At 31.8% G+C, this 72,089-nt stretch overlaps 5 protein-coding genes across 13 annotated transcripts in view; 3 read left to right on the forward strand and 2 right to left on the reverse strand.

The window, feature by feature from the left end:
• The first annotated feature begins 892 nt into the window (after positions 1-892).
• Positions 893-13,198, forward strand: LOC126748722 (AT-rich interactive domain-containing protein 4B). The gene is made up of 13 exons (XM_050458115.1): positions 893-1,031; positions 6,014-6,151; positions 8,119-8,384; positions 8,435-8,488; positions 8,547-9,051; positions 9,108-9,323; positions 9,382-9,606; positions 9,665-10,216; positions 10,273-10,557; positions 10,612-10,965; positions 11,017-11,381; positions 11,440-11,703; positions 11,761-13,198. Exons 1-13 carry the CDS (start codon positions 959-961, stop codon positions 12,184-12,186), a joined length of 3,723 nt encoding a protein of 1,240 aa, XP_050314072.1. The 5' UTR covers positions 893-958; the 3' UTR covers positions 12,187-13,198.
• Positions 13,199-17,332: 4,134 nt separating this feature from the next.
• Positions 17,333-37,633, reverse strand: LOC126748560 (ras-related protein Rap1). 6 transcript variants are annotated; one of them, XR_007664767.1, is made up of 6 exons: positions 37,484-37,633; positions 31,738-31,945; positions 31,053-31,181; positions 22,348-22,500; positions 21,993-22,135; positions 17,333-19,071 (listed from the first exon to the last, which is right to left on the reverse strand). XR_007664767.1 is itself a non-coding variant. In XM_050457876.1 (6 exons), exons 2-5 carry the CDS (start codon positions 31,918-31,920, stop codon positions 22,046-22,048), a joined length of 555 nt encoding a protein of 184 aa, XP_050313833.1. In that variant the 5' UTR covers positions 31,921-31,945; positions 37,484-37,633; the 3' UTR covers positions 17,333-19,071; positions 22,022-22,045. The 6 variants fall into 6 exon arrangements, 5 of the variants coding, with proteins under 5 accessions (XP_050313833.1, XP_050313831.1, XP_050313834.1 ...); XM_050457876.1 differs by having other exon boundaries at positions 22,022-22,135; XM_050457874.1 differs by having other exon boundaries at positions 22,006-22,135.
• A 7,628-nt stretch (positions 37,634-45,261) lies between these two features.
• Positions 45,262-49,264, forward strand: LOC126748692 (uncharacterized). Of its 2 annotated transcripts, XM_050458069.1 has the most exons (6): positions 45,262-45,438; positions 47,542-47,740; positions 47,790-48,086; positions 48,277-48,360; positions 48,482-48,777; positions 48,974-49,264. In XM_050458069.1, the coding sequence occupies exons 1-6, from the start codon at positions 45,428-45,430 to the stop codon at positions 49,167-49,169; spliced, it is 1,083 nt and encodes a 360-aa protein (XP_050314026.1). In that variant the 5' UTR covers positions 45,262-45,427; the 3' UTR covers positions 49,170-49,264. The 2 variants fall into 2 exon arrangements, with proteins under 2 accessions (XP_050314026.1, XP_050314027.1); XM_050458070.1 differs by lacking the exon at positions 48,277-48,360.
• Positions 49,265-49,422: 158 nt separating this feature from the next.
• Positions 49,423-58,660, reverse strand: LOC126748399 (tyrosine-protein phosphatase 69D). 2 transcript variants are annotated; one of them, XM_050457623.1, is made up of 8 exons: positions 58,354-58,660; positions 56,835-57,024; positions 54,677-56,323; positions 54,205-54,461; positions 53,040-54,145; positions 52,348-52,980; positions 52,052-52,285; positions 49,423-51,995 (listed from the first exon to the last, which is right to left on the reverse strand). In XM_050457623.1, exons 1-8 carry the CDS (start codon positions 58,436-58,438, stop codon positions 51,927-51,929), a joined length of 4,221 nt encoding a protein of 1,406 aa, XP_050313580.1. In that variant the 5' UTR covers positions 58,439-58,660; the 3' UTR covers positions 49,423-51,926. The 2 variants fall into 2 exon arrangements, with proteins under 2 accessions (XP_050313580.1, XP_050313579.1); XM_050457622.1 differs by having other exon boundaries at positions 49,424-51,995; positions 56,835-57,027; positions 58,354-58,658.
• Positions 58,661-63,715: 5,055 nt separating this feature from the next.
• Positions 63,716-72,089, forward strand: part of LOC126748400 (nicotinate phosphoribosyltransferase-like) — an 11,516-nt gene continuing 3,142 nt past the window's right edge. For both annotated transcript variants that reach the window (XM_050457625.1, XM_050457626.1), the window contains exons 1-6: positions 63,716-64,003; positions 69,683-69,853; positions 69,914-70,040; positions 70,097-70,180; positions 70,231-70,355; positions 71,744-72,056. In XM_050457625.1, coding sequence (XP_050313582.1) covers positions 63,931-64,003; positions 69,683-69,853; positions 69,914-70,040; positions 70,097-70,180; positions 70,231-70,355; positions 71,744-72,056 — 893 coding nt within the window. In that variant the 5' untranslated portion in view covers positions 63,716-63,930. The remainder of the gene's footprint in view (positions 64,004-69,682; positions 69,854-69,913; positions 70,041-70,096; positions 70,181-70,230; positions 70,356-71,743; positions 72,057-72,089) is intronic.

The raw sequence follows: 72,089 nt of genomic DNA on the forward strand, positions 1-72,089 counted from the left end.
AGTGGTGCTAACTAAACTAAAACGCTACTCAATATGCTTTAGTAAGAAACAAAAAACCTTGTTTGATTTAACTTTCAAGCGGTCTCGGGTTTCACCAACCAATACGGGATCTGAGTGACCCTGGAGTCTACACTATCATTTTCTAAACACAATTGCTTCCAAGGTACTCAGTATGCTTGGGTTTATTAAAAGATGTAGATCTTATTTTACGAGTATTTCTGCTAGATTACTGTACTGTACTTTAGTAAGACTATTGCTTGAATACTGTTATTACTGTTCATCTGAAGCCCTCGCTATGCTGGTCACATACAAAGACTGAAACGGGTGCAAGGGGCGATTACTCAAATATTTAGCCTACAAGCCCAATATTTCTCCAGTCGATAAATATACTTATGATTTCCAACATTTGCAAAATATATTTTCAGTTCCAACATTAAAAGTCAGGAGATCAGGCAGTAATTAATTATATGGTTGACTGCCCTACATTAACTTCTTTGATTCGGCTTGCACCTCCCACAAGAAATACAACGTCTGTAAGTATGTTTCATCAATCCTTTAAAAGGACCAATGTTGGGTTTAATTCATTTATTCCAAGGGTGTCGTGAATGGCAAACTCCTATGCTAAAAGTCTTTCCTTTTTCAGAGTTTTTTTGTACCTGTCTTTGTTTAACTTCATTTAAATTGTCTAATGATCATTTATTTACATGTATATGTTTTCTTAGGTTTAAACTTTTTCCTCGCATTTTTTTCAGATTTTTAGCTTTATATTCTATTTTATTGTAAACATTTTTGTTCTACAAAATGTTTATAAATAAACAAATAAAATAAAAAAAAATTGTTACGCTACTGGTAAGACACGGGCGTCGCGATGCGTTCCGATGCCATAGTCCGGCGTAACCTGGACGTAGTAATCGTCAGTGCGGGACTTATATGTGACCGGTGTAGTGAGAAGAAAACCATGGAGGTCTACCCTAGGTCCTCATGGTTTTTGCTGCTTCTTGGATTCACCCTTGTAGCTTACACCTTGCAGGGTACGTCTCAAGAAATTTTGCCAATTTTACACCCGCGTGTGTGAGTCACATTAGAGCGACTCTATTACCGCTAATGGTCCCTTAGTACCCCAGTGCTTTTAGTGATCACCGTGGTGATATCAAAAGAACGTGTCTTTCTAGTGTTTTTGGAAAATTCTAAATTATGTAATAAATTTTCTCGCAAGCGTATTTTGGTGGTGATATTATATGACATTACGTTATTTTTGGATCGGCAGGTTTCTAATAATAAAATTTATCACAAATAAACTGAAATTCGCTATAAATAACAACAATATTGCCTAAGTAATATTTCGATTTTATGCAACGTATATATAATTATCCTTTTTTGGTAAAAAATTATGAAATTAGGAAAATACACCAAGGGCACCAAACAAGGTTAAATGATTCGGAAATAGTGTGTTCGTGTGTGAGAGATATCGAAAGTGGTGTCAAATTCAAATGATTCTCAGTTGGAGCAAATATTAGTTGCCAGTGCCCACCAGTTTTTCAGTAACAGGCAAAACGCCAGATACCCTAGACTTGTTACTGATTTAGATCCCGACTCGAGCAGGCTTTCAATACCTGCCCTTGTTTTAATCTTGTGCAAAATTTTTTTCAAGGTTTTGATTTTTTTTTTGCTTGATTAATCATACGAGTTACATAATTAAAAAAAAAATCTTTATATATTGCTTCCAGTAATGAGCGTTTGCGTTCTCATAAGTAATTAATTTCTTATCATCCCTGAAAGCAATATTTGCTTGCTTATTTTGGTCATAATTTGAAGCAGAAAAATAAAATACCGACATGACAAAATATAATTCCTTGGAATCTATAAATTTTCTATTGAGTCTATCTGCAAGAAATAGTTAGTTTTTTCCGAACAGTTGAGTCAGAATATAGCCATTGAATCCTAATTGAAATATAGTGATCGCAGGGGAAAAAGAATTTTTGAATTTCCCGTATATTGAAAAAGGCAGCTTCTTCCATTCAATCCAAAATCATTAGTCCCTTTTTATTTAATAAATGATCAATTTTCCTGAAATCCAGAAAAAATCAATATTTACTTTCTTTCTCATCTGAATAAAAAGTAATATCTTGATAATATGGTAGTGTTACAAATATAGAAGTTTTGCTGACATTATCGTGAGAATCCATGAAAATACTTAAAAAAGTCTAGTCTATATGTGACTTGAATAAATAAATAATTTCCCATGAATTAAAAAAAAATTGGAAAGTTTTTGTTGCAATAATTCTAACTGTCTGGATTTCCAAATCTACTATCACTATAAACGTTGATAATATTGTGATCATACTAATATAAAGGTTTTGATTAAAACCCTTCGGAAATTTTCTATTTCAATGACTTCAACTATTTGCGATCATTATTTCTTTTCTTCCAGGCAGTTGAAGCATCAAATATATTTCCAATCAGATATAAAATGACAGATTAATTTGGTGATATTATATAGTCGTAATCCATGAAAATGCCTGAAAATCTCTAGTTTATATATGACCTGAATAAATGAATAATTTACCTGGAACCAATAAAAAATTGCGAATTTTGTGTTCCAATACGAATCATTATTTGTTTTTTTTTCAGGCTTGAATAAATAGTTAATATGCCTGGAATAGATAATCAATTTGGCCATTTGTTGTTGCAATGACTGTTACAAACTGCAAGAAAATGTTTTAATTTTTAAAATAATACTTCAACTGCCTTGAATCAATGACTAATTTTCCTGGAATCCCTAAGAAATGTCACCATTTGCAAGAAACCATTTTTTTTCCTCCGACCAAAAAATAGACGTGTAACATTATGTGAAATATATCAAAGACCCCTTTAAAAAATCTGGAAAACTTCTATTCTTACTAATAAAACTTCAAAAGTATCTTACTATTTAGCAAAAGTATCTTAATAAAACCTTATTTTGCTTAAATTCCAGAATGTCAACCTAGTCCTTAAGAACTTTATTTATGATAGGCGTGCATTAAAATTAGATAATAAATAGGGTCTTTCGGTATTAACTTCAAACAATATTAAAATTTCGATGGCTTTTTAACTGATTAACTTACTGGCAGGTATCCATATATAAACAGCTGTTGGATTAATGTATTATAGAGCTAACAACGCATAGATTTCTATTTTTGGAATTACTTTAAGTGATTTTTTTGCACATTTTTTTGACATATTTAATAAAAGTAACGTTCATGACCTCCATTTCGAAAAAGTCGACTGACGTAAGCGCCGTCCTGACTGATTTATAGATTTCAGTTAATATAATTTATATCTGAGATGAGTAAAAGTTAAATTTAACAAACTTTGTGCAAGTTAAATGTTTCGACTTTTTTCGACCTCTGAATTGAAATTAAAATAACAAATCGTATTGGTCTCAGGTAATTTAATTATCGATACTTTGTGGACGTTCTTAAAAAGTAACAAACATAAATCACGCACCCTATAAATAAATTAATTTGCTATTAATAAATCAAGATCCGTGCCAGCAAATAAAATGAGAGTTAATACATATTCTGAATAGTATTTTTTTTAGTTTTGAATACTTCAAATATCTTCTAGATTAGTTTTTAAAAATAGTCTTGGGTTCATTAAATAATTTAGGAATTTTGCACCCTCTATACTTAACGGATTGATATACATAAATTTAAAAAAAAATCGGACGAAGGTGAATAAAATCTTTTCATATTTGTCATGGCTCAGTGTCATTTGTCATTACGCATGTAATATAAATCTGATTTTCACGTTTTGTAGATTAAGAATCTCATGATATTAAAATCTTAATGAATTTCTTGATCTGATTCTTAGGTTTAATTAATTGAACACTTTACTCAGAACTCCTACTGTCTGATTACTGCTATACCATTCCGTCCTTTTAAAAGATCGAGGATCTTATTGTCTAAGATTACAATTTCTTTTACTTCTTAAGAAATATATATGATGCTCATTCAGATTTTCTCACAAACACCAAGTACTTCATAAGAACCAGAGCGTTAAGTAAGACTTCAGTTATAAATATCAGCACTTTAGAACATCATCATGATACTGGATATTCATATTCTTATAAAACTATTTTCACTCCATCAGATCTGCCAAAATTCCGACAGGACGTGAAGAGACTCACCTGTGAGGAGGATCTTAAGTTACACAAAATGTTGTGTAAAACATCGTCCAAATATAAAACTTAGTATATCATATTTCTGTTTATAATGTATACTACGTTTATAGGTCCGTAAATTACTGGTAGAAACTGTTAAGTGACAACCATAAGATAACCTATTCTAAAAATAACGTAAAAACAAGCAGTTGTTATAGTTTAAGCTACCCACATTCGAAAATGCGATCCTATTCACGAAAGCTCACATAAACATTCCAGGTTTTTTAGCAATTGTTTGTTTGTCAGACTTCCAGCATGTCTATATGTTGCTTGTTAATGAATCTTCCATTTATGTAATTAGAACGAATGCGTACTAAGAAGTTTTAAGTCATTGCTAATGTTCCAGTGGAGCAATTAATAAAATACAATTTTCTGGTAAATGACCTTTGCTTTCATTGTAACAATACTACCCTGTTCAGGCATAAAATATTTTGGCGCGTGGAGGGGTCAGTATCAAAAAAACCAAATTTTGCTATATATTAATAAATGTCATTTATAAATGAAGTTTCTAAAATATGACACGATCAAATAACAGACATACCCATAAGTTTATTATTAACACCTATTTTTTCAGCGGTGAATCACATTCGTCGATTATGAACCGACCGTAGGAGCATCGCCAAAAATTATCGCATATTGTTTGTTCATTAAATGTCGCACAGATTTTAACCCAGTTTTAATGAGATGAGGTTATATGGACACACAAGCCTTAAGTATGATCACGAATACTAAGTTTTCGTTCCGTTTCGTTCGTTTTATCGAATTACTCGCTTCCCGAATAATCAATTCCTCAAACAATCAGTTTTCTCGAAACCTTTTTGCCGCATATTATTTGTCCCGATCAACTTTTAATTAAGAAAAATGCCTGTTTCTATTGGCTCTCGAGTAATTTAAAAGTTCAGGTGACATTCTTTTTATTAAAATAGTGCTTCAGGAAAAATTCTATTTAATTGCAATTCGGAAACTGATATTCGAGAAAATGACTGGGAATCCTCCATCTGTTAATTAATTTAAGGTTGCTACACGTCAAGATGTCACTCTTATGAGAAATTTGAAGACTCAATTTCTGATAGCAGAGGTGAGATTTCGGAGGTTAAAGACTTAGTTCCTTAATGCTTTTTTCTGCATTCTTATCAGCAGTTCTTCCAAAAGTTGTTATCATTCTTCTCTGTTAATCTTTCTGTTCATATTTTTTTTTATTTATATTCTTTCTTGCTGTTTCCGTCAATCTTCCTCGTGGTGATGTTATTTTTTTTGCTCGTTCATACATTAAAAACCCTCCAAGGTCTTATGCTAAAACCACAATCATTGTGATCATCCATAAACATGAATCTTCAAGGGAGAAGAGGAACTCTGACGAAGCAAAAATCTTCATTTAATAAAAAAACGCAATTCAATTTCAGATTTTTTTTCTCTAATCCATTTTTTCGTAATGGCGTTTAGCTGTTGATCATTTATAAAAAAAAAGGACAAGAATGGGGGTCCACTTTGTCACCAAGAGAGAGGGACAAATCAGACGCAAATCAGCGTTACGTAGTTTTTGCGATGATCCCATCTAAAATTTCACTAATAAAGGGCTCTCTTAATAAAACTGGTGTGTGACTCGTAATATAAGTTCTTCGCTTTTTTAATGTTCTAAATATATTATTCCTTCTTCTACACAACTCAGTGATTTTTGGACTTGACTAATTTTTAATCATCAATCGTTTTCTACTGCTCACTTCTTTTAGATGATGCTGAGAAAGACAAAATTTGCATTATAACCAAAAATCTGTACATTTCAGCTTTTTAATCACAATTACCTTTTTTCAGAAAGCAGTGATTGTCCAAAACCCGAAGATGTCTCGTGTACAAGTGGAACCAAGTGCAACGTCAACGAAGACTGCCAGAGCAAGGAAATCTGCTGTTCGAATGCCTGCTATACGAAACGATGCGTATCTGTTACGAAAGGTATGAAATCGTAAAAGTTTTATGGCACCATTAAGGTTAATTAACTCAAGAACACTTCATCAATATCTATAATGCTTTCACAGTTAATAATTCTAATCATTTCAAGTCGTTAAGATTTTATTTAATTATGATTTAAAAATACTCGGGATTCTCTAATTTTGATTGATAATTTAGTGGCAAATTTTAAAATTTTCAATGCAAATATCTCTGAAACTAAAAAAGTTAGAAAAGCGCAATGTGGTACAAATGTTATACAGGTTGGGGGAACTACAACCACCATATTTTGGTTATAGGGTGAGTCACCCCTTGGGCCCGATGCACCCCAACCCCAAAATTTGATATGGCACCATCCCTTTTGTGATAACTCAAATTAAAGGTCTTTTGGAGTAGTATTCACCTGCAGATTTTTCCTAAATTTTAAAAGTTAAATAAAATAAACTCGGTTTTTATGAAGTGTTATTTTATTTTATTAGATGCTTAAAATGTATTCCATTTTGGGCTGAGCAAAATTATAATCTATTTTCAAACTCATTTCGCACATTTTGAAACACTCTTCTTGGAATAGATGCACATTCTGTAATAATCCGTTGCCGAAGATCATCGAGTGAGCCGGTTGCGTTTTAAACACAACACTTTTAAGTGACCCTAGAGAAAAAAGTCGAGGGATGTTAGATCTAGTGATCTCGCCGGTCATTCCATTGGACCTCTTCTCCCAATCCACTGATCGAGAAACGCATCATGTAAAAATTTCCTCACAGGAAAAACATCAGTCGCGTGGCGCTCCATCTAGTTGAAAATGTAATAATTCTTCGTTTAGGTTCCTTCCTAGATTTTAAATAATAATATTCTATTGTATTTCTAACTATTTCTTTAACAAGTTTAGGTTGAATGGTGGTTTCCAACATTTCCAAGTAAGTTGAACCATTAAAAAATAGAAGCCCGACAATAGTATCACCCAATATTGCCGCCTACACATTGATTTTTTTGAATACTGTGTGTGTCCTTCACTGAAAACATGCGGATTTTCACCAGTGTCTACACTTGTGTTTATTTACAGAACCATTTAAAGAAAACGTGCATTCGTCGATAAAACAAATATATTTTACCAACTCAGGAGTAATACGTAATTTTTCTGTGATTCCCTTGGAAAATTCTATTTTGTGGAAATCATACAGAGGTTCTAACAGAGGCCTAAGATCTCCAATTATCCCTGAAAACCCTATGACATAATTTTTCCATATTTTTATCAAGTTTACTCTTAAGTTTACTTTACTGAATTTAGTGATCTGTCTCATCCAGACTATTAAGGCTTGACTAATTCCAGGCTGATTTTCGAGCGGCCATTTTATAATTATTTTGAGCAAAAATGATTTATTCATAGGTATACAGATACACAAAACAGAGCGATTATTATGATATTAGAATTACATAAAACCTTTTTGTCGTGCGAGCCAACATTTTTCGGTTTTTACAAACAAAAAGCTATTTTTATATATTGGAAAATAAAAGAAAGGCCGAGCGGAAAAGTGACGAGTTGAATCGGAATAAATTTTAAAAGACCACTGACGCGTCCATTAGCATTGAAGCAGCCGCGAAATATTCTATTTCTTAGCATTTAAATATACTTTGCCATATTTTTTTTTGTTTCCACGATGTTATTTTAGGAACGGAGACAGTGGCGGAACGCTTTTACTCCAAATTCCATTGCACATCATCTATACATATCCGATACAGTTTCCATAAAACAGGAAGTATTTTCATCATGTTTCCATCATAGTCTTCAAGCAGATAACCATTTTGTCAACACCTTGCATATTTTTCTATTTTTTGCTACATGCCAAGCTTAAATCACTAAATTACATAAACTTGATAAATTCGGATACCTCGATTGAAACTGCAATGCGATAGAAACTCAAAAAATCGAAAAAAAATACACCCATCTGAACTTCAGTTTGTTTATGTTGAAGGTGAAGCTGACGGACCAACCGAAACCGACTGCCGACCTTACATCGAGAAAGCTCTTAAGGAGCTTGAGATTGGTGAGGGCGGGCTAGTGCAGAAAGAACTCCCAAAGGACAAAGACGAATCCGTTGAGGATATTCCGACCGTAGAAATCACCGACGACTCCAGCCGCCAGGAGGAAGATGATGGTGGAGCTGCTGCAGCAAGTCACGAAACCGATGGCGAAGACGACGGGAGCGTGGAGCAGGTACAGCCAGAAGCTGTACAAGGGGTATGGAGTTTCCAAATTATAGTCAAATAATAAAATAATTTTCATTTTAGAGCACTCCAGAAGATGAGAAAGAGGAAGACTCAGGCGAAACACCCGACGAAAAGGTAACAGAACCTCAACATTAAGCAAGTTAAAAAAATAATTATATTTAATACTATATAGGAAGTAGAACAAAGCGATGAAAAAGACGATGAACAAGACGAAGAAGAAACGAACCCTCAATCCGTTGAGGAACCTGCAGAGCAAGTAGAGGAATCGGTAGAGCAAGTGGAGGTCCAACAAGAGGCGGCAAGCCAAGAAACTTCTGAAAATCTAGACGAGCCAGTCCAAGTGTTAAGGCAAGAAACTCCAGACATTGCTATCGAAGAAGCTCCAATTCAAATGGCTGCAAGTCCTGAAGAAGCAAGTATAGAACAACCTCAGACTGCGAGCGCTGAAGAACAAGAGCAAAGCGAGGAAGTGGAAAAAGATACAACTCAAGAAGCTGAAAGTGACGAAGCAAAAGAAACAGAAACTGCACAGTCAGAAGAACAATCAGCTGAAGCAGTTGCCGAAAGTAAAGAAGAGGAGCCTATAGAAGAAGAAAAATCAGCTGAAGAAGCAGCTACTGAAAAAGTCGCTTCAGCGGAAACAGAGGGAACTGAAGCCACTGAAGAAAGCGCCGAGGGTATAACAATCTCTTAATTAAGGTTTTATTTTATTTAAATGTTCCGTATTTCCTAGAGGACGGATGTCCTTCACCAGCAGAAGTTTCATGCACAGAAGGGGACCTGTGCTCAAAGCACCGGCACTGTGGTGACGACCAAATCTGCTGCCCCAACAAATGCTACAGGAAGCGTTGCACTCAAGGCTCAGTATCCCAACAAGAACGCGATGCAGAATCAGAATCTGTTGAATCAACTGAAGCCCAAAGTGAAGAACAGCAGTTTAGAAGACCAGGTATCAGAAATCAAACTATTCTATATTCTATATTAATGTTCCTTCAATATTTTTTTAGAAACAGGCTGCCCACCAGCAAACGAAGTGTCATGCGCTGGCGGTGAACTGTGTAGTAAACACCGTCAATGTGGAGAAGATCAGATTTGCTGTCCTAACAAATGCTATAGGCGTAGATGTATACCAGGCACAGCCACATCCGAAGAACTAGCGGCAGAATCTGAAGAGTCCGTTGAGGATTCTAAAGAAGTAGAGTCTGCAGAAAAAGTTGTCGAAGTTCGAACCGGTAGGAAATTCATTCTCTTTTATACGTGTGAAATAATTATATAATATTCTTGCTTTAGAATCTGGTTGCCCTGATCCCAGCGAGGTTTCATGTAAAGAGGGAGCCTTCTGTAGTAAACACAAGCATTGTAGCACCAACGAAATTTGCTGCCCGAACAAATGCTACAGAAAACGTTGTACTCCAGGCACCCCAACTGATGCGGAACTTGCAGCAGAATCAGAATTAGAAGACTCTGAAGAAGAGGAGGCTCCCAAATTAGTGGTTCCTAGAAAGGATGTAGGTTGTCCAGACCGAAGTGATATCCCATGTGGTGGAGAAAAATGTGGAAAGAACAGACATTGCAGTACTGGTGAAATTTGTTGCGCAAACAAATGCTATAGAAAAGTATGCGTTGAAGGTACTCCCGACTCTCAGGAACAAGAAGACGAATCGACTGAAGAAGATAAGCAGGAAAGTGCCGAAGCACTTGCTGAGTCAGAGGAAGAAGAAGGTTGTCCTTCACCTGAAAAGGTATCTTGCAAAGAAGGTCAAATGTGTGGAAACGACGACGACTGCAGCAGTGAAGAGATTTGTTGTCCAAATAAATGTTATAACAAACGTTGCATTCCAGGTACACTCATTAATAAAATGTACATTTTAAACATGATGAATCTAATTTTTTATTAGGTAAGAAAGACGCTGCAAGTGCTGAAGAAGCAGAACCAATAAAACCAGTTAAAGCAGCTGAAGCGAAGAAAGTTGAAAAGAAGGAAGAAGAGAAGCCAAAACTCGTAACTGTACCGGTATCTCCATCAGTGCCTGTAAAGAAGCGAGAGGAGAGGGAGATTAAGAGGCCTGAGGTAAAGAAATCTGAAGAGAAAAAGGAAAAGGTCAAAGCAACGTTCAGGCCTATAAGCGTCGTCGAGCCAGAGATCCCACCTGAAACTGAAGAGGATGAAAGCTTGGAAAAAGGTAATAGCATAAATATGTTTAAAGCATCTTTATCAAAATAGCTTAATAATATAGGTGCTGAAGCCCCAGTTGAAGAACTTTCCCAGGACACTGATATTCCTACCGACCTAAGGTCAAGGGATCACGTCGAACATTTATTAAAACTTGATCAAGAATCGAAAAATCTTGAAGCTGTTCAAAATCGGGTCTATGAAAGCACCTTAAAAGAACTGAAACGACTCTATGAAAACGCTATAAAACCGTTGGAGGTTTTGTACAAATACAGAGATCTAAGCAACCGACATTTCGGAGATGCTGAAATATTTTCGAAACCCCTTGTGTTGTTTATGGGACCATGGAGTGGAGGGAAATCTTCCATTATTAATTATCTAATTAATAATGAGTATAATGAAACCTCGTTGCGGACAGGTAATAATCTACCTAATGTGGATGTAATAAGTTCTTAATCCGTTTTTTTAGGTGCTGAACCTTCACCAGCATATTTCAATATCCTAATGCATGGAGAAGAACCAGAAATCATTGATGGGACTGAACTAGCAGCAGATTTTACCTTTTCTGGACTTCAAAAGTTCGGTCAGGGGCTAGAGGAACGACTTCGAGGAGTTAAGCTTCCTTCCAAGCTACTAGAAAAAGTAAATATCGTAGAAATTCCCGGAATCTTGGAGGTTAGAAAGCAAGTTTCCAGGGTGTTTCCATTCAATGATGCTTGTCAGTGGTTCATTGACAGGGCAGATATTATTTTCTTGGTTTATGATCCTTCCAAGTTAGATGTTGGTCCTGAGACAGAAGCTATATTAGATCAACTTAAAGGAAGAGAGCATCAGGTAAAATTAATAATTTATTGAAGTTCCTTAGGTGACCACAATATATATTTTATTTTAGACAAGAATTCTTTTAAACAAAGCGGATCAAGTAAAACCAGAAGAGTTGATGAGAGTCCAAGGAGCATTGATTTGGAATATTTCCCCTTTGATGTCATCACCACAGCCTCCAGTGATGTATACGACTTCCTTGTGGTCCAGGCCCTACGAACCCTGGGCGCCAGCAAGGTTACTACAATCTCAGGAAAGGGCGTTTTTGAGAGATCTTAAGACCGCCATTGATAGACGCGTTGAAAATAAAATTGCTAGCGCACGAAGATTTGCAGTAAGAACATCAAAACATTTTCTCTCTAAAAATTCTTTATGGTATTTTGTTTTTAAGGTACGTGTAAGGAACCACGCCAAGATGGTAGACTGTTACTTAACGACATACTACAACCATAAGTCTGTGTTTGGTAATCGTAAGCAGGTAGCGAACGAGATTATTGAACATCCTCAAGATTACCATATTTACGAAGGGTTATCAACGCTTACTAATATATCCAGATACGACTTGCCTGACCCAGAGGTCTACAGGGACTTTTTCAAGTTAAATCCTTTATATGAGTTCCAACAACTCAGCGCTACGTGTACTTATTTCCGAGGTTGTCCGATAAACAGGCTAGATATTGCAATAGCTTACGACCTTCCAGAACTTGTGGGTACCTACAAAAGGAATTTGGAAGAGGCAATAGAGATGGCAAAGAACCCTCCTAAAGAGACAGAGCCTGCACCAAAAAAAGCTAAAAAATCTGCACCTGGAAGTTGAAATGTCAAAACAGTAAATCAAAAGAATGAACTAAGAACATGCCCTCATGAGGGAGATTAAAATTCCTAGGAACCAAAATAAAGTCAGTGCTGCCATTAGAAGTTAATAAGTACCATAAAAGAACTGAAATAGTGTGCACATAATTTCATAATTGTATATAGGTCTATCAAAAGTAGTGAAACGTCATGTTACATACTTTCTGATTGAACTGTATATTTTAAGACTTATCTCAGCCATGCCATTTGCTTGCCTTGCCCTGCTGTTTGTTGATCGCATTTAAAGTATCATGCATTCGGAGTGTTTATATAAAAATATAAAATATAGTCCAAAGAGAGTGGATTCTACCGTGCGTTACACATATTTTTAAGCACGTGCGTTAATCGAAGAAAATCTCATTTCTCCAATTAATGCCGCTAAGCTTAAAACTGGGTGTACAATTTCTTACTAAACTGTTAATTAGCTAGGAAATATTTAAAAAATTGAATAAACTCCACTGCGTATGAGTGATAAAAAATGTAATAATGGAACCAAAAGTTCCCGCAGCGGAGCTAATTCATCATTAGCTCATAGCTATAAGAGGTCAGTTTTTATAGTTTTCATGTCACTGTCTAAAAGTTTTTTTTTAGGAGAGGTTGTGTAAGCAACCTAGAATACAGGACCATATTCTGTGATAGCTCTAACGAAAGACACTTTTAGAAGTGACAAGCATTATAAATCTAAACCTCAAATATAACATAGACCCCACTGCTAAATTATTTGACAAAAAACATGAGCGCTCACCAATAAATAAATATATTATTTAATAATATAACAGTCACCAACAAATAATTCAGCAATGGCCTCAACTGTACAGAGACTTTATGATTACCCTTGTAGATTATTTAAGTATAATTAGTTAGTTTTCTTTTTTGTTTAATTTATGTTACGAAAACGAATGGTGTATGAAGACAGTTCTATGATAAGAAAAACAAAATATGTATTTTAAAGGTAAATAAACGTATTTTAATTTTTATTGACTGGTTTTTATGCATTTATCATAATTTATTAGAACTTTAAATTATCTTTTTTTAATTAATTGTTTAATGTTTTTTCAATTAATTAAAAACCTATGAATAGCCAGTTTATTAGAAAAATTCAGAACAACTCAAGTTCTTCAATTCAAGAAGCTCAAGTTCGTTACAGGTAGTCCAACGTGAAACCAAGATAACTTATTAACATTTCCATGTTCTTTGGCCTTATCAGAGGCTTTTGGTGAGGCTCCAGAAATTTATCAAGATTCTTAAGTGAACTTATGGTCCTTCAACGAAAGTTCCAATCAACGAAATTCATTTACTTATCAGTCGTTTTTTGAGACTGAACTCGAGTTTCCTATACTGCCTCTTAGAATGTCTAGAAGTTCGGATATTCTGCAAAAAAATTCTTCATTAATTTCAGATAAGGATGAGAAAAGCTCAAGCTTTTTCCAAGATCTGAAACTAAGTTAACTCAGTTGCATTTCTGTTATTTGGCCTCTGATAACTCCTTATGTGAATTTTTATTCCTGTCAGTACAATCAACAGAATTAATTCAACAGTCATCAGAATTAGACTATAATAGTCTGATATATAGTATAAACTGATAGTACATGCAGGTTTTCACTTTTCTACTCGAAAAGTAAATGGGGATTTAAGAAATAAATTGTTTTTTTTTTTATAAAAAGCAGTGGCGTACCATTTTTTAACGCTTTAAACAAATAATTAAAAGTCAAAAACTTTCAATCTTACGAGGGGTCAGCGCAAGAAGAAAAATAAATTAGAGATCTTAAAAATGGTACATTTTGACTTCTTATTACTACTGAAGAGCAGGTTTTCAATATTATTCTTAAAATAAAATCTAAAGATTTTATTACTGATAACCTTAATATAGCCTCATAATTCCTTATTTAACTGATATAATAATTAACTCCTATTCTCCCAAATCGTGGAAAATTGCAAATTTAACGCCTCTGCCCAACATAAATAATTCCACCGACTATCGTCACTTGCGCGCAATATCTATTTTGCCTTTTCTTTAAAAAAATATTAGAATAAGTTGTGGAACATCAGATCAAATTATTTTTGAGGGAAACTGATATTCTTTCAAACAATGTGGGTTTGGATATAAAGTGGATGATATCGTCAATGCTCAAGATCATAACCTTATTTTATTAGATTACACTAAATCATTTGATATGATAAACTATTGCTCCCAATCTTACGTTATATTGGTTTTGATGAGTCTCTCACCGAACTTATTTTATCCTTTTTAAGTAATAGGACACACAGGGTGCCATAATTTCAGACTTACAAAAAATGACTGTTGCAGTTGCTCAGGGCTCAATAGACTGTTTAATTTAATACACCTATATTGTGGATTTTTGGCATAAGAACATTAAAAGGTCATGCGTAAAAAAAACTCAAAATAAATAAAATAGAAAGGCATTTTTTTAAATACTTTCAATTATATTTAGCCTCAATAATGTAGAATACAGTAACATACATTTATAATCATAAAAAACAAAGGTGGTTTATGTAATCTATACAGTTTCATTATAATAATTATATTGGGAAGAAACATCATTGACTCAATGGAATATTCTGAGAAACATGTTTTGATTTACAAAATATATTATATATCAACTATATATAATTTTAACATAAGGATTAAAAGCGGTCTTTTTATACTTTATTGCAAAGATCTTACGTCGTACCGCCCCAATTGAATTTGTGCAAAAGGCATGTGCAGAATTATAGCAATTTTACGTATTTAAAAATACATGAAAAATTATTTTTAAACATTCTAAACTGGAAGTATTGTTTAAAAACTTTTTTCATTTTAAGAAAATATAATATATATCTTATAACCCATTTAACACTATAAGACTTATAAGTTTATACGGAATATACCCTAAATTTCCATTGGAATTTTCAAATGAAAGCCAAACCATTATGATCTTACAGTATAATTTGGACCTTAAATGGCTTTGCAAAACTCCGATAAAATGTATGAATTCATTTTCTTAAAGTACATCTTTCATCGTCACATAGAAGTTTCACAAAACAATGTTGTAAAAAATGCCTAAACTTGCCCCCCAGGTATCTTAAGACCTGCTAGCGCGCCTAAAAAGAAATAAAATACATCGCGCATCGCCATCATTTGTATTGTCTTGTAGTAAAACCTCGGCGATAAGTCGCAAGAGCAGTCTGTTGAAATATTGCTTGCAATAATTATATGAATGGCATATCTGAATGCTATATCGGTATCAGGCTGATTATTTACATTTCGACTAATCAGTTTTATGTTGAAAAGACCTGCTTCATCATAAATATACAAAAACTTTTCTAATGCCCCAGTTTATTCATCCATTTTCGCATAACGCAGGATATTTGAAATTAAGAAGTTCTTTTGCAGCTTGCTTGGAAGGAGTTGCGAACATTTATTATCTAAGACACAGGGAACGAGGATTGGATTTTCACTCATTTTCCAATTATAAGCAGTTCCTATTACTTTAAATATTGCTGACATATATTGGTCCCAACAATGAATTGAAAGACCTATTAATAACAACCAACTTGTTAAAAGGTAAGAAGTTGTGATTTAATAAGAACAGGCACCAGAATTTTAAGGAGCTTGGCAGATTGAAAAACTAGTGAAAACTCATGCACGTTTGTCCCTGCTGTATAGCTTTTAATTAAAAAATAGAGTACAATACCACCAAAACCAGAAAAAACAACCGGGGGAATTTTTAATACGCTGATTTTATTATACTGGTGGTACTGAACCAAATATATTTTGGTGGGCTGTTAAAGGCACGAAAGCATAGTATTGGCGCTGATATATAACAGCGCAGGTCAAAAAATGGGCTATTTGGATTTATCTTAAGGATTTCTTTAGCATCTTGCCGCTATTTTGACTTGAGCTGTGTTGTACCAATGTTCGAATAAATTATGATGAAACCTAAATGGTAATACCTGTATGTTGTATGAGCACATCAACGGTTACAATACATAACTGTATGAAAAACATTTCTATTATTTAACACACATAAAGTAACATCAAGGGGGACACCTGTATTTTTTATATAACAATGTTTGTATCCTATATAATAATGTTTTCCCCGAAACTATTACGAAAATCCTAAACATTTACACATTGTAAGAGTGGCCTACTACATTCATGGGGATATAGTTTTATCACTTTTATATAAACTTGTCCTGAAAACAAATCAAAGTCGGAAGACCAGTAACAAAAATGTTAATCAAGAAAACAATTTCAAAGCCCTTTAAAAGTATTAAATCTACATAGTATACTAAAAAATAAATGTCTACAATTTCAATAACAGTGATGATAATAATATGATGATAGTCATCGCACTAAAATGAATAAATATGAAGCAGTGGTGTCGGATAAGGGTAGGAAATCCCCGGCACATCACTGCATTGAATTAGGATGCTTACTATTATAATATGTAATGTGAAAAACTACTAATCACTAATATAAAAAGTCATTTTTAATATAAAACGGCAGTCATAGATGCTTTTGAAATATGTCTATGAAGGAGCGGGAACAAAAGCTAGTAACAATTTGATTTGCTAGGAAAATACATTGAAAATAATCGCTACATTAGTTTATTTAAAAAAAAATTATAAGGTACGGTAAAGTTAATGCTGACTTGCACTCTGGAAAATAAATGTAAAAAAATCTAAGGCTAATTTTTCCAATCTCCTATTGGAACTAGGATGTTAGTAGCAAATATATTTTTTTACCGATTAAGATGATAAAAACTGAGCCCAGCGTTCGGAGTAAATGTGAAAAATGCAATTAACTTTTCCTTTAGAATTATTTATTGTATGACCACAATCTAAGAACTTCGAAATAGAAAATATGCACCACAAGTTAAAGCTATAACAAATACTAATTCATTAGTTTTTTATCATTGACAAGTTTTACATTTTTCACAAAAATACTTTTAAGAAAGCAGCTTCAAGAATCTGCATTCCTCAATGCAGTTTAAAAACGCTATAAATCATATCCTAAAATTGACACATTTTTTAAAATAATAATTGAAATCAAATTGTCACTGTTGGAAAGTTATAAAAAAAAAAAACAAAAAAAAAACGATGACGTGTAATAGTTTTATGGGACCAGTAATTTATTTAAAAGTAAAAAGTTACAAGCTTTGTGATTATCTTCGAAGTTTCCCTTAATTAAATCATTAACAAAACGTAAGCTTATTTTAAAGACAGAATCATTTATACAAGTTCATTCGGCAACTATTCATAATATAAAATTCAATATTTGTTATAAATACATAAAATAAACACATTTGTATATCAAGTTATAATAATAATAATAATAATAGTAATATAATAAGTAGCTGTGAAATGTAAAAGCTATGTGAACTCATAGATATAGACAAAAATACAATTTTCATTTTATACATAGGCATCTACTACGTACAGAGTGATTATTTTATGAAAAATTATCTATTGTTTAATCTAAATGCAAAAAAAACCTTCTTCGCCGCATATTGCACTTTAAAATGAAAAAAATTACTAACCACCCTGTACAAATAATATATAACCACTTATGAAGTTAAAAATATATTGAGATAATTTAATTGCCAGCCATCAATAAGTTCTTTGAAATCGCTCACACCCTGTACATCACTTTTCAAAAAAATAACTAAAATATTGTCAATTTGATATAAACGCCACTGCTTATATAGAAGAGTTTTGAACCTGAACAAAAAACAAAGCTTAATTGGAAGAAACTTTATTTGTTTTAAAGCACCAAGGGTCACTATCACATAGAATGGGCCAAAAGTGTTTAAATCCCGCCAATTTTTGTGTCAGAAATCTTTAAAGCAAGTAAAGACATGTTATAAGTAGTGGCGAATACTCTTAAAGATAAATTACGTTCTTGTGTATAAAAAAATTGAAAATGTGGTCAAAAATAACTGTGTATTCGATAAATAAGGCCCGAGTGTGGTAATGTTTTGTTAGTCTTAGTTACAGTTTAATGACATTTATTTTCTAGTATTTTTAAATTATGAAGTCCTTAAAGTCAACTTAATAATTTTAAAAGAAATTACTCGATTTTGTGAGTATATAATGAAATTTTCTTTCTGATAAATGGATTGAACGTAATATGGAGATTTTTTAGTCGACTTCAAAGCTTTGATTATAAAAAGCTATAAACTGAAGAGCTCTGTATTAGCTTTTGTGCAATTTTTAATTAAAAAATCCACATAAGCGGACCGTTATTCACCCTCGATGAACATAAAAATAAAATATCGAAATTAAACAGAACCACGATAACCAGGCGATCAGATGCGTCCACTAAAAACTACTTGTCTGAATGGTAATAAGAGCCGTAAAAATCACATATGAAAATGATTCGACAGGCAAGGAAACAATTTTCTCTTCATTTTCAAATACCAGGCCCTAAAGCGGTTTCTATTATCCACATACGGTTGAAAAATCGCAGGCACCTGGCTGTGAGACCTACGTCTATTTGACACCACAAAATTGGCAGTATTTTAAATACTCTATCACTAAAATTGCCGCTATAGTTAGTTAACAACCTCGATTTATAGAAAAAAAACATGTGGAGAGAAATAATAGGGCTATCAGTAATGTAATTTTTGACTATGTTGCATTGCGAGTCCGCACTTGCCTCAGGCTTCTACACTTTTTCCACCTTAGTCTTTAAAAGTTTTGAAATTTGTTTTAAAATGTACTTCTTTTTGTTTTTTTTTTGGTTCCAGAAGTTATTTTACAGGAGCGCACAAAGCGATTTCTTTTTCTTGATGTGTTTCTTCTCTGGAGATTTTTTATTTATTTGTCGAACTAGATCATAAAATATCTGAAAAAAGAAAAAACGCTATTAGGGATTACTGTATATGTGCATCAGGAAAATATTTGTTTATCTATGATGTACGGTTTAAGTTAAATAAAATTATAAGAATAATATGTATAGGAATCATGTCATTTAAAGAGCTTTAATCACCAATTTATTTTTCTTTGCGTGGATAACTTATTTACACACAGCGTAATTTGGACCCCTTGTATAAAATTAAATCTAAAACCTTTACCAAAATTTTGTTTATGTAGAAATAGTCTCGAATAAATTCTTGTTTTTCTCATGAACAAAAAACACTATAAAATGTGATCACTTTCTTTAACTACAGCATTTGTTGAAGATTGTCAGTTCCGTATAGAACTCGAAAAGTATAATTCGTTTCCAATTGTTCAAAAGTGCCTGACCATCAAATTTCAGGTTTTAATAATCGCTCTACATTAACGGAACTGGTCAAATCATACGATTTCAGCAAGGCTTACTCCTAGGATGTCTATTATCAGAATAGTGCAACTAGCCATAGTGAATAGAAGAGCTGGTAGTGGGCGTCATCGTGTTACAGGCGAAAGAGAGGATCGATATTTAGCCAATTTTGTTCAACGCAATTGGAATATCGCAGTCACAGTGGTAAGAAAGCATTTCAGAAAAACCCGCAGAAGATTCATTTCAGCCTACAACTTGACGAAGGCTGACTGGTGCCAATTTGCGATCAAGAAGACTTTTAAGAGTGCCCAGGCTTACTAGAAGAAGGCTTACTACAGGAACTGGTTTTGACTTCAATTGAGAAATATTTTGTTTTCTGGAATGAGAGGTATTTTAATAAATTTAAGGGATCTATGGTATATGTGAGTTGAAAGCTTTTTCTAGGATCTTGTATTGAGGAGGCGAATGGTTTAAAATGTCTAAAGATCCCAGCATTTGATGTAATTGTCACATATATGTTGCCTTCTACAAAGATTGAGGATTTTATTAATAATTTACATGAAATTTTATATAAAAATGTAAAAGATCAAAGTGGTGTTCAGAAGGATAATTTAAACTCGGATATTAATTCTGTTATATTGAATAATGTTTTAAGTGAGCTATAAGCTATAATGTCATAAGCCATTTTTGATTCTAAATTAAAATTGACTCATCGACAATTGCATTTATTAATAAATTGCAAAAGTATGTATATAATTGTAGAGACTTACAAACTTGGATTTGAAAAATCTGAAACTGAAATCATGAATCACCACTGGACTCCTAGTTTCTATACGCCAAAGAAATAATTTAGAAAACTGTTGTAAAATGCATCAAAATAATACCATAGCTCTAAATGAGTATAAAACTTTAGGAAGTCCTTGTCTAGATTATTTAAAAAATCTAAATACTTACACTATAAAATAAAAATCAAACAAAATTTAAGTGATCGCACAACTAAGGAATTTAATAAAAGAGGCAACAAATGATCAAAATAATAGTATAGACATAAAACTTCTTATTAATTCAAATAAAATACTATGGGTTATGTTATAATATCTGAATATGGGTATAATCGTAGGGTATCGATCCTATTCAGTTTAGTAATATAGTTTTGGAAAAGTGATTTCATTGAACAGTGGGAGCACACACAGGCATTTAATGTCCATTGTTTTCTAACTGTATTAATCATAATGTATACTTTTGATGTACTATGTTATAGAGTTTATTCAATAAATTGAAATTGGAAAAAAGTCCTTTTTTCAGGTGAGTCCCGATTTGGATTGACAAGTGACAGCCGTCGTATAAGGGTATGAAGAGAGATGTAGCTTATTTAGCCTTCCCTAAAAAATTGGTTCCTAACCAAGAAGGGACAGTTATATTTTGGGAGGCATTATGCATGGTCATCGCACTCCACTTATTCATATACCAGAAAGGCTGACGGAAAACACCGACCTAGAAAATGTCATAAAGCTAATTGTGCTACCTCGGAGAGAAGAATTTGGACCAAATTTCATTTTTATAGATGACAACGCTCGTCTACATCGCAGTAGAAGGATTCAAAATGTCCGTGGAATATGTTTTCAAAAACCATATTAAGGAGACCACACCCACCAATAATCCTTCAGGAGCTGATTGTGGCGGTACTGGAACAGTGGAAAAATAATTCCTCAAAAAGAGATCCATAATCTTATTCGCTCAATGCCAAGGCGAGTCAATCAATGTATAGGTTTTTTATTAAATTAGGAATTTTAATAAATTGATGTTTGGCACGTAATTTGGTTTTTATATTTTTTTTCATCACCCAACACTTTTGCACCTAAAAAACGTATATGAATAACCTGGTTTAAAAAAAAAATATTTATCATATACAAAAATACAAAAAAATAGTTTCTCTTTCAAAGAAATTTGGGGGGTCCAAGTTGTGTGTATTTTGAAGCATATTTTGATAGTGGGTCACTTTATTGAACTGAATCGACACTGAGTTAAATATAAATGATAATTCTATAACGTATTATTGTCAAAAAAAATTGAAACGTTCCATAAATAAATTGGTGCATGGTTACTATACTTAGAAAAGGAAGTCTTGTAGCATTTAGAAAAAAAAAGCAGACAGCATATAAAAATAGATTGAGTACAAAAACACTGTATAATAGACTATTTCATGAACTAAATAACCAATTTTTTATAAAACTAGCTCTATAATAAATTTATACCAAAAAAAAAAGAAACAAATAAAAGAAAGGATCCTGGGGTGATTTTATCCTTGCCAAGATCCCATATTAACGGCAGGATTTTCTGGATCACGGACGAGGGCATCGCGACGCCACGCTGCCTGCCACACATCGATTCGGCTCTCGCTTTTTAACATTTTAAATAAGATTTCATTGCCAAAAATGTCCCCCACCCCCAACAAAAACTACCTTAAACCTACATGCAAACAAAAATTATAAAAATAAACAAACCCAATTCCTGAACCTTTTTAAAAATTTACTTTTTGGTTCCAAGTGAAGTTATTTTACAGGAGTGCACAGATCGGTTTCCTTTTCTTGGGCTCTTTCCTCTTCGGCGATTTTTTATTAATTTGTCGAACTAGATCATAAAATATCTGAAAAGGAAATGACCAATTTAAACTCAATTTTCATCTCGCCTTTGAAATCAATTTTACCTTCTGGTTAATTTTATTTTCGGTTCAGATTGAGTTAGTTTAAAAAAAAAGTAAAAATCCAAACGAAAAAGCGTGAATGGTGCATTTATGCATATAGTATGTTAGTGAATAATGGTGAAGACAATTAATTTTATTTATAAAATACAACTTACATCATGAACATTTATTTTTGCTTTGGCAGAAGTTTCCATAAAGGCACAGTTGAACTGGCGCGACAGGGCATTCCCCTGCTCTTTGCCCACCACTCGTTCATCTTCTAGATCGCATTTGTTACCAACTAATACCATTGGAACATCATCAGTGTCCTAAAAGAAAAATAGATCAATACAATTACAAAAAAGTAACATTTTTACATGTTTCGTTCCGATTTATTTGTATTGACTTGTGTGCCAGTCTTCTAACCTAAGTAAATCAATAATCCTCAGGATGTTAAATGATTCTGAATAATACATTTTATTAAATCTTCAATATCACTTAATCACTGGATATTGATGGAAGTCTGATGTAGAAGCTTGAGTTGTACACTTTTTACAATATTATATTACAGCCTCAGAAGTATCAATTTAATTTGATATTGTCAAACGCTGATGAAAAAGTAATGAGATGCTAAAGGAAACTGGGAAACTAATAATCGGATTATTGAGACGGGTTTCTTGTTGCTTAAATTGAATATTTTGTTATTAAAATGCTTATTTATAACCCGCTTAAAATAATTTTCTTGGAAAAGGGTGATATTTTTCTGATTTGAAACCTACGCCTTGAATTAATTTTAGCGCTTGTTAAGATCTATGGAAATTTTATGTCGAAAGTGTTACTTAACCATGAAAAATCGAATCGGGACGTCCAAACTTTTTATTATTAATATCCCTTTATCGGGTAGTAATAGGAAAAGTTATTAAAGGCAACGAGGACATGTACGAGTAGTCAGTTAATCGAAAATTCCTTGGAAATATCGAGGAAATTAGAAAGCTTTTTTCCCGAAACGCCAACTACTATATCAAAATTGAATCGAAGTAAAAGAGAAGTTGGACATACAAATATTATATCGGTTTACAAAATAGCTGTAGATATACACGCTTCAGATAGCTTAAGGTTTATCTTTTAAGCTATTAGGTCCAGAGCGATCCAAGGATAGATAAATCGGTGGAAGATAGATAGGATAAAAAAGGAACAAAACAGAAAATCGATGCTATAAAAATCTTCTGGTAGCAAAATGTTTTAATCCCGAACATTTTGCTTCAATATTATCTTAACACATTGGCACGTTCAGGTGCTGGTTCCGGTTTATAAAATGAAAAGCATACACGCCTGAACAATTAACGCTTTGTGTGCTTATTAAAAATTTAAATGGCGTACTACTTAATCCTCTTAATATAGAGCTCATTTTAAAAAAAAAAACCCTCTAACGCAAAAGCTTTAGACAGATTCTCCTTTATAAATTAGAAATAACGGAATAGTACACTAATAGGCTTAACCTTGATTTAGAAATTAATTATTAAATCAAAAAATTTCAAAAATATATTTTTGGTATAACGGCCGCGATTTTATGAATATTTTTAATTAAAAATCACATGGATGATTTTAAAATATCACGGATTTTTAATTAAAATTCATGGGATATTCTCCGGAAGCGTTTATGCAGTTGGTATTTCGTTGTCCTGATAATTTTTTTATTAATGCCAGAAATAACCGCAAGAATGAATCAAACACTGTTAAACTTTTAGATACTGAACTGCGTTAAGTCGTAAAATACCCTCTATAATTTTATTGATCCTTTTCGAATATTCCTTTCCTTGTATTTCAAATATTTATGCAGTTCAAAATCATTAGGGAGATGTAATAATATATTTTATTAAATAGTAATTGGGAGAAATCGAAGCTGCAGTTTCTTTGTCCTTTTTGAGTTTTCTATAATGACGAATTTCTACTTTGTCAATTTTCCTATAGTATAAGAAATAATATATATTATCTTTACTGGCAAATTTCTCAAAATATGAAACTGAAAGCAGTAACTGAAACCTAGTTACACTCGGGAATTAATTGTACTGATCTGATATTCATATTACTAATTATAATATTGCGAGGTGTGATAGGTAAACGAGGCCGAGAGGTGTCATTTTTTCCGTAAAGTTAAATATTAAATTTCAAGTTTTGTGTACAGTAACGGTTAATTTTTTTGAATACATTTGGATAAAGAACACCTCAGGCAATAATCACGCCATAATAGGAAATATTTACAGGCCACCAAATAGTAATATAGATAATTTTTTTTTAGAAAATGTTTTAGCCAACCTATTATACACGGTATGTGAAAATATAATATGCACTGGAGACTTTAATATAAAGTTTCTAAACTCCACCGACTCCACTAAACGTTTAGAATCATTTATGGGTAGTTTTGATCTTGCTCAAATAATCAACGTTACGGTCTACCTGCTTGACCATCTTTTGGTATATTTAAAAGAACAACGACCAGTATTTTTCTCTTTTCGTTCTTTTAATAACAAAAGTATTACCAACTTTCAAAACGATCTTGAATCATTACCTTGGCTTAATATTTATACCATGAATGATATAGACGACAAAATAATATTTTTTACACTACACTAAAACAACTTTTTGACAGGTACACTCCCTTAAAGGTGTTTAAATGAAATAGAAACTATGAATATGCTTTCTGAATTACAGAAAATATTAGAAATCTTCAAAAATTAAGAGATAAAGCTTTATTTAAAACTTTAAAAAAATACGAAATTTTACAACAGCCGCACTGAAAAAAAAAGACTTTTTTGAGAACTAAATTTAAAGGAAATTTATCTTGCAAGGAACCATAGGTTAAGCTAAAAAAATTAATATTAAAAAAAAATAAGTAAATATGCATTCCGACCCATTATCCGAACATATTTTTAGTTTGAGAGTAGTGACAGAAGAAGAGTTAATGAGAATTATTTTATTCATAAAAAGCAAACCATACGGATGCGACGACCTTATAATATTACAATGATTCAATTTTGTTGTCCATTTATGATTCCTTTTTTACCTCATAAAATATAATAAATGAATGTATAACTATATCATATTTTCCAGATAATTATGTGGAAGAATGCTTTTACCACACCTCGGCCTAAAATATCTCAATATAAGGAATTTAAAGATATGCACTCAATAAGCAAGTATCTTCCAATACTTTCTAACGTGTTAGAAAAAATTGTAGATATACAAATTCGTTTTTTTTTAAATGAAAATAAGATTTTGCCATTAAAACAGTCAGGTTTTCGAAAAGGATATAGCTGTGCTAAAATGGCACTGATGATACCTTTCAAGCATAGGACGAAGATAAATTAAGTGCACGTATTTTACTAGACTACACAAAGGCTTTTGACCTCATAAATGTTGAAATTCCTTTGTCTATCTTGCATTATATAGGCTTTTCAAATTGTGCAGTTAAGTTTTTTAGTTGTTTTTTGAGTAATCGTCGACAGGATACAGTCTTAGAAAGTTTGAAATCTAATACTATACTTTTAGTGAACCACTCCTTTATACTTGCCGATTTAAAGACTTTTTAAAATTTTGTAATTATCCTTTAAGCTTTATTTTCAAATCAAAATATTAATACCGATCCACAAAATTTAATTACAGTTTTTAAAGAACATCACTTAAAAATAAACCCGACAAAATCGTCAGTTACCCTACTTGAAAGACATAAAAGCCACAGATCAAGGATAAGCGAGGAACTCAAAATAAAAATAGACGACACCCATATTGTGATAACTAATACTTCAAAATCCTTAGGCTATATTATTGATTCTGATCTTCGATTTCATGAGCATATTACTGATAAATTAAAGAAAGCCTATAGGGTTCTTAATTTTATCTATAATCAAAGAAAAGTTTTAGGTCAAGACTTAAAAAACATCTTTGTGATTCTTTAGTGTTATCCTATTTCAACGACTGTGATATCGTGTATGGACCAAGTTGACCCTCGTAGAATTCAAACAGTGCAAAATGCGTCTTATTTTTGGAATCCGTCGCCAAAACCATATAACTCAAGTTTAAGGGTATAGGATGATTAAACACGTTCAATCGTAGAAAATTACATTTTGCATCTATCTCTTAAAATACCTTCATATTTATACAGTAAAGTCCAGTTTCGAATAAATACTCACCGCTACGACGCTTTAGACAATTACATCTAGAAACTATTCCACGACATAGAAAAAAACTTTTCCATATAATCTCGCCAATAATGTAAACTCGTTACACATTTCAACATTTGTCTTATCTTGTGCTACCTTTAAAAAACAATTTATATATACACATTTTTTTGCTCAATCGTAATATACATGTATATTCATCCCGACATTAATCCTTGTCCTCCCATTTCCCGCTCCTTATACCTTAACCCATTAAAAATGTGTATGTATGCTTGTTTCATGCTGCTTGTATTTATAATTTACATTATCTAAAATTTTTATAGAAGTATTTTTTTCACTTTGAAGCGTTATCCTTATAATTGTTAATAGATATTTAATACAATTTCTGGCATCGCTTGAATGCTGCATTGAGATGGCATTATTATTATTAATAGTTCTGCTAAAACCTTCTTGTTCACAATTTCAAATTTATTGCATCAATCGTTTTCGCAATAGAAATGTGAAATAAGCATAAAAATCTCAAAATTTTTATTTGATATATTTCAACATACAAAAGACTTATTTTGGAGTAGGTTTTCAATAGTGGGATGATATTTTTCAATTCCTTTTAAAGTCTATACTTTGTGAAGTTTTAAAGTTGGAGTAGTTGTATGCGGACAAAAGATGTAATACATATTTCATATATTAAACCGTCGATTTCTAAAAATACCCCTCAAAGTTGTCATTGTTGATTTTGAACAAAGGCCGGGGTCCTTTTCTCGCAACTTCTTGACAAATTACGGTCTTTATTTATTTCAGCACTTATTCGCGTAAGCACGCTTTATTTGCCCCGCGATTTTTCTAAAATTACGGCCGGCTGCTGGTGCCGCTGCCTTCAGACCATTTTATTTCGTAAACAATGTTATACAGTATGCGACAGCAAAACGTGCGCTGAATCAATCGCCTTTCAAAAAATGTAATCTTGTCTTATTTATTTAACAGCGGGATTTAACGGTTTTTCGGTACTTTATCGACCGCGCCTCTGTGAGCTCAAATAAAAATTTACGAAATTACCAGGAGACCCGACTTCATCGCTTTCCATTTAATTAGTAATACTACTTATGTAAATTCAAAATAATTACGATTCTCATTGGGGTGTTTCAGGACAAAATTTATCATTCGGTTTTTTTATATGTCGCTTTTCCTAGTATTTACTTGGATGAGTCATATTTATAATAAATGATTTTATGTGAATATTATTTAATTACTATTAAGTACACTGAAAAGAAGAAAATGGGTACATTCAATAAGAAAAAAACGTTATTTTGTGTAAACTTAAACCAGACAAACATTCCTAGAATGTCAATATCAACTATTCAAATATTTATTTATAAAATGAAAGTAAAAATGTTTGAAGATCTTGATATTATGGTGAAACTTTGACGCATCAGTTTGACATGCCGTAAGTACTCTAATCTTGTTACTATTTAAATTTTGTGTATCAAATTAATTGCAACTTTAGTGCAACAAATCAGAGAAAATCAGATGTTATTTTTTTGTGACTTTAGCCTCTGTGATGTTTGGAGTCATTATAGTGCTAAAAAATATTTCCCAAGCATTTCTTCAACAGTATATAGAAACTCCTGAAAAAGATCTCCATACCAATGTGGATCTACATGCTAGACATCACAATCCTCAAATATTTAATATTCTTCTTCTGATTCTTACTAACTTAAATCAGCAATCAGCTTTAATTTCTGCCAATCCTAAATTTCTTATAAAACACCATCACTTTTGAACTTAATTTTAGGCTCAATAAAAATCAATCATGATCACCTTATTTTAAAGATGCTTGAGGGAAATCATTGAGTCAATTTTAAAGAAACTACGCCTTGGACCGAAAATAAAACTTTATAAATAAACAAAAAATCCATTAGCAATGCGCGACTATATTGTCTTGTTTTACAAGTAAAAGTATTTCTGCTATTACTGTAGTTGTTTTGCATAACATTAATACACAGTTTTTGTTTGAATTCAACAGGATATTAACACAGGAATTAACTCACATAATATGCAATTACAGCGACACAAATTGGTATTTGAATATGGCCTAGATTTCCTGATATTATTTGTACAATGTAACTTTTGTGGGAATTTTAAAGACTCAAGAACTTGATTTAAAAGCATAATGTAAAAGAGCAATATTTATATTTAAAAAAAATATAGTCAGGCACTGGTTACTCGCTACAATTTAACTAGAAAGATTAATATGATGGACTTAAGCGAGTAGAAATTTAACTCAGCGGCCAGACCTATTAAATATAAAATGGTTATTTAATAAATAAGTTGTTACAGTTATGTACCAAAGTAGCAATAAAATAAAACATATACATTGTATTTGAGATGTACAATGAAACCAGAATAGTCCTTGTAACATTTTGACCAAAAAAACAGGTATATTAATGATATGGCGCAAATATGGGTATTTAAGCAAAGTAAAAATTATAGATACAAAAGGAATGTATCGCAGTATGAAATTATCTCTTAGTTGTGCGGCATCAATGCTACCGATGGAAGCCAGTAGGTATCTGAACGATAATAATAATAATTAATAATGATCCGTTCTCATTTGGGCTAGCAGGCAAATATTATTATATATCCGGGCTAGGGATTGATTTACTCTTATCAAATAGTTTAGTTTGTTTTAGCGTCGATGCTTTAGTCTGGTTATTTATTTTAGAAGTAGGGACATTCACAGGAAATGTTTTTTAAACTATACAGATAAAATGATCTTTATTATGCTTTAAAAATTTTAATTTTGCTTAACGTTGCACCAATTCATAACAGGGCAATATTACCGATAAAAGATAGATCAAGCATTTCATGGGAAAATATTTGATTATTTTGTGCTAACCTTGACAACAGCTGTGCCATTACTACGAAGGTTGACTTATTTCATTTTCAGATATAATTAACTGGTTATCGATACTTTGATAATTGAATCTATTCCGCTTATATTTAATTTGCAAAAAAAATTAGTGTATGTGCATGAGCTTTTCGTGTCAATACGATATTAATTTGCCAATTTTATTCATCTTTGGCTTTGAAGAATGTTGAATAGTAAGGCAATTTAATTTTTGTTTACATTTTTTATTCTTCTTGCGGGTGCTTACTGCTTTAGTCACCTATTTACCGAGTGTCTGACTTTTTGCATTATAAACATCTGTATTAAAAAAAAAACATAAAAATAGCTGTGACCTTTCTCTTGAACAAAAAAAAACGCAAAAGTTGGTCAGTACGTCGCGGCACTAAATTAAAAACAAACCTAATAAATTGTATTGACACTGTTTGGGATGAAAGGTTAAATGATCAATTTTCCAATTTTACATCGACGCGATTTTTGCTTCACTTAAACTGGCACGTGTTAGGCGACGCTTTGAATTGATCCGCCATGCCAAAAACTATAAAGATATCTCAGGTTATTTTTTTTCAAATCAAAGAGGACCAAATGGTAATTGCTTTAACGGGACGCAATTCGATTTCTGTGCATTTCATATAAACGAATTTGCCTAAGCTTTTCTAAATCAAATTAAACACGTAAGGTAAAAAATTTTGGCTAGTCTGCTTATCAAATGGAAAACCCACTCCCCATATATAAAATAATAGGAATATACGAATGGAAAATAATCGATAGGTCGACATATTAAGTCACGTGAGAGTTTATCAAATCACAACGTTTACACGGAATGTTTTCATCCAGTTTTAATCTAATTGCATCCGGACGTAGTTCTACTAACTGAATTGTCTATAAAGAGCTCTATTCAATTTTCACTATACTTTTAAAATGGAAGTGGAAACACAATCAATTAACTAGAAATTGAATTTTTCGATGAAACTATAATGAGAACTTAGTTAAACATTCCTTTGCTGCAAATTCATCATGAAATTTTTAACTTTAACCTTTCCTTACAAATGCTAAGTAGATCATTTACTTTACATTAACTGCATCAACTTTCATTCATTTAGAGCTGTACATCTAATAAATTAAATCTCATATACATCTCATAAATTATATTTCCAGCTACTGAACTTAAATTAAGTTGAATTAAAAAAAAAACAAGAGTAGTTTCTACATATTTCAAATGTGAGTGAAACACTTTATCAAAGAAAAAACTCTGATTGCTGCCTGCTCACTTCTCACTGAAAGTACAATTTCGTCACCTTGAACTTTATATATTTTCTTAGCATTGTAAATTAAAGATAATGAGACGTTAATAACAAACCAGGCTTGATGAACTAATTCATCGACTTTAGGGCAAAAGTGTTTACGTTACAGCGATGTACCCATTTAACGCTAATCATCATTATTAGGCGAACAAACAGCGCTGATGACTAATTCACAGCATAATTCAAAACATTAACGCCTTAAAATCAAATATTAAGGAATAATGTTTTTGTCGCATAGTACATATAATATCTTTATATAGCATATCAAAAAATAAATCAATTAATAAAAGGAAATTATTGCAAATTGCTAGTATGGCAAACCTAAATTATTCAAACCAATAACACAAATATATGTATACATATATAGAAACTATAAATATGTATGATACATACATAATTTAAATTGTTCTTAAAATGTATATAGAAACCATTAGTTAATTATAAGTGAATATGGAGGAATTAAAAAAATGAATCACAAATTTAAGTTTTAACCTTACCTTGACTCTAAGGATTTGTTCTCGGAGGTCTTGAAGATCGTTAAACGTCGACTGGGCAGTAATTGAATAGACCAATACGAAACCCTGTCCGTTTTTCATGTACAAGTCCCTCATTGCAGTGAATTGTTCCTGTAACAAAGATGAATATATTTTAAAATTTCTACAATATATAAAAAAAATTACTGTAAATAAGTCACTGGTTTAATTTTTTTTCACCGGCAAAATATTATTTTATGAAAATATCCCATTTTAATTAAACTTTAGAATATCTTTTACACTTAGGTCACATAAAATTAACTAAGTAAGTTTTTAATTAGCAAACTTTTAAATCAGAATGATATTAAGCACTGAACATTGGAAGCTGGCAAAGTTTTAAACTGAAAGAAACGAAAGTTCAGGCAAACTTCAATTATGAGTTCCTTTAAATGAAAATTTACTCTCCATCATTTTTCCGGCAATTTAAGGCATTAAAACCATTTGAGCATTTAAAAAGGGAGACCTATTTCATTGAAATCAAGCAATTTTAATAGACAGTAAAAAATATCAGTATTTAAAGCAAAATATCTTAATACTTAAATTTGACATTTATAAACAAAAAACATGCATTAATTTAGTATTGAAATAAAGACAGTTCAGATAAGCCTTTAAAGAAACAAAGAAAATATAATTATTCATGTATCCTTACCGTTCCAGCTGTGTCTAGAATTTCCAACATGCACTGTTGCCCATCAACTTCCACTTGTTTTCTATAACTATCTTCTATCGTTGGGTCATATTTTTCTACGAATATACCTTGCACGAATTGCACTGTTAACGCCGATTTACCTACGCCACCCGAACCCAGCACTACAATTTTGTACTCCCGCATCTTGAATTATTTGGTATTGCAGTTTCTGAAAAAAATAAAGTACTTATTATATATTAATAACAACAATCAAACAAGACAAGGGTGTGAGAGGGGAGAAAATAAATACATGAGTTCACTATACATATATTTTTTTAAATTAATTTAATGTTCTTTCAGAGCATTGTATTAAATTGTATTAAATTAATGTAGGCACCCCCTGAATAATGACAAAAGCACTCAACAAGTACGTTGTTTCGACCATTATTTACAACTTACGCGAACATACAGTACAAAACTATTTTTTAAAACATTACCGGGTAATTGTGCGCTTCCCGCTCGGGACTTACCGGTAAGTAGGGCAGACGGAGAACTTCCGCGTATTGTAGCGAGTTTATAAATGCGCGATTTCTGCCAACGTTGGATATTCTGGATGGGCTTCAAGGGGCAGAAATATAGAGTGGATGCGTGTGTCAAACGTCTATTTGAATTTTATGGGGGAATATTGCAGTTTCTTTCGGGTGCAATTCGTTACGTCTCAAGTGCAGAAACATGAGAGCTTGGGAAATGCGACGTTTAAATTGCAGTTTAGACGTTGTGGTTGCGGTATTTCCTTTGAAGGGTTTAACTGGTGTTTATGATAACTTCAATTACGTTGTGTAATTATAAATTTGAAAATATCCATATTATATTTTAGAGGGTAAATTAATTCCAACTAATAATCCATAATCATAATTAGTCCTTTGTGCCTAAATTTCATTTACAACACTAAACACTGTCTCTATAAACACAATAGTTCAGTGGAACAAAGCAGGAAGACTCCAGACGTCTGCTCTCTAAAACATATTCTCTAATTTAGTCTCTATAATCATTTTAATTATGAGCAAATCCTGTTTTCGTTTCTGTTACATATATTTACTTTAGAGATGTATAAATGTAAAAGCAACATTTTAGGAATTAATAAGGTTTTGTAATGCAAACTTCTACTTTTTATGTAAGTTGTATAATGTCTATTCACAATGACAAGTAATGATTATTACAATATTTCAACTGCAGGGTATTATGGGGATGTGGACTATTGCAATCTATTGTCAATGTTAATTTATTGTCATCACTCAACTGAGAAACTCCAATATTAGAGTGAAAAAAAAGACAGATAAAAATGGTGGTAACTTAAACCAAATTACAATTTATATTGAAAAATTATTAAGTACAGTTGAATATATCACACTGATCCTGTATAGCGTTGTACTACTTCAAGCTCTTTGTAAAGGTGAAAACTGGTGATGTTGGTTCTAGGTCTTACAAGATAAAAAGTTTGAAGACTGAGAGCTGATAGGAGTGTGTAGGTGTATTTATGAAACTCATTCAAAAAATATAATAAAAGTAAAAATATATTGCCAATGGAATCATTTCAAATGAAAAAAATCATATCTCATAGCATGGTCTAACATATGTAGTTAGCAGATGTTCCTTGAGTCTTAAAACAATAATATGTACCCTGTTTTGTCAAACGGTACTTGTTTCTTGAAAAATATCAAGTAGCTTGCATTTATTGCATTTTGAGTAAACATGCCTAAAGAATGAGTCATTTGTTATAGCCAAAAATAATGCACATTCAGAAAACAATCCAATTTAATAATCCCTATAAAATCACATAACTATGCCACATTCTGATATAGTCAAACAACCAATATATACCCTCCCACATGACCTTCAGAATTTGTAAGCAATTAAGTCCACAATAATAAATGATTCAAGCAATTATAAAGGTAAAAACATTAGAAATTTTATGACTTTGAAACCTAGGGTAATAAATCAATTGTGTACCTATCCTGTGATTATTCTGTTATTCTTTTGTGCATGTTCTAACCAAACATGGCCAAACATGTAGGAGTCTATAGATTTTAAAGATTCTGGAGTGGTTAAATTCTGCAATTCCCAGGAAGTGAAAAGTTGCTTGCTCGGTACCTTATTACGACTGAATAAAAAACTTCTAATGATCCATTCTATAAACCACTGTGAAAACTTACTCATTCTTACCCAATTTGTCTATTCCAAGTACCCAAGCAAACTACATGTCTTACCATATTTTTAAAATAACAGGACCTTAATTGAATCAAACCCAACTTAGTTGAAGTTTTCTTATTGTAATTATTTCTGTTCTTTCATGGAAATTGTTTTAACTATGACATACAATAATAATATAGGAAAAAATTCAAAGGCTGTGTGGCAATGGTCATATTCTTGAACATTCAAAGCCTTTTAAATATTAAAAATTACATGTGAAATGTGCCAATATCAAATCTCAGCATATTTTCCCCAAACTGTTGAAACAGTGCTCTTCAATAGACTTGTGAGGATAAAATATAACCTCCTTGGACAACAGCCAACATGGATTCCGGACCAAAAAATCTACCGATTTAGTAGAGGTTGAGCTTGCAAACTTTATAAGGGAGAAATTGAATTCTGGATAGATTTTTGTCAGAATATTTTTGAACCTTTCCAGGGCATTTGATACCCTGAATCCTACATTTATTAAAACCAAACTACAGTCATGGTCATATACGTAAATAACACACCTTGTACTATATTATTTTCAAGAAGAAAATAATGTCTTTTTATTTCCTTATAAGTAAAAAAATGCGGCAAATATTTTCTGATATTTCCTACATATAAAAATTTAGTGTAAGTTAGATTCTTTTTGGGTGGACACATAAATAGCACATCATTTAAATTTTGTTCAAATAATTTTTTGTACAAGTAAGTTGTTTTTGCCTTATTTAGAGTATTATAATATTGACTAAACTGCATTTTTTTAAGTGGGTAGAAAAAAACAATGTGACCCAGAAAAGCGGGACATCATAGTTAAACTAAAAAATGTTTGTTTATCCATATCTGCGATTGCTAAAAATTTAGTTTGCTCCAGAAAAATTGTGTATCTACAGAAGCACACAAAGCATGGAAAATAAAAGCAGAGCTCTCTGTCCTCAAAAAATGTATGGATATATGGACAAAATAAGTCAATGAATAAATAAGTCCAATCCATTTTTAAGTTCCAGTAAAATAAATAATTGTGGCATTAATTTATTGACAAGAAGAAGAAGAAGACGAAGGTTATGTAAAGTAAACCTTAGGGGCTGCACTGTGAGAAGAAAAACTTTGTTTCCAAAAGGAATATAAAAAAAAATGAATGTTTGCTCGCCAGCACCTAAATAAGAATGTAAATTTTTGGAAAAGCATTTAGTGGAATGATGAAACTACAATAAACAGGTTCAGAAATGATAGAAAATGTCATGTGAGGCATTGATGCACTTTATTTAATCAAATCATTAAGCATGCTAGAGGATCAATCATGATCTGGGGTGCCATGTCATGGCAAGGGGTTTGGCCCATTAATAGGATACATGGCATAATGGACCAATATGTTTAAAGACATCCTGCAAAATGTAATGGAACCCTATGCTGAGAAGTTTATGTCAGTCACATGAAAATTTATGCAAAATAATGACCCCAAACACTCTGCAAGACTAATAAAAAAGTGGTTAACAGATAATATGGTAGATCCACACCATATAAAGAATCTGTGGGAATATGACATGTAAAAAATCAAATTAAAGATCTGAACCCATGAAATCTGGATAAACTTGGAATGGATTAAGGGAAGCATGGTTTAAAATTCCTGCAAGTTATTGCGAAAAATTGGTGATTGCCAACCAGACTAAGGGCTGTAACAAAAAAATTAAGGTTTTCCTACAAAATATTAATTATTTTTTCTTTAAATTTACTTTTAATTGAAATGTGCTATTTAGTTGACCAGCATCATTTTTTAATTTTTAAGGATTTTTTATTATGTAGAAATATTGTTTTAGTTTAATAAAATTGAACTAACTAAATATAACCTAAATATAAAAGAAATTATGAAGAATTTGTGTTTATTATTTTGAAAGCATGGATTCAAAAGTGGGCGATTTATATGACCATGACTGTACATCACTACCAGCACAGATCTAAATAGCTACGCAAGTTGCTTAGCTATTTAGAGCTGTGCTACCAGACACATTATTTGGTATCACCATAAAGTTTGATTATGATAGTCCAGTACAAATAGCTGCTAGTGATGAACAGACTCATACAGAAAATTTATACAGTATGTGACTGCATGAAGCATTGGTGCTCAACTAATCAACTCATCCTAAATGAAGAAAAGACTGTCCAAATGTTTCTAGGGCTAATCTAATAAAAAACTCTAACAAAAATGGTGAAGTTCTTAGCCAATATATGTGGATAGCATTTAAAAGTTAAAATTAAAAAACTGTTTACCTTCTTCTATTTTATTTCATGTTTATGATATCTTCATCTATCTTACAACATCATGTTATGGGGACAAGCCATCAACATAGAATCTACCTATTTGTATCCCAAAAAATTATCATTCTGCTGTATGGTTTAACATCACAAGAATACTGACCCGAAGATGTCTTATAAACCTTTCTCTTTATATGACTGCTCTCTTTCTCTTAATTGTAAGGCCTATTCATATTTTTATTCATTTTAACTTTAATCCATGTTTTAATGTCAAAAATGTTTGTTCGTTAGTATTTTTGTACTGTAATGTTAGTATTTTACTAGTTTAAGTCTATTGATTTTTTAGTATTTAACTTCTCATTTGATTTATGTTAATAATAGCAAAAGATCTCTGTATTCAATTTAGTAATTAAGGACCCCAATGTCCTGATATATAACCTGATGTGGCAATAAAGGAATTTAAATTTAGACATATAAAAGATTTAAGATTTGAACAAAGGATAGTACAACTTTTAATTTTATTTCTATATAATAGACTTGGTTTGATATTACACTAATCTTCATTTCTTTTTATATTGTAACATACCTTATTGTGATATGTTCGATAATAACCAATTCTTGGGGCTTTAAAAATGTTATCCATTCAAGAATGGCTTATGATTGAAAAATAGAATATTATTTTCATAATGTACTTACAGCTATTTTATAGATTTTCTATATTTAATTGATGTATATTACCAATTTCTACTGAAAGGTAGGTGGTTGCAGATAAAGAAATATGTTTGCCTTCAGATATAATTGACAAATTTCATTAATGAGTAGTTTAGTATTAATTGTTTTGGGTGAATAATAATCTGAGACTCCTGCAGAGAGCTATTTTCGCACAATTCAATTGGTCATAAAACTACAAATAAATTGGAATGTAATGAATCACACTGAACATATCAAAGCAGGAAGGGAGTGATTCTGAGTCTGTGGTAAGCTGCTACAGATTACTATTTAACTAATAAAACACCAAATATATATAATTACGTACTTTTCAGGGCTAACTGGCACTTGAGGTCTTGGACCAGTGTTTATAATGCACTACACAAAGAATTTTAAGAAATTTCAGTAAAAAACAGTCCAAAAGCACTTCAATTTACACTGTCATGGCTCAACAAATAATATTCTTATAACCCATTTTTCACACTCGTCGGGACTATTGTGTGCCTTCCGTGTAATATCCGATGTAAGGGACTGGGAATGAATTACATTTACATAAATGCAGGGAACTTACCGTATATGTATTATTGTTAATTTTGCATCGGAAGATGCTGAATTTACTAAAAAATTAATCTAACTATAATAAATATATCACCGCTTCTTCTATTCGCAACTACGTTGACTTCTACAGCGTTTGGAGCGCATGCAGCGTTGCCGAGTCCTCTCAAATATTTCCCTTTTGGACTTTCCCAACTGTCACCTCTGTCAAACAAATGTCAAAGCCAAAGGTTCTATGTACCTCAGGGGTGTGTTCAGATTTTCAAATTGTCTAAGGGGTGAAACAAAATGATCATCGTTTAGGGTTGCCATTTTTAACTAAATAAAGACACATATTTTATTACAAATTGTTTATTAGGTTGTAGTTTAATGTATGGTTAGCAAGTTTGTATAAGCACACGCACGAATGTAACTATTTTAACTTGTTTTAAAGTTTATTGATGGGCAAAATATCGCTAAGAACCAACCAGCTTGCTTCTCATTTAAAATCAAACATAATTAAAAATATTGTGTAATTTAAAAAAACCCTCTATTAAATTAAACTTGTTTAAAATCATTGAAACATTTGATCAGAATTGAGTGCATATCGCTTATCGGAAACTTAAATTCAAAATGGTTCTTTTGTTGTAACGGCTAATTTAAACCATAATCCGTAAGTCAACTACAATTTACCAATAGAGGCAACACTGCGCGCATGCCGCGCCCGACATAAGTTCCTGTCATCATGAGGGTTTTTGAAGGTTTCATTTTTGAACTTTACCTTTTGCCTGGTAGATGGCCCCACCAACTTTTCACTAATAACTGATAATTTTCGCAGTTATTAGTTATCATATTTAGTTATAGTTATCAATATTAATGATACCAATCTTATTTTAATATTTTTTTTATTCATTCCAATATACGACCTGATGCATAAATAATGAAAAGAAGGATGGCGAGATCTAGGCTGGGGTTACTCTATCTAACCATCTTACATAAAACTAAACTATTGAAAACTATTCTGTAATTTGGTAGAATAAAGGCCAATGTCCATTTCAGCTGTTTTGAGAAAAACAGGGTTAATGAGATAGATTGACTTTATATTTTTATAAATTGTGACCCTTTTTTCCTACTTTACTTATTTTTGGGATTTTAAATATTAAGAAGGGATTCTTTTTGAAAATGTATTGTTAGTCTTCTAAATTGCAAAAAAAATGGACATTAACCCCAAGAATCGAAAAGCAGTACGGACATTGGCCCCTAAGCGCGGACATTGGCCAAGGCGGTATTAAAGAGCTAATGGACATCGGCCTTTTTGCTACAATAAAACAATCCCAATTACGAAAATAATCTTAATTTATACACGAAATTCGTATTTTTTAGCATTAGAAAATTAATTTTCTGTGGCCATAAATCTTTACTGCTTATGATACCTACACTAAAATAACAGAGAAAGTTAGTTATTTTCTTCATGCTCAGGGTCTTGTATATCTTCAACATTTAAGTCGGAAGATCTTTATAAGTTCTCATAAAATGGTTTGTTATAATCGCTAATGTAAGGCAGCAAATCTAACAAATCTTTGATTTTAAGATCTGCCAATGGTAAAGGTTCTTGATTTATAGGTTTAGGCACATCAATATCCAGAATCGCAGGCCGGTTTCGTACAGAACCTCTTCTCAGATCAACAACCTTAAACTCTTCACTATCGTTAAAGTTCGTTTTGTAAAAAATCTGAAACTGGTGTTCAATGGAGAACTTCATCCATTTAATCCGCATCCACGGTCCACAACTTCACCAATCTCATTTTTTTTCTATGAACCAATTTTTCCGTCAAAAGGCTGTTAAAATTTAGGAAGTCTTTTTGTAACATTTCCTTAACTTGTAGGGGTGGATTTCGGCGCACAGTTCTTATAAAATTAGTCCAGTCAGTCATGGGGGACTTCTATTTCAGCAGTCGTTTTTTTCTTGCATATTTCGATTGCTGCATGGATTTTGTCGGCCTCCATATGAGTATGACCAGGCTCCATAAATTTGTGGTTGATTTCTTGCAAATTATGTCCTAGATCTTGACATTCTTTCAAGACATATCTCATCATAGTACACATAAAAATATTTCTGTTTTGCCCCGAACATGAAACACTATAAAGATTTAAAACTTCCGTTTCCTTTGGTAATGACAAGATGTATTTTCGGACGCATGAAGCAATTTCTTGACCTCCACGAGCAGCAATTGTCTCTTCCCATAAAAATCAAATTCCCAAATTGCCGGCAGTTGAAGTCTGATGAACAGTTAAATTATAAGTCCAGAGTTGTCTTTTATAAAAAGAAACGCCATTACGCAAATATGGTGTAGATAAGCACTTTTGTAGGTCGAATGATGCAACAACAAATTTGATGTCTTTCTTGCTGTTTTCTTTATCTAGTGACTTAAGTTTGTAAGCCATTTCAGAGAGGTTTAAGTGAGCGTTTCTTTGGTCCAAAACTTCAATTTTAGTTTTTTTCTTCTTCTTCTGTAAAATTTTTACCATCAAATGTCTTTAACTTTACATTTAAACTGTCACATTTAGAGCAAGTGTCGTTCGCAGGGGCATGAAATTAAAAGTTGAATTCTTCAATAAAAATCTGTCTGTAAAGTGACTCTTTTTCGGGGCAAGTTTTGTTTCTCGCAATACTGAATGTAAAGTCGATACATTTGGGCAATTGAAAGATCGGGACTTTTTTTTTTGGAATATTTTTTTGATGTCCTCTCTCTAGAGAGAAACATTAATAGTTTCTCTCTGTGATTTTGATTTTGATGATTTTGATGTTTTCCCCGACCGTCTGAAGAGCAAATATTTGAATCATTTAATCTTTTTTTTTCGACAATTATTCTCACTTTTTTAAGGGCCAAATCAAAAGTATTTAGGTACATTTTCTGACAAACCTCCAAATTCTTGTGATCTTCATTTGTGGGAAAGTACTTTCTTGAAAAGTTTCTTCGACTAGGTTTCATTTGCTTATCAGCTCATTTTCTTTGTCGTTCTCTAAATTTTGCACATTCCTTAACAGTTTCCGCTATAAACTGATCTTGACCATGCCTTGATAAATTGTAGAAATCTCTAAATAGATTCTGCTTTTGGACATATTCAATTTTCTGCCAACATTTTAGTTTACATTCGCATGGCTCCTTTAGCTCTTTTGCCCTTTGTAGGATTCCTTTTTTTGTCTTATATTCTTTTCCTTTTTCTTTGCGATTCCTTCTTTCATTTTCCATCCAACTTTTTTCATTCCTTACACGTTTTTTATTTTTTTCTCAGTCATCTCTGCCAAATTTCCAGGGTCCTTTTGCTCATTTTGATAATTTAACGTTATTCAAATACAGAACACAGTTTACTAATAATATAATAAATTACACTAAAAATCTGAGGTTATAAAAACTAGGTACGCATTAAAATCTTAAGGCCAATCTCCTAAATAAAATAATACAAAAGGGCCAATGTCCATATTATGGACTTTGGCCATTTAATTTATTCTTCTAATATATTGAAAAGGTTTAAGTCCAGAGATTGGCCTTTTTTCTATTAACTAGAATTGGACATAGGCCTTTGTGTATTTTGTTTATTTCGCTAAAACACAAGTATTTTGGACTTCAGCCTTTTCAATAATGTTAACTCATTAATAAACTAACTTCCTATGCCTATAACTCAAATATGGGAAATTTGGACATTGGCCCTTTTTCTACCAAGGTACAGACTTATCACTAACAATATTTGGAGTAGGTACCTTAAAAATCCTAATGTTAATACTAAATGCAATAACTAATATAACGATAAATTATAATAACTAAAAATAAGAACTAACATCTTAGAGGGCAGCTACAAAAATGATTCTAATAATTTTCCATGCAGAGGCATTTTCGAAAAAATTGGACTTAAACATTTTTCAAGGAAAAAATCAACCTGATACGTTAATGCTAGACAAATCATCTGCTATTTTGTTGGTTGAATGGAAAAATTTATAAGAAGCAAAATTATTAAATAAGTCATGGTCTACGAAAATGATTTTAGCAATTGTTCATATATAGAATCAACCACTTTTGAGTAAATTGGAGTCAAACATTTTTCAATGAAAAAATCAACATTTTTGCTGATTTTTGCCAGACAAATCTAGAAATATTTCGATATTCGTTGGTCAAATGAAAAAATTTATAAAAAGCAAAATTGTTAACTAAATCATAGTCCTATCTTCATATTCTTATTTTAATAATTATTAATATAGAGTCAACCATTTTTCAACAATTTGGAGACAACAATTTTTCAAGGAAAAACTCAACTTGTTTGCTCAATGCCAGATAAATAAAAAAATAACTTAATTTTTCTTTCTTAAATGGAAAAATTAGAAATGAAAAAGACATAGATAACCTAAATATTCCTTTGTGTTAAGATATTTTCTTTTACCGAATTTATTAACTAGTTTGTAGTAAATTCGCTACATGGTTGCTAAATCTAAGATTAGTATCCATCATAATAATTTCCAAATTTTTCTCATTATTTGTACGGATTAAAAACGAGCCATTTATGCTTATGTCGGCATTATTAGAAAGAAGTTTCCCAAATACTAGTGTTTAGATTTAATAGCATTAAGAACCAATTTCTGGTTTGTACATAAATCAGATATTATAGTAATAAGATCTGCAATAATAGTTTTTACAGGTTCTAGGAGGTCGTCACGTTTAAACGAATGATAAATTTTTGTGTCGTCGCCATACTAATGTGAAATTCGAAGATATTTATGGAAGTCGCATCAATATAAAGAAAAAATAAACTGTGGAACTCTTTGATGCAGTTTTGTATAAACTGATAAAGAAGAATTTATTCTTACCCGTTCACATCTATGCACAAGATTGATTCCAGAGAAGTGCAGTCCGAAGTGTGCGAAAGTGCGAAGAATGCTCTACTAAAATATAGCAATACTAATACTGTTGATTTACCCTGATCAAGAGCTTTAAATATGTCATCAAAGACATAAAGAATAAAAACAAGACAAGAACAAGAAAGACATATAGAAGTAAAGTTAATAATTCTTTCAAAGATCTCAGAATAGTAGAAAGGATATTAATAGAGCGGTAATGCACCAATTCCATTGGATTATTGACTTTACGAACGGGAATTTTGTCCACTCGTTTCCAAGCTTCTGGGAACACACTGATGAATGACTTGAAAATTGATTAAATCAGAGCCTTCTTCATTTTTAGTATGACGTTATTTATATGTTCTTCTGTTACTTGTTTAATTTTAAATTGAGTCACTGGATTAAAAGCAGTAAGATTTGTATATTTTCCAGAAATGTCATGTTAGTATTGGCGTTTATTTTCGGAACACTATTAATAAAAAAATCAATAAATTCCGATACTGTCTTTTCATGAACACTAGGATGAGAAGTACTTAGGCTACTACTAACTTTTAAAGACTCCTGCCAAAATCACTTGGGATTGACTTAAAAAGTCCCACAGGGTTCCATCTTGAGACCTCTAATGTATATATTATATACAGATAAGTTTCCGGTGTAACAAGCGAATGCACAACACTCTATGCTGATGATACAACTTTAATCGTTAGTAAACAAACTACAAAAGTTTGGACTGTGACCAGTACCGGATTTAGTAAAAATGCCGCCACGTGCGCCATTGTGTGTTACTAATATTGAAAAATCATTGACTACACAATTTAAAGAGTATTAAAAACATTTCACGTAATCATATTTATTAATTGACTTAATGGTAGGAAGATAATTACATAATCTAAATGTTATTCCTCTAAACATTTCTCAAGAGTCAAGTTTCTGAGGAGAAATTTCTGAGTTTTGTGTTGTTTTTGTGTCTTTAGTGCCTATCAGTAATACAATCGTCGCCCTGTTATACCGGCGTTTATGTTTATATTTTTTGTTTAGCTTTGGGTTACGGTTGATCGTCGACCGCCGCCAGGAATAATTAAGATTAGAGTAAAATAAGAGTTCGCCGGGATAACCACTGTATTCGGTCAGTTTTTTAACCTTTAACGTGAACGTGATTTTTGTAATTTGTAATTTGAGTACGGTATAGATTTAAGTGTCGAAGTTTTTTCTAAGTTTTATTTCAGTTCATTAAACGGTTTTCTTGTCCGGAAAAATAAATGTTTTATTTTCCCTTCTTGCAAATCAACTTATTTGCGAACGAACCGACGTGGCCTTTTAAGCGGGTAGCTTACTAGGGCGCGATACAACACAAATGTTGAATAATAAAATTGAATATACGATAAGCTATTTCCACATTTGGGAACTCATTATATAACACGTTCGTCTGCGTTTTAAGAGGTATCTACCAGGGCAAGTTACGTTCCAATGTCTATTTGGTACAGTACGCAAGTGAATTATTTCGTCATGAAATAAGAACTCAACGTATAAATATATTAGTATATGAAACATAAGTTTTACTCAAATGTTCCGATCTTTTACGAATTTCACTTGAATCGGTGTTCCAAATTCAGTGAAATTATATCGCAGATCTTTTCATATACTAGACACCTTTTTCTTAATTTCGAATCGTCGTTGTCAAGGATGTTAAAAGTATTCACCCGAAATTTATTATTATCTGACAACTAACTTTCCCCAGCTCGTCAGTCTGTCTCTTTCTTGTTCTGGAAACAGTAATCTGGATTCTCTGGGATGTTCAACGCTTTCTCTTTATAAACTTCCAACTCCATTCGTGTATCAGCTACTGTTTTAATCACTCCATGATAATCGTTTATCACGTCAGCTATTTCTGCCATATTTTATTCACAGCATGGAATCTTGAAAGTAAGAAATGTCAAAGGGTCTGCATAAGTGTTGTTTCGAGTCGCTCTAGTTGAATTCAAATTCCTTTAGCTTCTTGTCGGGAAACGCATCTTCAAGTACCTTCCTCAAATAAGATCAAAGGTTCATTGAATTTGCTAAAATATTTTGACTGTATCCTGACGAGCTTGCCTTTCAAGACAAGTTTTTAGTAATAGCTACAATAATGCACACCATTTTGAAAGTTGAAATCGAAGTTATACCCAACCAAAAGTTAGAAAGAGGGCATATTGGATTGTCAATGAGAATTTCCAAATAGGCAGAAAATTTCAATTAAACTGAATTTTTTCCAAATTATGGGTGTATTTGAACTCATATGAGTGACTGATCAATATAATTTGATAACATTTCTATTTTGTATCCCGAAATTTCCTTTTCTACTTTTTAGACATTTCCTGCTACTATCTAACAGCTAAACAAGTAATTCATCTCACTTTATTAATAAACATGGGCATGAAGCGTAAATATGAATGATAATTATTGAAATTTTTTGTTCAAATAAAGAGCCTAAAAGAAAATAACGAAATCACAAGAACAAATAAACAACGCTATTTTTAGGTCGTATTATGGTCTAAAATAACATTGTTTAATGGTAAATAGGTTTGATAACGTTTTTATTGGTCATTTATCGTTTATATGTTTCACACAAAATGACGTTTTTGTACCAAAAATTGATAACTACATATTCATTCTATAAAGGTGGACGTTTTTCTGCTTCTCCAAAAATCAAACTTTCAGTTTTACGTATCTATTAACTAGCTAATGGCGTTACAACTGTTCCATATTTTCAAAAAATTTATAATAATGACAATACATTATCGATACTATTTTACGTATGATTACCTATGAGATACCCTATGTTTTGGGCCCCAAAAGTAAGGCAAGCGAGCTGACCGATATAAGAACGGCAACGTTTTCTTTTTTAGGCAGTTCTTATTTTTATTAATACTGGTACGACCACATATGTATATGTTCCTCGCTCTTCGTTTTGCGGCATTTAACCAGTTTACCATCGGATACGCGCATTGATACTCGTTTCGGTTCCGTGATATCAATTCCTTTTTTAACGTTACTTTGAATTGATTTCTTTTGTGACTTTTTTTTTTGAAATGCGTATGAACTTTTGTAAAAATGTACCAAGGGTAAGTTTTCTTACATAGAGTTCATATTTTTCATCTAATGAATTGTTTTCTTATTTCTCTATCTTGATATCAGAGAGGTTCAAATACAATTTGAGTTCTGATTATAGACATAGTTTACACTTTAAAATTATTAGGGTTAAGTAGAAGACTACTCTTTTTTGTATAATGAATTATTTTTTTGTAAATATCTAAATAAAAGCCAGTTTATTATTATTGTTATTATATATTTTTTATTTATTTTTCAATAAAAAATCTCTGTAACTTTATAGAACTGCTCGCCATTGTTTCACAAATTCAATCTGATGCATTTATAGTAATAAACACCATATAAATAAATACTCAAAGGTATTTAGTGCACTAGTAGTAAACTCTTCTCGGTATAGAGAAAACCGGTCTAAATGTATTTTATGGAATATGTAACACAATTTTCTCTTTTAAAATTCGCTTAAAAAAAGCAACAGTCGTTATATTAACATAAAGATTGTCAACATGTTTAATATGTAAATGAATATTTTTGGTAAATCAAGGCTGTGGCACATTTTCTAAACAAGAATTTTGTATATTAGAGCCGGCGTTTACACGAATGTAAAAATTAGATATTAGGATAAACGAGTCGTGATTTTATTTGCAATAATATAGGGTTAGTTAGAGAGCAATTCTAAACGCGTAAAATTAGATTTAATGATTTAAGTTTATTTAAGCTACTCTAAGTCGAAGTAATATTTTTTTTGCCATTCTGCGAGTTGGTACCAAATTTTGCTTAAATTTTTATGATATACCTTTATTTAAAACGTAATAAATAATTAAAGGAATATTTTAAAAAGTCTTAAACATTTTTGGGATATTTCAGGAAGACCTGTCATCAAAATATACATTCCTGTAGTGTCTTACCGACAATGTCCAGAATCTACTTTTATAACGCATTTAAAAATATATTGCGTACGGAATTCAAATATGTTTACTTAAAGAACCACAAAAATCTATAAAAGGATCATTAAATCATCAGTGAACATTCAATCGTTCATGGTGTGATATCTCAGCAAAAAATATATAATTGCAATAAAAGAATAGCAGCAATGGGTACATTTCTCGATACCAATATGTTTGGTAGATATCTTTACTACTTACTTTTTAAATTACAAGACGTATACCTCCTATACGAATTTCGGCTTGAGGGTATATTATATAAAGTATATAGTACTCAATTTATGATCAATTAATAACCAGAACCTTTTTATTTCTACGATATAACTAAATTATATATCCCAAGGAAAGTAAATGCTAATGAATAAGTGTGTAACTGGGACAATATTTTCAAAATACAGCCGATATATCTGAGTGCAGAAGTCGCATCGCATTTATACATTGTACCACGCTTTAATAAACTGACAAATATGTATAATTTGGCTCTTCGTATAACGGTACCTATTTTAAAACATACAAGTAAGGTACATATAACGCAAAAAAAATGACTGTAAACTGATGGTACAATGGTTTGTATGTGATTGATCGGTGAAATAAGAAGGTTGACAGCCGGAACGGGTATTTGTAGACATAATAAAAATTATAATTCCTCCGGCGGGTTTTTTTCTTTAAAGATTTTGGAGCTCAAGGTTCAATTATGGGAGTATCAATGAATACCGGATACCGGTAATGAAATTTGGCACACCCTGATGTGGGTCATACTTTTGCAAATTTTAACTGGTTCTTTTAAGCAATTAATTTCAGCACTATGTGATAACCAAATGAAAAAAAAGAATTTCTGTATTTTGTCGCATAATTGCACGGAAATTCATTATTTTTTAAAGATTTATGGATTGTTCTATGCAGATCTTGGTGCTCATTTCAATAATGCAAGTGAAATTGGGACACCGAAGTCATAAATATTTTAATTTTCTAACAAGGTAATAAATTTTCTTAAATAGTTAACAGCTAGTAATTTTTGGTATTTCCGTATGACATTTGTCGTAAAGCTATTATAGCACTATTCTTGCTGCAATTTGTTTATTGTCGTGTAAATAAATTAATCATCTGACCCTCATCTCTATGCTTAAAAAGGCTCTTCGTGTGCAGTCCATAATAAAACATTATTTTTTATTGCAGGAAACTTCACTGTAGCTTGGTCATAACTTTAGTGATATCATCGTTAAGCAGGTGTGATGAAACGACTCAACAATATTTAGAAAATGCTGTGAGAAGTTTAAAAAATTTAAGACAACTTCAAACCTTTAAACGAGTTGATATACCTGAAGATAATTTAAAACCTTTTGAAAATTTAAACAATCGTAGAAGCCAACCGCAAGTAAGTTAAATCAATTACGGTGATTCAGTTTCTAAAATGGGATTTTCAGTATTCTGAAGGCGTACCTCCACTCTCACTGACCAAAGGAGAATTGGCAGCATTATATGAGCAAGCAGTATCTAAAGGAGAATCATTGAAATTAGATACTGGTGACAGCGAATATGTTCATGCAGTTGTTCATCATTTGGATGAAGATAAACCAGCAGATAGTCACGTAACCTTTCCAAAGGAGCATGAGGTAACAGAACATGAGGCTCCAAGCGAAGATGCAGGCTACTATTACTATTATTATCCTTTAAAAAGTTTTATGGATGAATTTACTTCACAGCCTTCCGATGAATCGCCTGTAAGTAATAAAGAAAACGCAGCGAAAATCTAAAATACTGTGTACTTTTTGAGGATTATATAAGTAGTATATTACTTAAGTAGATAAAATCTGCTTCAAATTATACAAACCTTACAAGTAGCATAAATAGATTTAATTGTAAACAATAAAATAAAGAACTGGTGTATTGGTCATTATTCTTTATTTTTAGGCAAGTTATCATAAACCTTCATTTCATCACAAGGAGCTAACCACATATAAGCCGCCATTTACTTACCATTCTCACCATCACCAGGTAACCATTCATATCTCATCCTAACCATCACAATTTATTTTAATTACTGTATAGCTGGCAGATGCACTTTTACCTTAACTCTCGAATATCTCATATTGAAGGTTCAATGTATATTTTTTAGCACAATGTAACAATCCAAGCAGCAGACCATCATAAAAAAGAAGCAGCAAAGCCAATGGAACCTCTTTTTATGGCAATATCAGGATTTATAGGGATGGCAGTCATGTTTGTATTATCGATGATGTTCTTTCCGAAGTATAAACCTAAAATATTCAACGATATTAAAAAAAAGGATAAACTTGACGATTTCGCCCGGTTTGCTTTAAATGCTATCGAAGGGCATTGTGCCGAGCGATTTGCCTGTGAACTTACCAAGACTGCCAGGTCTTTTGATGTGGAAGATAATAGATTTTATAAGTATGTTTCTGATACTAATTATTTTTTATATTGTATAGCATCAATACATTTTATTACCCTAATCTATCAAAATACGGTATAAATTCTCTTCTTTTTTGACGTAGCTATTGATGGATATCAATTTTTATATCTTCAATTAAGATATTTGAATCTTCAGTATTATTCAAGTATTCTAATTAATTGTTGTTTGTTTAAGATTGCTGAAGCGCGTGGCTCCAGGTACATTTGGAAGATATATTAATAATTCTCAAAAGTATGCAAATAAGCAGTTACAGTGCACAGCGATACCATGTCAAAAGAAGAAACCAAATAATCAAAATAAAAAACCAATAAACCAAAATCAAAAGAAAAAGAATATTAATAATAAATCGGCGAACAAGAAAAGCCGCTAAGAAAATTCCAAGCTACCAAAGCCATTAATTTAGTGATTATTTATTTATTTATTTATTTTGTAATTGTCTAAGTAGAATAAAACAAATTTCCTAGGCATGATTGTTTTATTATCGTAAATCAAATATGGCCAAAGTAACTGAACGGTGGAAAATGTATAAATTAATAAATACCCCTTAGCTACGTTAGTTGCATATACAGTCTTAATTTTGTATTCTATCTAAAATACGCTTAAAACTTATAATATATACACGTAAAACCAACAAAAATAATTACGATACACATTATTTGAATCTATACAAAATACATATAAGCCAAAAGCGACCTTGTAGTCTAAAGAGTATTACAGCATATCTAGAGTAAAACCAATTCTATAAATGCTCTAGTTGCTAAAAAAAAAGTAAATTTAGTGAACATCATTATCAAGCTACTCGATGTTTCAATTTTGCAATTTAATTAAAAAAGCATTAAAAAAACACTAAATAATTTCTGGCTAAAAGTAAGATAAGTTGGCAATTGATTAATCTTTATGGCATTAATGAGTGAAAAAACTTATAGCTGCATATGATAATTTTCTAACATTTACTGATATATTCTTACATATCTTGTTCCTCCTACTCTTTAAATTGTAAAAATCTATGCAGAAAGGCATATACAGAAAATGTTAAAATAAAACCTGCTATAAGTTTCATTTTGCCTATAGGATAGACACATGGCTAATTTTACCTATAAGCAGTTTTATTGTAAATATATCTGCATAAGCATGAGGTAACATATGTATATGGAAAAACCAGGTAATTACGACATCAGTGATCCACATTAAAAAAAGAATGCCTTAATTATCTGTTTTTTTATTTAAAATAAAAATTTTAAAACGTAACGAAAGAAAGAAACTTAAATACTCATCGACCCTGAAATTATAAAAAAAAACTTAAAAAGTTATATACGTTGTTCTTTCGAAAGACACCCGGAAAGTTTACAAACCTTGCTAAAATGATCTAAACGTAAGACTTATTGCAATGAAGTGATTGAGCAAGTGTGACAGTTTTCAGGATAATTTGAAATTTTAACCAAGGTACTTTCAGGAAAGTCTTATGAAACCCTAACAAAATTAAACTTATTACAAAAGAGTGTTATTAATGCATTTGCATTATGTTGTTAACACAAGTCACGCTACTTTAAAAATGTATGTTTTTGTTGCAAGATACTAAAAAATATAATACAAATATGGTGCAATAAAATGAACATATAACAAAATATCACTAACATTGCCAATGCATTGGCACATAAACTAAGATAAAATAAAGTAAAATAATATACAAAGAACTGCACAAGAATAAGACATTGCACGTCTTTAGCGATATAGTTTAGAAGGAAACATGATATATTATTTATTCTAAAGTAGCACTAAGTTAAGATATCAAGTGCTCAAACAAGGATAAACCTGACCAAATTTATATACAAAATTACTGGCAAAAGAATTACCATAAGCATGGAAAAAGTTGAAGATTTCTTTAAATGTACTGCAGTAAATATGTAGTATGAATGGGTGATCCAAATACCAAACTATTAGACTAAATCTCCATGTCTCTATACGTTTCGTTGGTCAAACGACTAACGAAAACAATTTTTTTTTTCTGATTTTGCAATACATTTTAAAAAATCCCAAACCTCAATTCTTCTAAAATGTATAAAAAAAAATATAAAATGTGATTTTTTATGTAAAGTGGCAACAAATTTTTGGTAGTATGGATGATAGTTAGGTGACCAACAGGTATGGATATTTAGAGTTTTTTTAAGCAGATAGTATTAATTAAAGTCAAGTAATCTTTTAATATAAAAGATGTTTTAGGCACATATTAAACAGAAACTCCCGAAAATAGCTTACTACGATTTGGTAATTCGGTGCGTATCACAAAAAAACTAATTTTGGTAAAAAAAGTCTTTGGTTGTTTAGTAGATACTTCCTAAGAATAAATTATATTTTGGCATTAAGTTTTTAGAGGATTCAGTCTTAAGAACATAAAGCGGTTTCATTTCATAAATTAAGACAATTATTATATTTTAGGAGATATCCTATTCAGATAGCTAATCGAGATTAAAGTAGAATGCATGAGAGATTCAAAAAATTGTCTTAAAATGACAACTATAAAAACGCATTATTTAATTGGGTTCTATTTAATATATGCAAAAATAAATTGTATATGTTGTAAGTTGACGTACTATTCAGTAAAAAAAATATATAAATACTAGTTTGCCATTTTTTTGAGTACATCAGCTAATTAGCGACCTAAAACGTATACTACATAACTATGAGATTGCCTACAGTGTTAGTGGAAAAACTTCTAACTACTACTTAACATCAAAACTTGTCACAATGAAAATTTTCATTCTTCGATAACCACAAAGATTTGTTCTACCCTTAAACGTATATTTTGTGTTAAAAAAATAATAAAATTTGAGCAAAATAGTTTATCCTTTATATGATCTATTTGCGATTAAGGGAACGTGATTATTACCATTAATACCAATACTACTCTTAAAAAATTCTAAAAACGCGTTGCCTATGAGTACTTTGGTTTTTAAAACCGAAATGGCGGTTTTTACTGGAAATATTATTTTTCTTTACAAAGATTAATATGTTATAATATATAAAAGTACAGCACATATAAAAATACCCAAACTTCCTCTTAAACCAACAAATAAGGTTCTTTTTTGGAATGACATTTCGTATATGGCACAGTTTTATTTAGAGTTTTTTATGATTCGCTTAAACCGTGAAGCTCTGCGTAGTTTACTATAGCCCTGTGTAAAAACTCATATTGTGCCTAAAAATAATACATTGTCAAAAAAACCGTTTTTTTTTTAAGTTTAATTTACTTACGTAAGAGTTAATTAAAGCCTGTCTTTGAGACCTGAGTTTACGAGTGACAGTAAAAACGTCAACTCTACGCTCAGTTCGGAGCTGCTGCACCAATATACTGAGTCCGACAAACATTGAACTCCGATCGGAACCGGAAATACAATGAACCACCATTGAAGGAGAGCACCCTGTTTTTATAATCGCAGTTTGAGAGTAATCGACCAGTTCAATCAAACCTCTCGTTACTTCAGGGACCTGGAAATTATAATTGTCTTAACCCTTTTTGCTCAAGAAAATATTTAAAAAAAAAGTCTCACCTCCCCATCGACAGTTGGCCATCCATGGTACTGTAAATGCGTCACTTTATGTTCCTCCCCGTCTCGACCCTTAACAAAGAACTCCCTCCTAGTATAATAAGGGCAAGTCTCAGCCTGAACATACCTAACAGTGATATGATCATAAGTACCCTCACAGCCCTCTTCTGGCCAATACCTGGCGCATTTGTTCTCACCCAACTCAGAAAGCATCACAATGACACTTATACCTTGCTCAGAAATCATGCGCCAGAAGTCGTTGATAGTATTCTCCATCGGGTCTTGACTTATAATGAATGATTCTGTATTATCATAACCCTCTATGAACGAAGCATTTATGTAAGTCGAATGTTCTTTTCCGGAGAGTGGAGTCAAAATCACCCTGTTTCTGTCGTATGGTAGAACACCGTCAGATCGGTTTTTGTCTCTGTTTTCATCTCCACTCGCGACTGAACACGATTTTCTGTCTTCAAAAGCGTTAATGATATTCTCAAACTCTTCTTCCAGCTTGCATTTGTTGTCTTTATCTGTCTGACGCAACTTATCCACTGATGTTTTTAACTCATTCACCATTAATTCTGTGTCGCCATACTGTGTAACCTCCATAAGGGCCCGGTAAATGAATATGTATTGTTTCTAAAAAGTGAAAAAGGCATAAACAAATCAATAAAATAAATGGTTTAAATTATACATACCAATGACTGGACTAAAAAGTTTCTCTGATGTCTCAAATCACATATGGTATTAAATATTGACACCTGACCTTCCTCCCTTAATTGTTGAAGCAAACAGTCTAAAGCAACTAACGTTCCGGTACGACCAACGCCAGCACTGCAGTGAACTAATATGCAACCCTTTTCAATGCTATAAGCCTCATTAACTCTTTTAACAAACTTTATGATGCCACTTGGGTGTTCTGGAGCCATAAAATCTTTCCACACTAAATAATGGTATTGTGTTATTCGACGTTCTTCAATGTCTTTACCATTGTTTGATATTCGGACAATCTTCAAATCTCTTACTATGTAATCTGAGTAACGCGTTTCTTGTAGATGAGTAACTGTAATTTTACCAAAGGTCTTTTCTCCATCAGCTTTGTCAGGCCAGTACTTGGCACATTTTGTTTTGCTGTATTCCTCCAGATTCGTCAACATGAGAATCATTTCTAAATGTTGCTCCCAAATCATACGCCAGAAATCGTTGACGGTAGTATCCATCGGTCCTTGAGCACAAATAAACTTCTTTCGTTCCTTATAACCCATTACGAAATTCGCGTTTATGTAATCTGATCCAGCGATTCCGTCAACTTGCGACAATTTAACTCTAGTCTGATCATAGGCTTTGATATCTGGATACCTGTTTTTGTAAATGTTTTCTTTGCAATCTGATGATCTTGTAGTCCTATCAGAAAACCTGTCTGGTAAAAGCTCAAACTCCTGCTGAAATCCATAGTCAGAATCTCTGTGATGTTCCACATATGCCGTAGTTAGTTCTGATTTATTAATTGGACTCATATCAGGAGGATTAAGAGACACCAACCTCTGTCTACCACGCAGGTTTCTCAATGAAGCTCTGAAGGTAATCATCTCGACTGCTTGAGCATGTGCTTGCTTAGTATATCTATGCAAAATGCATAAGACTCCAAGTAGTACCAGTATCACAACCATTAAACCACAAAGAACTTGAAATATAAGACTAATAGTTGCTGTACGAGGAGCCGTTAATACTTCTGGTCCTGGATTCATCATATCAAGATAACTACTGTACGCCACCAGAAAAACTGGAGTAGAACTTCCACGAACTAAAAAAAACATCTCAATGAAAACAAAAATATTTACATATTAGTACTTAATAGCCTACCAATTATCTCAACAAATCCTGTGTAATTACTACTAATATCTAAATTTCCATCATTCGGAGGTAATGGATCGCTAAGCATTTCATCCCTTCTCACTCTGTTAGAAATATCACCTTGAGTCTTGTTTTGGTTCCTTTCTTTGATTTTATCTTCCTTAGGGGTGTTATAGGGTCTCAAACCAATACACTGGTCACATTCAGAATTGGTTGTGTTAAAAACTTTGTCATCTCCCAAAAATACTTCATTGTGAAAAGAAGCACTAGAATATAAATAATGTTTTGCTAACTGAGGTTTTATTATAAAATTAATATGTTAAAGGCAATGTTTAGGTGGAAAAATTTTATAAGTGTTATTCCTACGAATTAAAGAAAGTTTCATTTTATATAAGACATAGTATTCAATAAAACACAAAATGCGAATTTTTTGTTAACTCATCTAACTTCAGTGATCTTACAAGAAAAACAGTGTTCTTACCTGTCAAACATTTCAGCAACATAAGCTCCTCCCTTAGGAGTTCTATGGGCCTCTTGATAAGACATGATGGTCAGGTCTTCAGGAGTAGGAAGATCAGATAGTTTTTGTTGATCCTCCATACGCACCAAATAAATTCTATAGCAACAAATCGGCCCATTTCTCTCGGAAATTCTCGGAACAAAGAGTTTGAACATCCACTTCCCTAGCTGCTCTTCCATTTTCTTCCAATGGATTCTGGCTATTTTCTGTTTATCTGGTAAGGCCGGAGGCATTTGGCAAGAAAGGGTTTTTGGTATACCGTTTTTTCTCAAACGCGTTACCCCAGATATTCTGACAGTATAATTTGTGTTGGCTGACACATTGTAAAAACGTGTAATGAGCGTCTTTTCACTAGTACTGGTAACTTTTGGTCCCCAAGTAACGTGTTCTAGATGACCTTGTTCATTGATAAAAGTGGCGCTGCCCTCTAAATTTACATTATAGGTTTGAATTATGCCGTTAGGTTGTTTTGGAGGTTCCCAAGAAACATAGACAAAGTTTGTATGGCTGATATTATCAGAGCGACATTCTATTGATGCATTTGATGGCGCCTCTGAAATACCATCCATTGTAGTTCCATTAACAATTTCTGACCATGGTCCACACTCTCTGCTATAATCACTACAAGCTGCAATTTGGAAATTATACGTGGTAGCCGAGTGCAGTTCGGAAAACATGTATAGGTAATCTCTGGCTGGTTGTATGGCCTCAAATTTTTGAGGACTATTATAAGATCTAAGAATGAGGTTATAGTAATGTATATGGTCCCTAAATTTTTCTGGAGGCATGCTCCATTTGATCGTAATTGAGCTAGAAGTGACGCCAGTAACTGTCACTTCAGGGACGAATATTGGTTCTTCATCAAGCATTTGAAGGGGGGCGCTAGTTGCATATGGACTTTCTCCTTGAGAGTTCTTGGCTTGAATTCTTACAGTGTAAAATGAGTTGTTTCTTTCTACATTTAAGATCAAAAAATTTTTGGAATTATTTAATTTGGAACGATAATAAAGCCATTCAGTATCATTATCTGATTTATATTGCACAACATATTGAAGATCTTTAGGACTGTTTCCATCATTTACTGTCCAATTCATAAAAATCTTATTTGTACCAATTGGTTTTATAACATCAATGATTATATGTGGTTTATCTAATACCAATATAGCTGTTGAGGCATTTACATTAGAAATTTCATTACCAGCTGCACAGGAATATGTGCCATTATCATGTTTGGTGACTTGCACCTTTAAAGTTGAACTGATGGTAGTTTCATTTATAACAGTTGTACTCCATGTGTCAAATGGCAAAGTGTTGTCATCTTTTAACCAACTAACATAATCAATAGGGTATCCATCAAAAACACATGTTAGGTTAACAGTATTATGGATTTTTGTGTAAATTGGTTCACTGATCTGTACAACACTAACAGGTTTTGTTACATTAAGAATTATGTTTGTTAGATCTAGCTCACTTATATTCTGATTTGTTGCATGACATGTATACTGGCCAGTATGATTAAAATTTATGTTTAGAATGTGCAATATAGAAACTTCAAACTTATTGCCTGACTCTTTATTTATGTTTTCACTCTCCATTTCCAGTTTAAACCTAAAAATGTCATTTCTAGTTTATATTTAGAAAGTACAATGTACACATGACCATCAAAGCTATTTATAATTTTTACATTTTTACTTTTTCTAGTAACATCCCAAAAACAGTTGTTATTTCCTTATCACAATTAAATAAAGATAACAGAAGAGTTTTATTTAGGTAATATATTTTAAACCATATAGGGATGTACTATATAAGTTGTGCCCATTTGCTTATAGTAAAAATATCAATACATTAAATTAAATATGGTTATGCTTTTAAACAAAATCATTAATCCTATTAGATCATTTTTAAAACCAAATATTATTTACAAATTTCAATGGCAAACTAAAATTATGTAACTTTAGATAATTATTTATCATTTATTATTCTGTGTATTCTCGCACCACAAAGCACAGAGATAAAACCTAGGTAAGTGTCTATATTTGCATTATTAGCTTATTTAATTAAATATTCTGTTGTTGTTAATCATTATTTTAAGCTTATTAACAAAGTAATGCATTCATACCCATCTTGTTCGTTAATCTGATTTGTATCAAGAACTTGATCATTAAATCCCCACATCATTTTGCTAGTCATCCATTTTGTCTTACAAATTAAAGTCACATTTTCACCAAGAGGCAACCGAAGTGGATTTTCATACTTTAGGACTTCAATAGTCATATTGACCTCCTTGTCTGCTTGAGCTGGGGCATATTCTTCTAAAATAATAGAAATGCAATTTATCAGAAGTTTAAGGTTTCATTTTAATGCATTAGGTATGTTCATTTAGTTTTTTATCTTTACAGGAAGTATTTAAAGATGGGTAGACTTTGGTAGGTTAATGATAAGACACTAAGGTTTTGTAACTGCTTTTTATTAAATCTTGAAATTACAAACATGCTTTACAGCAGAAAAGGAGGAAAAATACATTTATTTATGACAAAACTGAGAAACAAAAATCTACTAAGACATATTTTTTTTGTAGAATGATTGAAAAGGATTTTATGTGATTTAAAGACATGTAAGGTATAGTTTATCAACCTTCTTAATGCAAGATACTGTTTATTTTGAGTTTTTATCTTTAGGAAAATATTTAAAGATAAGGGGAGTATGGCAGTAGATTGGATAAGTGATTATATTATATTACTTTTATAAACTTCAAGGCTGTAAAAATGTCATTCAATATAGTAAAAGTCACACACAAAGTTGATAAAAAAACTTTGAGTACTGAAATACTTCCACTGAGGCCTTTGTTCATTATTATTTGACTCTATCCCCACATTACTTTAAGTGTGGATTAGGCATCCATATAAACCTCTATTCTGATTCTAGGTTTATATGAATGGTTATTCCCAAGGTTAATTTATATTGACCACTAACGCAATTCCATATAAATATGATTTTTCATGTTTAATATTTACTTTTTTTTGTTTTGATCTCAATTACATGAACTTTCAAATCTTAAACAAGATTTAGCAGATAATTCATGAAGATTTTTAAATTCATGTGAATTAGAGTTATCAAAACATTTTAGATCATTACACATAATTACTGTGGCTCTACATAGGGTGGTCATGTAAACATGATTATTTTGGTAAATATTTTTGACTATTTAAAAGATTTTCATGTGAAAAATAGAATTTAATACACTTAACTGAAATAGAGTGGATTTCATAGAATATAAAAACACTTTAAGAGGAAAGTGAGTCATGTACAGAATTTCTGTTGTCAAAACAAAATCTCAGTTCAATTAATAATTCCTGATAGTCAACAAAATAAAGCTGAAGAATTTGTTTATCTTGGGGTCATCCAATAGTTTATTATTAAACATTGAACCCTTCCGCGAATAACAAATAACTATGATATTAGCACATAAGTCTTATGTAAAGGTAAATATGACAACAATATACAAGTATATTGTTTACATGACATACAAGGGTAATTATTATCCTTTCATATGTATAGAACACATAGATTTTGAACATGCATTGCAAAGTACAGAATTTTCGGAGCCGGTAAGTAGTTAAATGAGTTGAAAAACTTACCAATAGGATTTCCATAAACGGCATAAAGGAAAGGATACAAAAGCAATAGGATTATTACATACTGGTGATGGGCTTGGCAGGACATGATTATATGATTTTTAAGTACTATCCTAAGTTGCACAATAGTTACTAATGAATTATCACTAAGATTTACAAAAAGCTGGAAGTAAGCAACTTCATTTTGTCTGTACTTTCATAACAAATGCTTTGAACATTATTTCCAAAATAAAATCGCCGACTACTTTGTTGTGGAAACCATACTGGATTTAATTACAACATTCGTAAATAGAGGTCAGCACCTGCTGGTCAATGACATGACATTACTGACATATTTATGACAGCAAACAGATCGTGTTCGATAATTTCTTGAACATAGAGATGTAGTAGCAGATCGACTAGTAGAGGGCTAAGGATAGATAACCTTGGGTCAGAGCTATAAAAAATCCATATAAGAACGTTATTCTTTTTTAGGCTGGTTGTATTATATCAAAAATCAATAATTAATTTTTCTCAAAATGTATTTTTTTTTATTTAGACATATTATACTTGTATATTCATATATTCTCTAGAATGTTTGTGGGAGTGTCTAAGAATTTTAAGTACAAGAGTCTACTTTGTTATTTTCCTAGAACATCTATACAGTGCATTTTTTTTATCTCGGGTCATAGGGTTTTACGTGTAATATTTTCAACCCCATGTCAGAATCTGTTCTATTTAATCGATAGGATTGAAACTTGGAACAAGTGAAGTTTAAGTTAACAGACTTTAAAAACTCCCATTATTTTGCAAAAAAATTTGCGAGAAACCTATTTAAAATACGTTTTTCTGATGAAAAAGTTTGCTTTTTCTGCACCTCGTAACCTTCATTACCTTTACACTTCAAAGCAGGTAGACAAATATCTGACAGTGATGCAAAATAATTTCCTCAAAATCTCAAAAATATATTTTCAAAAATCAACAATAAACAAATAAAACCTTTCAAATAAATTGTTCAAAGTGACCTCCAAATTGAGCCAAACAAAAGCCCAGACAGTTGTAGAAATGTCTTTTAACATTTAGGAGCTGCCGGGGAGTAATGGTACGCGAAGCCTCGATAATTCTATTACGAAGTTCTTCGATATTGTTGGGTCTGCCTCTAATAATATCAAACACTTTCGATGATAGATAGCCCCAATAAAAGTTATCTAAAGGCGAAAGATTGGGGCGCCCAAAACGTCCAATCCAGCGTCCTGGGAACGTGGCATTCAAAAACTCGGTAACAGTCGCTGCACTATGAGCAGGGGCTCCATCATGTTGAAAAATTATCCTGCCATTTTGAACAGCGTTTCCTAATGCGGGAATGACCTGCACCTGAAGTAATTCTAAATATTTTGCAGTATTCAGGCTACCCTCTATGAAAAATGGTCCAATTATTCGATCTCCAAGAATTCCTGCCCACACGTTAAGTTTCTGTCTTGTTTGGGTATGCGTTTCCTGGATGACGTGAGGATTTTCTCGCGTCCATATTCGAGTATTTTGTTTGTTGACTGTACCATTTGTACAGAAAGTACTTTCGTCTGAAAATAGTATTTTGTTTGTAATTGTGGGGTCGTTGTTAATTCGTTCCATCCACTGTTCACAAAACTGCATTCTAAGAAAATAATCATTAGGCAAGAGTTCTTGAACATTTCTAACTTTAAAAGATTTGTATTTTTCTTTTCTGATTGCCTTATAGCAACTACTCCTACTTTTTCCGGTAACTTCAGCAAACTGAGTAAGACTATTTGTTGGATTTTCTTCAACGGCCAAGCATACCTCCATTTTAAATTCTTCGTCTACTACAGTTTCGGTTCTTTTTCGTTTTAAGTGAGAACTGGCGATGCATCCAATCGTAATAAATTTTTCATGAAACCGTTGTACAGTTGATCTAGACGGGACAGGACGGTTAGGATAAGACACGGCAAAATTATCTACCACTTCTTGCGCCGATATTCCTCTAATGTAGTTTGAAACCATCTCAATGTGTAAATCCGACTGTAGTGTAAATCGACATTTTAAAGAGTTTTTGAACAATTTCAATGGAGCAATTTAAAAATTATTTTGTGTCACTGTCAGATATTTGTCTACCTGCTTTGAAGTGTAAAGGTAATGAAGGTTACGAGGTGCAGAAAAAGCAAACTTTTTCATCAGAAAAACGTATTTTAAATAGGTTTCTCGCAAATTTTTTTGCAAAATAATGGGATTTTTTAAAGTCTGTTAACTTAAACTTCACTTGTTCCAAGTTTCAATCCTATCGATTAAATAGAAAAGATTCTAACATGGGGTTGAAAATATTACACGTAAAACCCTATGACCCGAGATAAAAAAATGCACTGTATATCATGTGCTGAGGGTAGTAATCAAATACTATTTCTGAATAACTCTTGGCACTTATTTAATAAAGAGAATATTCGTAGAATAAATGATTGTGCTTATTGGGTGTGTGCTACCTTAGGCTGTTAGGCAAGAATCTGCTTTATATTTTTTTCTGAGCTATTTTGCATATAAACATTAATAATCAAAATTACTATGGACAATAAATAATAGTAACCATATGTACAGCATTTGGCTGTCTGTTACAGCAAAGTGTCCCACAACCTATTTATTATAAGTCTATGTGAACTCTTCTTTCTAGCTTGCAAGAACGGATCAAAAAGGTAACATTTTAAATTACATAAAAAGCAATGCGATAGGCATTGACCAAATTTCCTTTTATTGACAAATATATATGTCACATTATTAATTGCTGCTTTTTAACGTTACTAACGCTTCATCATTCAATAACCTTCGAATAATTAGTACTTTAAGAAAACTATTGTATTTCCAAATGTATAATTTTTTTCTCAAAAATTAAATAATTTTATCTATTACGCAGTATGGCATTAGACTGGACTGTGGTACTTATATAGCACTTACCAATGTTCTGGATGATATGATTTAGTCATCTGATAAGAAATTAATCAGTATTTTGATGCTCATAGATTTTTCTAAAGCATTTAATACTATAAATCATGCTCTTTAAATCTCCAAGTAGAAATTATATGGCTTTTTGTCAACTTCTTGTCAACTTATTCAATTTTACCTTAAAAGTAGATTTCAAACTATTTGCAGTCCGAATAAGCGGAAATATTATCCGTGTGTCGCAGGGTTCCTTTTTGGAACGTTTATTTTTATCTAATACGTCAGAATTCCTTTAAGTATTGTAAGTCCAGGCATTTGCTAACGATACACAGTTGGATTTCTGTCTTGATTCTGAAAATTTCAAGGAAGCTAAGACGTGCATTATTGGATTTATCCAAGATGAGTAATTTTATTCTAAAGTCATCTAGAAGACTAGTCTTATGATTTTTGGAAATATTAATAAAGTAAAAATATATATAATACAAAACTTGAATTGGTTTACACTGCAAAGAATTTGGGGATTTTGTTGGATATTCAGCTAAGATTCAGGGAACATATTAAAAAATTACTTTTTATAAAGAAATCGACTAATTAAAATGTATGAGCGTCGAATACTTTTTTTATGCACTTTTCTTGTAAAAAACTATAAGTAATCCAATGATTTCTATGAAAATTAGGAACAGAATTTCTCAACGGCGCATCTGTACCTCAGCAAGTGTATACAGGTTGGGGAATCGATTATTACACACAGAGAGGCGCCTAAAGGGGAAATATGGCAACGTTAGTAAACACCTGACGGGGTTAACTGTGTTACTTACAATAAAATTTCTCAAAATATTATGCGAAAGTTCAGGCTTTTCTAAAATTTTTCTGATGCTTTACATACATCAGTGTGCAACCCACATAGAATTGTTATCTCAAAATGTTTATTATGTTATGTATTGCGTATGGACAATTAAAGCGTTATTCTGAAAATCGAATATAAGTGTTAATAAAAGTAGACAAATTTAAACACAATACAAAAATAAAATTAAAACCCACTCCTTCGGGAAATACCTGAGTTTTGGAATCTTTAAATTAAATTGTATCCATGCTTTATCCAAATATTGGTAACAGTTTTATGGTCCATATCCAGTTCCTCTTCAACACTTCTACTTAAGCGTGTTCTGAATCCATTTCTAGGGCCCTACAAACCATTTCTTCCAGTCGTTCTGGTTTCTGGACCCTTTCGATAGAAGATTCTAGTTTGGCAAAAGGATACCTCAAAATTCGAATCCACATTTAAAATTGTTTTTTTGCAAGGAATCGGTCTATTTTCAAATGTATTTGAAAAGAAATCCCTACATTACAGTGCCGAATTGTTTCCATAAAACAATTTAGTAATTTAGACTCTTTCAAAAGGAGTAAAAACAACCATAATAGGTTAAGAAAAATATAATAGCGCTTAAATTCGACATCAATGAAGTGTGCAGTCACACAGCAAAATGAGACATGCTGATGTAAATATTGTTATTTTGTAAAAACAGCAAATAATAAGACGGCGCTCATCTATGAGAGGAAGAGGTGTTGCCATTATTTTGGACAATGCGTAATCTTTAATTCCCCAACCTGTATAATAGCATACCTGCAAAAGTTAAGGCATTGGGGATTGATGGTTTTAAGTGTAATGTGATTTATGTTTCTTGGTGGGTGTTAAAAAACGCTTAGCACTACTTTCCGACTTTGTATATGCATTTAAAACATAATTTAGCTATAAGGTTTTTACTTATTGTATACATTAGAAAAAAATAAATTCAAAACTATTTCTATAATAAATTTGAACGTTGAAGTTTGTTCCATAAATATTCATAATCAATTATCTATGTGTACTTAGTCAAAAACTTAGATTATTTTGTTGATTTATTCTTTATTTGCCATACACTTTATGTTTTTTTTTGTGGTGCATTATTGATTTCCCTAATTCAATAGACATACCTGGGATATTCCGCTAAGGTCCTCGTTATTTTATATTTTAAACCCTGTATATGCATTATACCCCTTTCTGCCCAATATAAAATATCTCTTTAATTATTTGTATTTTGAACTAACGTATGACAACACATAAACCAACCAACCAACAAACTTTGTCATATTTAAAGATGGAATTAATCCGCCATTTTCATATTAAAACATAGTTTAATGACAACTATTAGCCGAATATATCTATAATGGGGTTTTTTACCCATTATGTACATTATGGAGTTTTTTTTTTAAGCAATTTTAGCGCGAACGCCGCATGTGTTATCGCTGCCCTTTGACATCGAACCTCCGTTTAGGAATAAATTACCAATAAAAAAAACCGTGATGCAATGAAATGCCCTTTGAAATCACTTAATGACAAAAGCATATAATTAACTAAGCCCCCTCGTATGTATTAACATATTGTAGTTAGAAAAATTTTTAGGTTTAAATTTTTTGTTATCAGGCGTCCTTCCGCGACCTTTTAATTGCACAGATCGATAAGTCCGCCTGTTTCTGTTATAGCGGCAAGGCTCCGGTTTATTATTCGACTAGTCTACAGATGGCCGCACGTAGTGAGTGATTCATAAACTAGTGGCGCTAATGACATCGAAAACGGTGCGAATTTTCAAATTAGTTTAAAGGGAAACATCCTCCAAGATGACCGAGTGCCCTTTGGACAACAACGCCAGGCAATTCGGACAAAATGGGATTATTCAACCGCTTTTAACAGGTGATTTTATTTGTTTTTTTTTTAATTTGAATATTTTACAGCTTAACTGTAGATTTTTAAGAATTCAGTGTCAAACTTTTAAAATGCTTTTTTATTGACCTAATTTAAATGAATCATTTATATTATGTAGATGACGCGTGAATATTTTATATATTCTAAACACATAAACGTGTTTTGACGACAAAATTTAATATACTGTTTATTTACATAAGAATTGTTTGAGCGTTAATTTTTTTTTATAAATATAGTTAACTTACACGTGCAAAAATATAGTTCTCAATTAAGCGTAATTATTCAACCGAACGACGACATTGTTAATAAATATACATATATATGTACCTTACTCATTAAATTATTAAATTGTTCGATCATATTAAGTGCGCAGAATGATTTTTTTGCAATGATCTATTTACATATACAGTTTAATAATGCAATAGTTGTCTATAGTACACGTTAAAGGAAAGTACCGGCTAACTAAATACGTACACATTTATTAAATTAATTATATTCTTCCATCATGATACTTGGATCTAAGATCTAGGCCGTAAAAAAAGAAGGCTATTTGAATTTTAAATTTTTCCTCATTTCTCAATGATATTTTCATAACTATGTCGGCACTTCACAATGTCATTATCAAGGAAAACCTCCAAATTTAAAAAATCACTAAGAGGAAAAATTATTTGCATTTAATTCAATTACATTTTTAAATAAGAATAACTTGGGAGTATTTTAAATTAAATTAAAAACACATCTCTTTGCTGCGTCCTTACGGATTTATATATTATTTACAATTTATGAAATTGATCTTTTACATTTAAATGCCTTTCATCTTTTTATTTTTTTAACACGCTTTTATTGTTTTTTACCAGTAAATTGTTAATACATTTTATAAGCTTTTGTCTGCTTATTTTAAATTACTATTTTTTTGATTTTATCGAAGTTAGTTATTTAAGTTGTATAATCCTAGTGAAGTTTTTATTATTATAATAATTTAACTAACATCAAAAAATGCTTTATTGTATAATGTCCTTTAAAGGCTGTTATTTACAAAGCTGAAAAAAATAAATAAATCTTAATGTGCCAATCACTCTCAAAAAAAAGAATATTACAGAAAAAATAAACATATAGAGTCCAAACATCAACAAAAATATAAAAATTGGTTAATTTAAACATATTAAACATTAATTAAAATTGTATGGTATAAATAAAATTTATAAAGAAATATACAATAGTGTGTATATACATATGTATATAAAATAGGGAAAATTAAATTTAAAATGAAATAAAATTTAATTTATGTGCTTTATGTTGGGTAGATCTAAAATATGTTAATAAAATCTTAATTAAGACACTACAACACATTTGAATTTGTTTGCAATAGCGTGTCATTAACACAAGCAATAAACAAATAAAAGAAGGAGAATTATAAAGTCATAATAATCACGTTAAAAAATATTCTTGAATACTATAATAGGCTCTCACAACAAGCAATTTTTTAACTTCTCTCTTAAATCTTCTTTCATCGGAAATCTCTCTAATGCTAGCAGGTAAATTATTATTGTATCATTGACGTCCTGTATAAACGATGGAGTCAAACACCTGAGAGTTTCTGGGAATAGGTAATGGAAGTCTATAAGTTTGCCTAGTGGCATAAGTAGACTTATAATTATTGTATCAGTGACACTGTTCCCAGTATGAGCAAAGATGGTAATGTCAAAATGTTATTTGCAATAAAGCGTGGTTTACATGAGTCCCTCAGTTTGGCTGTAATGTATATGTTTTTATCTAATTCTGATGAAATAATTCTTAATACATAGCAGTTGGATGACAGTTTTTTACGTAGACTTTTTATGTATATTCAAATTTTAGTGTATCATCCATATGTAACCCAAAAAATTTACTTACAGGTGTGTCATGTGCGAAATCATTGTCCAAGTAAACCGCACCCAGATTACACTCAAAAAACATATTATTGGTCTTTGAAATGTTACATCACAATTTATTTCAATCACACCATTTTTTAATTAAAGCTGTGTCTTTGTTAATATTTTTACTTAAAAAATGCCCATCAGTGCCACTTCACATAATTGTAGCATCAACAGCAAATAATGTAAAACTGCCAGTTATGTCTAGTTTGACAATTGACATACAAAAGGAACAAAACAGGTTCCAAAACAGAACCCTGGGGCACCCCACTGCTTAGAACCCTTTAATTTGACGGGGTGCCTGTGCAGAAATGCTTCACGACAGTCAAAAGCCTTTGTTAAATCATAGAAGGCTGCAGCTGCAACTGCAAATTTCAATATAAAGCTCTTCACGAAAGTTAAATATGGTCACTAGTGGAATTTTCATCTTAGAAATCAAATTGTTTAGAGCTTATGATATTACTTTTTGTTAAAAAATTAATTATGCATGTCTTAGCCAGTGTTTTAACCACTTTTGAAAGCATCGGTAGTAAAGCTATTGGCCTGTAGTTAGAGGCACTTTCTTCATTTCCACCTTTAAATAGTGGAACAACAGGGCATTGGCAACATTGGCAACTTTCAAACTAGGAGGAAATATATGTACATGTAGCAAAGGAGTGATTTATAGCTTCTCCCAAGATTCTAAAAGAGTTATTAGAAAACGTAGTACATTTCTATAACTTTTCTTCTTCTCTACTTCATTTTTAATTTTTTTACTTACCTAAATCATCTTATTTAATAACTTCATGTAACAAACGTTATTTCGTTATGAATTTTTCCGATATTTCGATCTAAGATGGGATTTTTTGGAACTGTTCTTATTCCTTAATGTATTTTATTTCTTTAATACTGCCTGAATGGTCTAAAAAAATAATATAATTTTTTTATATATTTTGGCTCACTACTGACGCCAGGTATGATTTTATTAGGTTTCATTCATTCATTATATTCAGGTCTTACAATTATTGGGTGACAAATAACGCCAAGGTTTATAGAGTTTTATAATCCATTGCACGTTGAGATTTGAAAGTTTTTAATGAACTACAATCTTTTATCTGAGGAGTGCTATTAAACAGTTTAAAGCCTTCACTAAACTCATCTTCAATATGTATACTTGCAATGTAACAATTCTCACTGCTTGGTGTTTGGTATCTATGAATATAACGTATGTAAACATGTAACTTCAGTTGTCAAAAAAGAAGGCACCATATTATTTTTTCCTTTAAAAATAAAGCAGAGCTATATGTTGTTTTTTGCTGTACATTCATTAAATTTAATATGCAGCATAGTTCTAATAGGTGTTCTCCTGATGCAAACTAGTATAGCTCTTATAAAAAGGTTTTGCAAAGTTCCATAGTAGTCGAAATGATGGGCAATTATTGATTTATAGATTGTAAGTATCATAAGTATTGAGACCTTTTTATTTAACCTGAACTAAAAGCCATATGTTTTTGTTATTTTTCATTTTACATATTTACAGTGCTGATTTACCTCCGGATCTAGCATATCTCCTAAATACTTGAAAGATTTAACATGATTCATGACGATTTTTCGTTGATTTAACCAAGATGTTTTGTAAAAAATTTCATATATTTAGTTTTATTTGCATCAGTTATGTATTTTAATTTTTAATATCTTTATTTAAATATTTAGTCATTGCAGAAATTTTATCCAAATCACAAGCAAAATATAATAAAGTATCGTCTGCAAAGATATTTATTTAAGAATGCTTACGATAAAGAATTTCATCATTCATTTATAAATAACAAAAACAAAATGTGACCGACCCCTTAGGAACTCCTTACTCAACTTCTATGTAATCAGACATCCCATTTTTAAATTCTACTTTTTGAAACCCCATAATTAAATCATATAATTTGTAAACCATTTTAAAGCCTCACCAGAAGTGGCATATTTAGCCATTTTAAATATTAAAAGTTCAATATTCATAGTCTCAAAGCCTCTACTAAAATCAAGAAAAACAACTCCAACAACTTTTTTTCTATTAATTTGTGATTTCCATGGAAAATTGCAAATCCGTTTCACATAAATGTTTTTGTCTATATCTTGACTGTTCCCTTATTATGATATCGTATTTACTAAGATAACTCAGTAATTGATCCATATCCATATGTATTTATTGGACTATGTTTAATTGCCATACTACCAATTCTGCTACTTTTTCAATGGGTATAATAGTTGAACACTTCCAGGCACCAGGAACAATTCTCTGTGATCAGTTTTAAAAAGTTCAAGTAAAGAATTCCACTTGCTTCATAAGCTAGTTTAAATGTTTTTAAGTCAATGCCATTTTGATCTCCTAAAGCCCTTCTCACACCTAAAACTATTTTCTTTAAGAAATGAACTTTAACAGGTTTAAAACTACCAAAAGAATAACTTAGCTGATACCTGAACAACTTATTTTAAAATCGTATTTTTTAAGTAATTTAACTAATTATATATAGCAAGCATCATTTCATTATAATCCTCCTTGATCCTGGGGTCTTAAATAGATTATCAAGCCTGAAAATAGGAAAAATTGAACAGCATTAATTTTTTTGTAAGGATCAAAGAAAGAAGGACTATGAGAAAGCCTTCGACAATGACAGATATTCGATTAATTAGCAATTTGTACTGGAAGTAGATATTCGATTAAGCAACTTGTCAACAACCGAGCAGTTCGATATAAAAGAGGATGTAAGACAAGGCTCTGTTTTATCACCGATGTAGTATTTTTTGAGTAAATTTTAGATAACCTAATAGGTATTAAAATGAACGAGATACATATCAACAATATGAGATATGCAAATGATACTGTAATAATCACGGATAATGCAAACGATCTTCAGGAATTATTGAATCATGTAATGTGAAAATATAAAAAAAAACGATGTTTATGGTCATGAGTAAGATTAATATTCCACTAATCAGAATTCAGGGAAATAAGAATAATATATTGAGCAAGTGATGAACAGTCAAGAGCAATCTTCCTTAAACTCAAAAAATACCCTACAAGTAAAAATCTAAATTTCAAACTAAGATACAGAACTCTAAAATGTGTCGTTTGGTCAGTTCTTTTGTACGGTGTAGACGCGTAGACATTAAAAACAAGTTCCATAAATAAATTAGAAGCATTCGAGATGTGGTGTCTGAGAATATCCACATAAGAAATGACGATATTCTTCAAAGAGCACAAATAGACAATCTTGAGCTTTTCGAAGTAATAAAACGTAGAAAAATATCATCCTTAGGACATATTATGAAAGTAGAACCCTATGAATTCGCTATGAATGATAAGTTTAGTTTTCAAAAAGTCCAAAACGCTGCAACTGACGTAAGCATTTAACGGACGCCTACCGAAGAATTTGCATCGCACTCAAGGAAGAAGAAGAAGAACTTTTCTATTATTCCACCGCATTTTATTTATCTGTTATGGTTAATTTTTTTGGCTGTACATACGAGAATCATAATATTATTATAGGATTCGTGGGTCTAATATGGTATGAACTCCCTTTGTCATTAACAGATTGAAAAATCCCTATTCATCGAAACACCCTAAGGTTAAGGTTATTCCAGGCATAAACCTAATTAATTATTGATTGAACTTTTGATCAATTGAATAGGTAATTAGTTCAAGTTCATTGCTACATATTATCGATTAAGCAACGCAAAAATTGTGTTTCGATTCCCATTAATAAATGATTAACGATTGTAGATTTGTATCAAATTACTATGGCGTATGCGTATTGGAAATCCGGCAAAACGAAGGACCATGCGGTATTTGACTTATTTTTTAGAAAGAATCCTTTTCAAGGAGAGTTCACAATTTTCGCCGGATTGGAGGAATGTTTGAAATTTTTAGGGAAGTTTTGCTACTCGAAAAGTGGTAAGGAATCAACATATTCCTAAAAATGCTTAACGATTCTAAAACATGGACATTTTTTAGATATTGAATACTTAAGAAAAACTTTACCATCATCAACAGAAGAAGAGTTTTTTCAATTTTTGAGCACACTAACGGCAAATGAAGTTAAATTGTATGCTATGGCCGAAGGGTCGGTAGCATTTCCAAGGTACAAAGATACTTTTGCCAAAATAATCTTACAGATAGTAAAAGTGACCATTTTAGGGTGCCTTTGATCCGCTTAGAAGGTCCTTTGACAGTAGTACAGTTACTAGAAACAACTTTGCTGACGCTAGTAAACTATGCAAGGTAATATTTTACTATTTCATAAATTGAAATTGCGTTAATAATTCTTGTAGTTTAATGGCGACTAATGCAGCAAGATATCGATTAGCTGCAGGCAATTTAACGTTATTTGAGTTCGGATTAAGAAGAGCACAAGGACCAGATGGAGGATTATCAGCCTCAAAGTACTCTTATATTGGTAAGTTTTTCACTGTTACAAATAGATTATTATTTCGTCAACAGCAATAAAATTCAACTGGTATGAGCAATTTTTTTATACTCTTTGCTCACATTAGACTCTAGTATGTGAGTTATGGCCGTTTAAAAATAGCTCTAGCTGACATTTTGGAGCGTTCATTTTAAGGCTCAAAGCCAAAATGTGAATGCCTCTAATTAATCGAATCTTCATTGCGTATATTCCACTGACGAATTTAAAGCTGGTACCAGGCGCTGAGAGTGTCAAATAATCTATTCAATCGATATAAAACAGTTTTGTGTGGGGAAGTCTGCTTTAATAGCTCCCTTTATCGTTTGGGCAATTTCATTTTAATACCTGCCAAGAAACTTTTATTTCTTTATTCACACACGCAGATTTTATGTTGATTGCTTAAATGTCTATTAAATATTATCCAAATATATTTTTAACAAAATTAGACAATATAATTGTTCACGATATTGGTGATTTTATAACATTTCAAATATTATCACAAAAACAATCTGCAATTAGTACGAGGGTATTAACATATTACTACTCTTGGGCGATTTTTTTTTGCAATTCATAGATATAGTGTTCACTTATCTCTTACGTACTGCACTTATACTACTGTCTGGAAATTGTGTGTTTTCACTTAGTTTCACTATATACATATAAAAAACAGCATTTTATTATTAAGCCCCAGATTGAGATGATGAAGTAAGAATAAAAATTGAACTTTTCAATTTTTTTTTCTATATCACCGTTTCATTTCATCTTCTTAGTGATACCTCAGACTAAAATTGCGATACCTATTTATCTCAAATTGGAAAAAATACAGATGTCGTTAATTTCACATATCAGGTTCATATTGTAACTTTTTCCTGTTCGTTAGATGACTTAAAACAATCGAAAATGATCAACTAATTTATTCACACAATTCACTACGAAAACACGATAACTGACGACTGACTACTAAAGATATTTATTTACATCTATTTAAATCTCGTGCCAATATTCCGAACTTTACTTCACTGAACCACCGAACATAAACTAGAACTTGTTCTTTATACTGTGACTGAACTGACAACTATCGGCAATGCGGCTCCTTATATACTCGGCAGAACGCTGTTCCGGAAGATTCCCGGCTAACTTTCGAGACGTCGTGCGGTATACCACTTGTATCATTCCGGGATGACGGTTTCTCGGCGTTTACAATATCGTTACAATATTTTACAGCTAACTTGACCAGAAATTAAAAAAAGAATTTGGTGAGATATACTGTACTTTGATGTTTATGGCAATTTTAAGATGGAAATGGAGTACGAGCAATATGTCAATAGTTGCATTTATCTTACCATTTCTGAAATATGATCCCTCATCAATTTTTTCAGGTGGTTTTGATGGTACTAGTAACGTCCTAGCAGGAAAACTCTACAACATCCCCGTCAAGGGAACCCATGCACACGCTTACATAACATCCTTTAATGGATTTTCCGAGCTTCAAAATACATTTCTTAATCCCAAAGATGGTGGAAAACCCCGTGATCTCCTTAAACTGGCAGTCGCTTGGAAGGAGGAGCTACTTCCGATTTTCAATGTGATTTCTTCGGAAGCAAACGAGGGTGAACTCGCTGCTTTGATTTCTTTTGCTATTGCCTTTCCAGATGGATTTATGGCTTTGGTGGATACTTATGAGGTCCAACGGTAATTAGTTTATTTTTGTTCTTAACAATTATA

The sequence above is a fragment of the Anthonomus grandis genome, chromosome 22 (genome assembly GCF_022605725.1).
Source record: "Anthonomus grandis grandis chromosome 22, icAntGran1.3, whole genome shotgun sequence".
Taxonomy (NCBI): domain Eukaryota; kingdom Metazoa; phylum Arthropoda; class Insecta; order Coleoptera; family Curculionidae; genus Anthonomus; species Anthonomus grandis.

Coding starts and splice junctions, on each gene's coding strand:
- LOC126748560 (XM_050457875.1), bottom strand. CDS start 31,920: ATGCGGGAGTACAAAATTGTAGTGCTGGGTTCGGGTGGCGTAGGTAAA. Junction 31,182..31,737: donor TTCTAGACACAGCTGGAACG/GTAAGGATACAT, acceptor TCTTTGTTACAG/GAACAATTCACTGCAATGAG. Junction 22,501..31,052: donor AACAAATCCTTAGAGTCAAG/GTAAGGTTAAAA, acceptor TTTTTCTTTTAG/GACACTGATGATGTTCCAAT.
- LOC126748399 (XM_050457622.1), bottom strand. CDS start 58,438: ATGTCCTGCCAAGCCCATCACCAGTATGTAATAATCCTATTGCTTTTG. Junction 57,028..58,353: donor CGTTTATGGAAATCCTATTG/GTAAGTTTTTCA, acceptor CTATTATTTTAG/AAGAATATGCCCCAGCTCAA. Junction 56,324..56,834: donor CAGATTAACGAACAAGATGG/GTATGAATGCAT, acceptor TGACATTTTTAG/GTTTAAACTGGAAATGGAGA.
- LOC126748722 (XM_050458115.1), top strand. CDS start 959: ATGGAGGTCTACCCTAGGTCCTCATGGTTTTTGCTGCTTCTTGGATTC. Junction 6,152..8,118: donor ATGCGTATCTGTTACGAAAG/GTATGAAATCGT, acceptor TTTATGTTGAAG/GTGAAGCTGACGGACCAACC. Junction 9,052..9,107: donor CACTGAAGAAAGCGCCGAGG/GTATAACAATCT, acceptor CGTATTTCCTAG/AGGACGGATGTCCTTCACCA.
- LOC126748692 (XM_050458069.1), top strand. Junction 47,741..47,789: donor ATCGTAGAAGCCAACCGCAA/GTAAGTTAAATC, acceptor TGGGATTTTCAG/TATTCTGAAGGCGTACCTCC. Junction 48,087..48,276: donor AGCCTTCCGATGAATCGCCT/GTAAGTAATAAA, acceptor CTTTATTTTTAG/GCAAGTTATCATAAACCTTC.